Here is a 72,089-nt window from a genome sequence, read left to right on the forward strand (position 1 = left end):
CAAAATGCATTTAGGCACTATCTTAGGAATTAAAAATCAACACTTAAAATATTTTGATGTCACTGCGATTAATGGAATATTTAAATAATAACAGAGTGAATAGAAAATAATTTAAACAAACTAAACGAACGTTTAAAAATAATTTAAATTAAATACACAAGCGGTATAAAAAACATTTAAAATGATTTGGACAGATAAAAACATTTAAATAAATAAGCTAGACATTTAAAATAATTTAAATAAACAAAATCTTAAATCTTTAAAATATTTAAAACGATTAAATTGCACAATAAAATCATTTAAATAAATAAACTTAAACAATTAAAACATAATTCACATAAAGAATTTAAATCAATTAAACTTAAAATAATAACCATAATATTTATTTAATTTAATGCATGCGATTTAGTAGATTAGATTTTAGGTACTACAATTCCTTCCCTCTTTAAATGGAATTTCGTCCTCGAAATTTAAACATACTATCTAGATCCAGATACATTAGACTAGATCGGTACTAACTACTCTTACCTAGTACCTACACGAGTCGACACTAATAAGCTTTCGATGCACATTTGATGTTTATAAACACCTACCAAGCAAGGAACTAACTAACTCCCACTGTAAAATAAATTTGCAAATTCCTATTTATCCCCAATGGTAGTAGCTTACGAGAAATTTCTAATTACAGGCGAATTTAAGAGTTTTCAATTCGCCTCCTAACTCCTAAAATATCAGATACCTGCCTTAGTTTGAAAATCCTTAAATCCTGGATCGCAATTTCAAGCAATAACTATCCGTAAACCCAATAAATAATTTATGTCGATCTTACTCGTAACTTAAAAGCTTTCTAACAAAGAAACTACGCTTATTGTCTATTTAACTGTTAAACTTAACTCATATAATATACGACTCGAGCTCTTAAGAAAATTACAAGTCCCCGAAATACTTAACAACTAAACACTAAACTTTTCTAAATAGAATAGCTAAGGTAACTACACACCTCTACCTCAACTTCTCTCAAGATACAAGATGGATCTGACTCTTACTTCCACATCATCGACACATGGAACCCATCATGCATTGCTAACAAATCTGCGGCATATCCAACGATAAAACAAATTACTAATCTCCTCAACATTAGCATAAAAACCGACAAATAGAGTTAATTTCCCTATTTACCCAAATCGATAGTATTACAGGGCAACGATACCTTCGAGAACAACTTATTAACCAATTTGAGGTTCTAAAGATCCATGACACTTATTAGCAGTTCTGCGCTTAATGATCACGGACTATGCTCAATCCCTTATTAGATACTACAACTCTCAACGCTTCTAAGTATGATTAAAATTTTCTTAAACAACGACTCTAGCTCGGCTAACCTTCAAGTGGGACTAACGGTTCTTCTGAACTTAGGATTGATTGACCAATTTCTATAAACAAACCTAATCTAACCCTTGATAAGAAAATATAACCATAAAATTCCACTGCTGTTCAGTCCCAAAGTATTAACCGATAATATATAGAATCCAAACAGATGACTAAATAGATCCCCATTATCCAATCACCAATTTATACTTTTGCCTCTTGGTCATTCTTAATTCTACCAAAAGTTGAATTTCTTAGTTAAAATATCCCAACGGATTTAACCACCTTTCTCTAAATCAGACACATTGACTATGTAATCCTTACTTACTCTTCAAGTCAAAATATACCACGAGCTATTATCCACTTATTGGATTAGATGGTCTCTAAGTACCAAAAAATTCCTACATATCTTCTGAAGACATATCTCAAATCCATAGTTCAACTAGAAAGCAAGTCTGAAAATCCAAAGATTCCCAAATTATTATATGTACAACCAGAATTTATATTTCAAGAACTTAGTATACAACTGGACACCTCAAAGGGTTTGTAACATGATCGTAAAGGCTTTCTAATTGATCCTCCTGTACCTTAGTGTTTCACCGTTAAATAAATTTACAGCTTATCTAGGAAAGCTACCTGAATATTCTGTTCATCCTTCCGTACCTATAGTTGGTGCATTACTCTTACCGGTCGACAATCACAAAATCTTAGAACGCTAATATGAAGTACCCAAAAGTATCTAGGGACAACTCTGTTTCCCTACCTCGTGACTGACCAGCCATTCAGCTTACAACAATCATCTGCTTACTGTTAACGATCCTATTTAAAATGAAACAACCCATTCAACTAATTCACTAACTAGCAATCTTCTCGCTAGAACTAGTTATAACTAGTAGTCGACATTCCTCGGATCACAACAATATCTTAGGATTTTATCTAGCACTAATGCTAAATCCCAACGTTCTAAATACTTACCAAGCGGTTACAAGCAATTCTCTACACAAGAACTCTAATTGGTAATTGAAACTATGATCCACCCAAAATCCTTATCATGATGGATCATGAAAGAAACAAACATACAGGTAATGTTGCTCGATATGAAATGAAACGATGCAAGCATTACCAACAAACGATCTGAAAATACAAGTCTAGATAAGTGAAAACAACTCACTCATAATTCAGTTCTAGGGACGAATGAATAATAATGGATGCTCCAATAATATTGAATATGAGCCAACAAGATACAAATCTCGTGACCATTCATCCATGGGTAATGAAATCATGCTCAACAATAAAAGCACAATTAAGACAGTCGTGTGACTACAGTCGAGAGAAATACACACAAGTCAATGATCAGGGAAAAACAACGGTCTCAAAATAAAATCAGATGTCAGCCGAACAATATGAGTAGATTATCAAAAAAAAAAGTGAATCTTACTCACATCAACATGTGGCTCGAGAACCGAAGGAAAAATTTCCATAAGTGTGAAACATTAACAAGATTTTACTAAGAACTTCAACCAATGCCAAAGTGGCAGAATTCAACGCTGATTAATGTCATACGAATCCATAAATGCTCAAAGAAAGTGCAAAAAAATTTCCGATACTCAGAAGTATGTGTTACTACAATGGATACAAATATAAATGAAGAACAAAGAAATAATGATCGGAATAATAGTTCACATAATTGAAAGGCTCATAGTAACCGACTCAATATTTCCAAAAATTCATATTTGCTCAAATAACAAAAGAAAACTCAAACTATCCCTAATAATATAAAACAAAGTACGTATCCCAAGTCTTCACACGAGTTTCAGTCACTTAACTTAACTGACAAAACATACGTCTATAAATTCCTAAGCAACTATACACTTAGTTGTATCCGACTAAAGTTCATCCATAAGAGAATAAATTACTAGAAGGACATATCAATTAATATCTCCTACGAATTTCTAGCACTACCTAATAACTCAAACAACACCCACGTACTGTCCAAAACTGAAAGGAATATTGTACACCAACTCTGTTTAACTTGAATCCGCATGCTATAAAAATAATCATTTGAATGGTACACTTTAAACTACTAAAGAAGTTTTTAAACAATAAAAACATTGAGCTACACATTTAAATAAATTAAGCATCTAGTTTGAAAATATTTTAAAAAGGATGACATCAAAACATTTAAAGTAATAGTCTCAAATGCGTCTAACATATAAAATTCCTTAAAACTTACAGACTTTGAGGCGATATCCCTTGAGTTTCGGCAACCGGCAGTAGGCTCAGCCCAAACCAAGACCGCGCTCTGATACCAACTGAAACGACCCTAACCTCTAAATTTAATTAAATAATAAATAAACATACGGATTTATAAAAATTTTGCCATGACTTGTTTGAAAGTAAACAAGTCACCCTGTCCCAAACATCAGTTTTAACATAAGGAAAGAATTGAAAGTAAACAAGTCACCCTATCCCAAACATCAGTTTTAATTTCAGGAAAGAAACGACCATTAAAAGATTCGAAATACGATAAACATAAAGTACGAATGAAAGGCAACCCCTCACGGTTGCAATAATAGCAATAACAAGTTTTTACAACTCAAACATAAGCATAGGGAAAACATATCCTGGCTAAAACTGCAAATACTCAATCCCATGTTCATTAATACAATCAGAGTTTAGTGCGGAAACTTAAAAAGAAAAAGCAACGATCTTAGGACCTCGCACCACCGGGGACCTCAACCTAGTGGATCTTGCCCCTCCGTCTCCACATACAACTCCTCACCTGCAATCAAATAAGTCCATTTGGAAGCGTCTTGACAGAGTTCTTGTTTCTGTGGATTGGGGTGACCATTTCAACTTTATCAGGGTTGAACACCTCAGTCGCACGGTTTCGGATCATTGTCCTCTTTTGGTGTCTGCTCCTGTCTTTGCTCGGGGGCCGAGCTCGTTTCGGTTCCAGAGCATGTGGACTCGGCACCCGGGGTTCTTTCAAACCGTCAGGCTGAACTGGAACATGCCCTGCTCTTTGCAAGGCATGCCCAGGCTCTTTGCCAAGCTAAAACGGTTGAAGGGCCACCTCAAGTGGTGGAACCGAGATGTTTTTGGGAACCTTTTTGATAAGATCGCTGAGGCAGAGAGGTCGGTTAGACTGGATGAGGCTGCCTGTGAAGCGGATTCCTCTGAGCATAGCTGGACCTTCTTGTCCAGATGCAATGAGGAGCTGTCTAGAGTCACCGCTATGGAAGAGGATTTTTGGAAGCAGAAAGCTGCTTGTAATTGGCTTGAGGACGGGGAGAGGAATACGAAGCTTTTCCACAACATGGTGAAAAAGAAGAATGTGGTTAATAAGATCTTTCGTATTTGGGAGGATGGTAATTGCCTCACCTCTCCTGGTCTCATCAATCAGTCAGGGGCTGCCTATTTCGAGCGCCTTCTCACTGGAGATCCTTTTGTCCTGGATCTTCCGAATTTTTCTGGCTTCTTCTCGGAGATTTCGGAGGAGGAGAACCATAGCTTTGCCGCCGAACCTTCCTTGGAAGAGGTTCGTGCTGTCGTCTTTTCCATCCCTCAGGATAGTATGGCGGGCCCCGATGGGTTTTCTTCGGCTTTTTTTCAGAGCTGCTGGGATTTTGTGCAGCATGATGTCATGGACGCTGTCCTTGATTTCTTTCGGGGCTCTCTTATGCCCCAGGGCTTCACTGCCACCACGATCACTTTGATCCCCAAAGTCGAGGGTGCGCAAGCTTGGACGGACTTCCGTCCCATCAGCTTGTGTAATGTTTCCAACAAGATTATCTCGAAGCTTTTATACTCTCGTCTGCGGTCGGTGGTGGGGAGACTCGTTTCTCAGAGTCAGAGTGGCTTTGTGCCGGGGCGGATGATTTCTGACAATATCCTTCTCGCGCATGAGCTCACTCACAGTCTTAATCTCCCTGCCCGTGGTGGTAATGTCATTCTGAAATTGGACATGGCTAAGGCCTATGATAGAGTCCAATGGTCTTTTCTTCTGGATGTCCTCCAAAGGTTTGGTTTTTCGGAGCAGGTTGTGAGAATGGTGAGGGCTTGCATTTCTTTTTGCAAGTTCTCGGTTAATGTCAATGGCACCCCTGCTGGTTTCTTTGCTTCCTCGAGGGGCTTGAGACAGGGTGACCCGTTATCTCCCCTCCTCTTTGTTCTTGGAGGGGAGTATCTGTCCCGTGGCTTGGACCGGTTGTTCCTCCAGCATGCTGATTTGAGGTATCGGTCTGGGTGTGATTTACCGATTTCCCATTTGGCCTATGCTGACGATGTCATTATTTTTGCCAATGGGGGATCCCGTGGTCTTCAGCGTCTCAAATATTTTCTGGCTCACTATGAAAATTGCTCGGGCCAGCTCGTTAATTTGGCCAAGAGTGCTATGATCTTTCCTCCGGGCTGGACCGCTCGTCGCCGCTCCCGTTTGCTGCAAATCACTGGATTTGCGGAGGGGCATCTGCCCTTGAAATACCTTGGAGCTCCGCTTTTTCGTGGGAACCGCAAGTGCTCTCTCTTTGAGCCTCTTCTGCAGACGGTCCGGAAAAAGCTGGAGGGCTGGGAGTCCCGTTCCCTTGCTCCTGGGAGTAGGATGACGCTGATCCGCAGTGTGCTCCTTTCGATCCCGATCCATCTCTGCCAGGTGATCCAACCTCCTTTAGCTGTTTTGGAGAAATTGGAGCGTATTTTCAATGCTTTTCTTTGGGGCTCCAGACCCTTAGAGAAGAAGTGGCACTGGGCCCGCTGGTCTCGCGCCTGTCTCCCTGTGAAAGAAGGAGGCCTGGGTTTTCGCAGGCTCAAGGACATTATTGACAGCTTTTCCATGAAGCTGTGGTTCAGATTCCGGCAGGGTTCCTCTCTCTGGGCGAGGTTCCTCTCGAGGAAGTATTGCCGGACTGTCAGCCCTATTTGTGCTCTTTCTCGTGGAGCCATTTCCCCCACTTGGAGGCGTTTGCTCCAGATTAGACCTCGTGCGGAGCCTGGTATCTGGTGGAGGATTGGTCTTGGGGATGTCTCTTTTTGGGATGATACTTGGTTGGGTGATGCCCCTTTGTCGAGCAGGTGTAATGTCAGAGGGGATCGGTGTGTGCGTGTTTTCAGCTTCCTTTTGGAGGGAGACTGGGATTTTGATCTCCTTTGCGCTGTCGTCTCTCCCTCGGTGGCGGAGGAGATCGTTCAGATTCCTGTTTTGGTGGATGAGCCGGATGCGACTATCTGTGTGAGACCTCGATTCTAAACCACTAATCTCGGATTAAACAACAAGTAAGCGAACAAGAATCCAAGAGTAAAACAATTCAAAAGTTTTTTTTTTTTTTTTTTTTTAAACGCCGCGCGCCCGCGCGAGGAACCAAGCTCGCGCGTGCGCGGGCTTCAACATCCGAGACCAACCAAAGGCTCGCACCCGCGCGAGGTACCAAGCTCGCGCGCATGCGGGCAAACCATTCAGAGGCCCAACGGAGGCCTCGCGCGCGCGCGAGGAACGCCTCGCCCGCACGCGGAAGGCCTGGGCAGAAAATGCTCAGGCTGCAGAAAGAAGAAAAAAAAAGGATTCCGCGCTTGGTCCGACATGCCTTCAAATTCATATGCAATAACAGAGTGTAGGGAAACATGCCATAACAAGTCATGCTTTCAGAAGGCATAAAAACAACCAGAAGTCTAAATCGATACAACAACAACATACTTCGATTTTAGATTACAATCCGAATACAAACTAATTCGAATAAAAAAACATATCAAGTTTGAGTTCTAACATGCTTCAATCTTAAACCAGATAAACATGCTAATTCGACTTCTAAACCGAGTCTCACTTCTACTACTTGCCCTCGAAGCTAACCATGCCTCTTCTGACTTGTTCCTGCCCCACCTGTTGCCAAGTACACATACAAAACAAAGCAACAGCCGGATAAACGGTGAGAACGACATTCCCAGTAAAAGCAACATAACAAGTAATACAAGTAACAAACATGCTTTCAATACAATAACAAAATCAATAACATCGTAATGAAATGCATGTCTTGAAACAGGGATATCAAATTTGATAATGAGGGATTGCTGCTGTGCCTTTGGGATCCCGAGGATAAGATCACGTAACAACTCACCGACTCTCCCAATCGAGGTGGTGCCACGTATCTCACTCCTCTAGACTTTGAGCAACTATAATGAGTATGCTAGCACCAGACGAAACGACTACGACCTGGGCCACTCAATCATAGTTCCCAAACGTCTAAACAAAAAGGGCGGTTCTGCCCGCTGAAACAAGATTGGCTCAAGATGAATGCATAACAGAAACATAAAACATAATCCTTTTAACAAAAACTAATACAATCAAACAATACACAAGTTCCTCATGCTAGAACAAGTGTAGATGCAAGTATGAGATTTCAAAAGGGAAAACTCGAGAACCACAGTCCCGAGTATGCTATCCCGCTACGATGACTGCTTTTACCTTTCAATGCAGTAGCTCCCAAGTCTGGATACGCTACAAAGAGATTGTATCAAAGTCTAACCAATTTATACGAAAACAAGGTAACAGTGCAAAGAATTTCTCTATACCGTTCTTCGTTCAAAACTCTGAAACGATCAAACAGCTGCTAACTCAGGGCTTGACAACTCCAAATGAATCTGTTGAGATACAAGAGATGATTTATCAATAACCACGATCAACTTACAAGCCAAGTTCAAACTCAAAAACGGTTCAAAATCTCCAAAAACTCAAACCGACGGCATAACGGCTATAACTGAACAAACCGGCAACGCAGACAGCAGTTCAATACTGATAAAAACTCAATTCAATACTAATATAACAACAACAAGACAAACCCAACAAATCTCAAAACCATGATTTTCGAAAATGGCTTCCAAAAATCATAACAAATCCGAACGTCGCTTTATTTCAAAACTGACAGATAATAAACGATCAGAACTCTGTAGAGAACAACATACTCGAATCTAACTCGATTCTAACAACATCCAAAAACTAGAATGCGTCCGATCGTAGAATAACTTACAATATAACAGAGCTCTCACTGCTGTGATCGATAATCCGCCTTCAGAAATAATTTCCAACGGCTAGATCGACCGGAAATCAAAATCACAAAGCTTGGAAAGTGTTGGAGGCGTCTTCAATGGTGGAGCTCGGTTTTGAGGAGGAGGAGGAGTGCTTTCAAAGTCAAACAAATGAGTAGATAATATAACAATCCAATATTTGCGTTTTAGTCCCTGAAATTTCCAAAATTTGCAAAAAGAACCCTGATCAAAATAAAGTCGGCTCGCGAACTCTGCAATCTCCGATTAACTCAAATAAACTCATTTAAGATAAAAACGGGGCGTTACAATTCTCCCCCACTAAGAAGAGATTTCGTCCTCGAAATCAACGAGAACCACAACTCATAAGATAGAATAAAAAACTAAAGACAGTAAGAAGAACTCACGTCATCCGAACAACTCTGGAAAACGTTGTCTCATGTCAGATTCTGTCTCCCAAGTCGCTTCCTCGACTCCGTGACGGCTCCACTACACTTTCACCAACGGAATCAACTTGGTTCTGAGTTGCTTTTCTTTCCGATCAAGGATCTGAATCGGTCGCTCAAAATAGCTCAGGGTCTCGTCTAACTCGGCTTTGTCAGGCTGAAGGATATGAGAAATATCTGGTTGATACTTTCGCAGCATAGAGACGTGAAAAACGTCGTGAATACCAGATAAAGATGGAGGAAGTGCAAGTCTGTAGGCAAGATCGCCTATTTTCTCGAGAATTTCGTACGGACCGATGAATCTCGGAGATAACTTTCCTCTCTTACCGAATCTGACGGTGCCTCTGAACGGAGAAATCTTAAGGAATACACGGTCTCCCTGCTCAAAACTCAGAGGTCGACGTCTGACATTCGCATACTTCGCCTGTCTATCTTGAGCTGACTTCATTCTGGTCTGAATGATCTTAACCTGCTCTGCCATATCTCTAAGCATCTCCGGTCCCAAATCTGGTGACTCGGACAATTCATCCCAAAACAACGGAGATCGGCACTTTCTACCATACAAAGCCTCAAAAGGCGCCATACCGATACTCGCTTGGAAGCTGTTGTTGTAAGAAAACTCGACAAGAGGCAAAGAATCCTGCCAACTAGTGCCAAAGTCTAGCACTACCGCTCGCAGCATATCATCCAACGTCTGGATAGTCCGCTCTGACTGTCCATCTGTCTGAGGATGATAAGCTGTACTCAGATGCAATCGAGTACCAAGCGCCTCTTGCAAACTATGCCAGAAGTGCGAAGTGAATCTAGGATCTCTGTCTGAAACGATCGACTTCGGCACACCATGCAATCTCACAACATTGCTAACATACAACTCAGCCATCTGATCATGACGATACGTCATCTTGTACGGAATAAAACACGCAGACTTCGTCAATCGGTCGATCACTACCCAAATAGCATCGCATCCTCGAACGGATCGTGGTAGCTTCGTGACAAAATCCATAGAAATGTGATCCCATTTCCATTCAGGAACAGATAGGCTGTGCAAAAGACCACCTGGTCGCTTCCGCTCTGCTTTCACTTGCTGACAATTCAAACACCGAGATACAAATCTCGCAACATCGTCCTTGATTCTTTTCCACCAGAACTGACTCTTTAGATCGTTGTACATTTTATGACCTCCAGGATGAACGCTAAACCGACTGCAATGAGCCTCTCGGAGAATACGCTGTCTCAACTCCGAAATATCAGGCACAACAATACGGTTATTCACAAACAAAACGTCATCTCTAACCTGGAATTCTGACTGATGCCCAGTTCTGACTTTCTCTACTGAAACCTGAATGCTCGGCTCAGACTTCTGTGCTTCTCTGATTGGAACAAACAACTCCGGCTCGGCTTGAATAGCAAATACTCTGATAGTCTCCCTATCTGTTTCAAACTCTAAACCAGAAGTGCAACAATCATCGACCAACTGAGAAACACCGATAGTTGAAAGAGATAACGAACAAAGCTTTCGGCTCAAGGCATCTGCAACTGCATTCGACTTCCCTGGATAATACTTGATCTCACAGTCGAAATCCTTCAACAGATCTAACCATCTTCTCTGTCTCATATTCAGCTCTGCCTGTGAAAACAAGTACTTAAGACTCTTATGATCAGAAAAGATCTCGAAAGACTCACCATAAAGATAGTGACGCCAGATCTTCAAAGCAAATACAATCGCTGCAAGTTCAAGATCATGAACAGGATAACGAGTCTCATGCGGTTTCAGCTGCCTTGATGCATACGCCACCACATGCTTATGCTGCATAAGAACACAACCCAAGCCTCGGTTAGAAGCATCACAATAGACTGTGAACCCTCCAGTACCCTTCGGAATAGTAAGAATTGGAGCACTGGTCAGTCTCCTCTTTAGATCAACAAAGCTAGCCTCACAATCTGGAGTCCAGACAAAAGGCGCATTCTTCTGAGTCAGCTGGGTAATAGGCTTGGCAATAGACGAGAAACCCTCGATGAAACGACGGTAATAACCAGCTAAACCCATGAAGCTTCGGATCTCAGGTACTGATGTCGGCCTAGGCCAATTCATAACCGCTTCGATTTTGCTGGGATCGACAGAAATCCCATCTTCAGAAATAATATGACCGAGAAAGACAACTCGATCTAACCAGAATTCACATTTCGATAGCTTGGCAAACAACTGCTCAACTCGTAAAATCTGCAAGACGATTCTCAAGTGCTCTGCATGGTCAGTACGGTTCTTCGAGTAGATAAGAATATCATCGATGAAAATAATGATGAACTCATCTAAATAACGCTGAAAGATACGGTTCATCAAACCCATAAAAACAGCTGGAGAGTTAGTCAAACCGAATGGCATGACTATAAACTCAAAGTGACCATACCTCATTCTGAATGCGGTCTTAGGAACATCTTCCTCTCGCACTCTCAGCTGATGGTAGCCTGACCTCAGATCAATCTTAGAGTAGACAGAAGAACCCTGCAGTTGATCAAACAAGTCATCTATTCGGGGTAAAGGATACCTGTTCTTAACTGTAGCCTGATTCAATTGACGGTAGTCGATACAGAGCCGCATAGAACCATCCTTCTTCCGAACGAAAAGAACAGGAGCACCCCAAGGCGATACACTAGGTCTGATGTATCCCTTGGCAATCAAATCCTCAAGCTGCTCCTTCAACTCTCTCAATTCAACAAGTGCCATACGATAAGGAGCTTTTGAAATAGGTTGAGTACCTGGCACTAAGTCAATGCTGAATTCGACTTCTCGAATGGGTGGCAATCCAGGAACATCTTCCGGAAACACATCAGCAAAATCTCTAACCACTGGTAAGTCAACCAAAGCTGGGCTAGATTTCAGTACATCAACCGCATAAACCAAAAATCCTTCTGCACCTCTCTGTAACAAACGAGTCATAGATAACACTGAAATCAAAGGAATTCTAGATCGAGAACCCTTACCAAAGAATTTCCACTCGTCTGCCATTTCAGGTCTGAACCTGACAACCTTCAGAAAATAATCAACTGTCGCCCTGTACTTGGTCAAAGCATCTATACCGACAATACAATCAAAATCTGACAACCCAAGCACAATACAGTCGAATTCTAACAAATTCCCCTCGAAACAAAATTCACAGTTCCTGACTAGTCGGACAGAAACAATTCCTCCACCCAAAGGTGAAGTAACAGCTACTACTGTAGGCAACAATTCAGTTGGCAAAGCATGCAATAACACATATTTCTCAGAGATAAAGGAATGGGAAGCACCTGTATCTATCAAGACATGAGCAGAATGACCGAAAATCGAACAGTTACCTGCTATGACATCGTCAGGTGCTGCCTGAGCCTGATCCTCTGTCAATGCAAAGACTCGTGCTTGCTGTCTCGGAGGCTGATTTGCACTAGAGCTACCTCCTTGTCTGTTCTGCTGTTGCTGGGGTTGGAAAGAGTGTACTGCAGACGACTGCCTCTCCATCTGAGTTTCAGGTCTAGACGAACTCCCACTCTGAGCTCTATCTCTATTACGTTGAGGGCACACTTTAGAGAAGTGTCCCGGTTGCTGACATGTGTTACAATTGCCGAAGACTCCCACACACTGATCCGTTGAGTGTCTTCCTCCACACTTGCTGCAGTACAAGGATGATGACCCAGAACTCGGTCCTGAACCGAATTGCTTCAAACCACTGGAACTGGACGAACTGTTCCCCTGTCTCTTGAACTGTTTACCTCTTGCCTTGTACTGATCCTTTCTGTTTTCCCCACTGTTTCCACCTTCATACCTCTGCTGCTGGTTCTGATGTTGAGGTGGCTGATTCTGGTACTGAGATGGTTGGTTCTGATACTGCCTCTGCTGCTGAGGTGCCCCCTGATTACCTCTTTGCCTCCACAAGCCTGCTTCTGCTCCCTTTGCGTAATTCATGGCATCCGCAAAGTTGCTAGGCCTGTTGGTGTTAACCAACGTGAAGACATCGGGGTTCAACCCGTTGATGAACTGATCTGCCTTAGCTTCTTCATCTCCGGCAATTAGCGGTGCAAAACGCAACAGACTATCGAACTTAGCCACGTACTCTTCAATGTTCAGATTCCCTTGCCTCAGATTTGCAAACTCTGCTCCCTTATCCTTACGATACGAGATAGGGAAAAACCGCTTATAAAACTCAGATTTAAAAAGAGTCCAAGTAACCTCTGTACCTCTACTCTCAATTGCTTTCTTTGTCATGATCCACCAGCTCTTAGCACCACCACACAGCTGATGAATTACTAACCTGATTCGGCGGTCATCTGTGTAGTCAATGGAATCAAACAACTGATCCATACCATCCAACCAACTCTCACAGTCAACTGGATTTTCTGAACCCATCAACAATGGCAGATTGAACGACTGAAACCTCTTCAGCAAGGTTTCCATAGGAGTCGCTGAAGCATCCAACTGATCAACCTCAGTGCTAGCTTGCTCAGTCGCAGGGATAACTGGTGGTGTGTTTCTGTTTATCACTCGACGAGGACCCATCTGATAATCAAAGGTTAGCACACGAGATATCTCAAATGCTACCGTCAGTGCCCTTACAACCGCTTGGAATACCGAATACCAGTCGAGAACAGAAACAGTTATATCTCAAGTAGATCATGCTTTATTAATTTAAATCACACAACCATGTAATTCAAATAATGCTCAAACAATAAAGCATGCTCGCATGGAATTAAGTACACAATTAAATAATTCAAACACATGCGAGGAGTCATTGCACACAGACTCGATCTACCCCGCTCACTCTAGTTCGACCAAGAATCTTAACGCTTTGATACCACTTAATGTGAGACCTCGATTCTAAACCACTAATCTCGGATTAAACAACAAGTAAGCGAACAAGAATCCAAGAGTAAAACAATTCAAAAGTTTTTTTTTTTTTTTTTTTTTAAACGCCGCGCGCCCGCGCGAGGAACCAAGCTCGCGCGTGCGCGGGCTTCAACATCCGAGACCAACCAAAGGCTCGCGCCCGCGCGAGGTATCAAGCTCATGCGCGCGCGGGCAAACCATTCAGAGGCCCAACGGAGGCCTCGCGCACGCGCGAGGAACGCCTCGCCCGCGCGCGGAAGGCCTGGGCAGAAAATGCTCAGGCTGCAGAAAGAAGAAAAAAAAAGGATTCCGCGCTTGGTCCGACATGCCTTCAAATTCATATGCAATAACAGAGTGTAGGGAAACATGCCATAACAAGTCATGCTTTCAGAAGGCATAAAAACAACCAGAAGTCTAAATCGATACAACAACATACTTCGATTTTAGATTACAATCCGAATACAAACTAATTCGAATAACAAAACATATCAAGTTCGAGTTCTAACATGCTTCAATCTTAAACCAGATAAACATGCTAATTCGACTTCTAAACCGAGTCTCACTTCTACTACTTGCCCTCGAAGCTAACCATGCCTCTTCTGACTTGTTCCTGCCCCACCTGTTGCCAAGTACACATACAAAACAAAGCAACAGCCGGATAACCGGTGAGAACGACATTCCCAGTAAAAGCAACATAACAAGTAATACAAGTAACAAACATTCTTTCAATACAATAACAAAATCAATAACATTGTAATGAAATGCATGTCTTGAAACAGGGATATCAAATCTGATAACGAGGGATTGCTGCTGTGCCTTTGGGATCCCGAGGATAAGATCACGTAACAACTCACCGACTCTCCCAATCGAGGTGGTGCCACGTATCTCATTCCTCTAGACTTTGAGCAACTATAATGAGTATGCTAGCACCAGACGAAACGACTACGACCTGGGCCACTCAATCATAGTTCCCAAACGTCTAAACAAAAAGGGCGGTTCTGCCCGCTGAAACAAGATTGGCTCAAGATGAATGCATAACAGAAACATAAAACATAATCCTTTTGACAAAAACTAATACAATCAAACAATACACAAGTTCCTCATGCTAGAACAAGTGTAGATGCAAGTATGAGATTTCAAAAGGGAAAACTCGAGAACCACAGTCCCGAGTATGCTATCCCGCTACGATGACTGCTTTTACCTTTCAATGCAGTAGCTCCCAAGTCTGGATACGCTACAAAGAGATTGTATCAAAGTCTAACCAATTTATACGAAAACAAGGTAACAGTGCAAAGAATTTCTCTATACCGTTCTTCGTTCAAAACTCTGAAACGATCAAACAGCTGCTAACTCAGGGCTTGACAACTCCAAACGAATCTGTTCAGATACAAGAGATGATTGATCAATAACTACGATCAACTTACAAGCCAAGTTCAAACTCAAAAACGGTTCAAAATCTCCAAAAACTCAAACCGACGGCATAACGGCTATAACTGAACAAACCGGCAACGCAGACAGCAGTTCAATACTGATAACAACTCAATTCAATGCTAATATAACAACAACAAGACAAACCCAACAAATCTCAAAACCATGATTTTCGAAAATGGCTTCCAAAAATCATAACAAATCCGAACGTCGCTTTATTTCAAAACTGACAGATAATAAACGATCAGAACTCTGTAGAGAACAACATACTCGAATCTAACTCGATTCTAACAACATCCAAAAACTAGAATGCGTCCGATCGTAGAAGAACTTACAATATAACAGAGCTCTCACTGCTGTGATCGATAATCTGCCTTCAGAAATAATTTCCAACGGCTGGATCGACCGGAAATCAAAATCACAAAGCTTGGAAAGTGTTGGAGGCATCTTCAATGGTGGAGCTCGGTTGTGAGGAGGAGGAGGAGTGCTTTCAAAGTCAAACAAATGAGTAGATAATATAACAATCCAATATTTGCGTTTTAGTCCCTGAAATTTCCAAAATTTGCAAAAAGAACCCTGATCAAAATAAAGTCGGCTCGCGAACTCTGCAATCTCCGATTAACTCAAATAAACTCATTTAAGATAAAAACGGGGCGTTACAATCTGGATCCACAGAACCGATGGTGCCTTTTCTGTGAGATCTGCTTGGGAGCAGGTCAGACCGAGAGGATCGGTCTCGGATATCTTTAATCCCTGTTGGGGTCGCTGGATGAGGCCCACCATGTCCTTCTTTCTGTGGAGGTTTTGGCATCGGTGGTTGCCTGTGGATGAGGTGCTCCAGCAGCGGGGCTTCTCCCTTGTGTCCAAATGCCAGTGCTGTGAGATGTCGGAGACATTCACTCACATTTTCATCGACGGTCCCATCGCCCGCTCTGTGTGGCATTTCTTTGGGGCTATCTTTAGAGTTCGCATCCCTGCCACTGAGAACTTTAGTCTGTTTCTCAGTGCTTGGAAAAGGGGTCGCGAGTGGTCTCCGGGGGGTAATGTGAGGGAATTCATTCCTTTTGTCGTGCTTTGGTTCCTCTGGACTGCACGCAATGATACTAAGCACCGTCACTTACCCTACTCTGCGGAGAAGGTTAAGTTCCAAATTTTGTCTTATTTGAGACTTGCTCATTCCGCAACTGTTATCAAGCCCCGTCTTTGGCTGGGGGCTTTGCAGGCTGCGAGGAAGATGAGCATTTCGGTCGGCCTCCAACGGATTCACAAGACTGCGATCGTCCGTTGGTTGAGGCCTCCACCTGGGTCCTTCAAGCTCAATGTGGATGGGAGCTCGAGAGGTAACCCGGGTGAGTCGTCTGTGGGGGGGGGGGGGGTGTTGTCCGGGATTTTTCTGGTAGGGTCTTGGCGTTTTTTAGTGAGTTCATTGGTTTGGGGTCCAATGTCCGTGCAGAACTCTGGGCGATTTGGAGGGGTATTCTTCTCTGTTCTGACCTTAGCCTTTTTCCCCTTTGGATTGAGACTGATTCCCAGTTTGCCATTCAGATTCTTAGATCTCGGAGGTGCCAATGGGATTTGGACCATATTGTTTCGAGGACGCGTGTTTTGGTGCGGAATAGGCCGTTTCATTTCTCGCATATCTATCGGGAAGGGAATTCGGTTGCGGATGCGTTGGCGCGGCAGGCTCATGATCATAGGCAGTGTTTGTTGGAGATTGGTGTTCCTTTAACCACTCCCATCGCTGCGTTGGCCCGTTCTGACTCTTCCAGGCTTCCTTACCTTAGATCTAGGTTTTCTTAGAGCCTCACGCTCGCTTATAGCCGTTTCTCTTGGGCTTGCCTTTTCTTTGCTTGCTCTCCTTTTTGGTCTAGGTCATCCTAGATTTAGATATATGTAGCTATTTATTTTTATTTGCAGGTACAGCTCTCCGGCCCTTTTCCAGAGGTTTTGGAGTTAGTCTGTTCCCCTATCGCTTGCTTTGCTTCTTCAGGGTGATGGATCACCAGGCGTTCACTGTGCTTATCCTTGCCTGGTTCTTGCTGTTGTTTGGATGTTTTGTGGGCGGTCTCTCGTGCCCCTCGCTTTTTGGGCTTCCAGTCTTCTTGGGAGTTAGGTTATGGCTTGAGTTTCCTTCGCCATTTTCCTGTTCTTTTGCTCTGGGCCTGCTGGTTTGCGGTCGCTCCTCTTTTTCCTCGCGGCCTATGTATAGTGACTTCCCAGCTGATCATGACTTTTGGACATATTTCTTGCATAGCTTTGATCTGTTGTTCAGCTCTGGATGGTGCCAGCTTAGTGTCGGATTTGATTTTGCTGGCCTGGAGTTGTGGATCTCCTCTAGGTTTTACTGCACAGGTTGATTCCAGCCACTCTTTGCGCCTCAGTGTCCGTTTTTGATTTTGCTGGGCCGAGCTGTGGTTCTCTTCTAGCTTTTGCTGCCCAGGATGACTGCTGACGTTGACTTAGTTAGCTATCTTTGATATTATTTGTTTATACTTATTTCCTAGGGATGCTTTGGTTGTATATTTTTCGATACCCTAGCTGTTCTGATGTTCGTATTACCTTTGTATAGCCTTTTGGGGAGGTCTTGGCCTAGTCCCCCTCCTCCTTTAGGTTTTATTTGTATCGCTTTTTTATGTTTATATATAGGTAGGGGTCTGCCTAACCCCCCCGCTTTCGGCGGTGTTTTTTTAAAAAAAAAAAAAAAAAAAATCAAACAAGCATAGTGAGTCTAATGACTCAACAAGTATAAACAATGATAACAAGGGGTTTAAAATACTTGACGTTATACTCAAACTACAGTACATAATATACTTTGAAACTTAAACTGTAAATATGGATGACATAAGAGAATAAGGCAACATGCACTGATGAACTCACGTCAACTCACGCTATGAGAACTTGAACTTTCTTGACTTAACAGTACTTCATGCATTTCTGAAAGACTGAATAATTAAAGACGAGTCAACTGATACTTGAAACATTACTTTAACCTTTGCTTTAGAACTTAGATCCTTGAATTGTGACCCTCTGTTTTGATCGATCAATGGCTGCAGTGCACTATGCCGGCAAGACGCCGAGATTTCTCCCGACTGACTTAACCCCTTTATGGCAAAGACACCGGAATTTCTTCCGACCCCACATTGCCCTACATGGCAAGGACACCAGGATTTCTCCCGACCCCACATTTCCCTCTATGGCAAGGACACCGGGATTTCTCCCGACCATATATTTCCCTCCATGGGTAGGAAAAAACAAGATGTCTCATGTCCCCTCCCAAAACCTCTGATTTGGCAAGTAAGCCGAGGCATCCCACGACTTATCATTACCCTTTTTCGTCACAACCAATTCACTTCCTTCATAAAAATATTTTTTTTTTCTTTCTTTGACTCGACTCAAAATACTTGGCATGCAAGAATTGAAGCGACTTTCTTTGAAAATATTGCTTGGCTCAAGAACGAGGCTTACGCACACGAACATGCATCTTTAAGACATGAAACTCAACTCAAAAATATGGGTGCAAGGTGGGCGAGTGGCTGCCCCTAAGCTAAAAGCCCAACTTAATCTTCAATTTCTTCAAACTTGGCTTAAACTGAGCAACCAAACCGAAAAACCCTTATCTCTATCATACCTTAACCAAAACCCGTCCCGCTTGAACCGACACTTACTAAACACTTCAAATAACCCTAGGATAAGTTTATGACCTCCAAATACCACCCGAGCAACCCGATCAAAATGGATTTCCGGGCAGCCCTCAAACTTGTCAAAATTCTGCACTAGACACCCCGACATGAGAAATTCTTAACTTGACCAAAACTAACTCGATTTGCTCCCAAAATGAACCGACGCGACCCCAACATCCTAAATATGACTTAGGACCAGGCCTAACCCATCCATTGTTGCTCAACACGTTCAGTTTAATCAGAAACTCAACAGCTCCCAATTTGCTCATAAAATTTCTGCTCCGACCCTCGATTTAGAAGACCCCTATCCTATCCAATTACTAAACGAAACGAGCCCAATTTATATCGACACGACCACAACATCATAACCTTGACCTAGGACCAGCCCAAGACACGACCAGACTTGAAATGATACCTCCCCTGCCCCAGAACAGTAGCTGCCTCTCTAAGAAAACCGGACTCAACTTCACTTCTAACATCGTGTTTCAACCCCAAACCTTTTTCCCTTAACTCTAACCCATACCAATCCACCAAACACACTTACTAACACCCCTTAGGACATATCCCAAGCATCTAGGCAACCCTCAACCACATTCCCACACCACAATTGGAAATCTCAAGATCATGCACCAATTGTGTCTTGATTCTTGATTAATCAATACAACCAATGGCCAAGCAACACAATACACCAAACATACATCCAAAACAGCCCTAATAACATGTAATTTTGGATATATAAGGCATACAACTTCTGGAAATTTTTGAAATTCACATATGCAATCAATCCTCTTCAACTTTCCAATCACAATCACCATGTAACCTTTTAAACTCAAAGCATACAACATTTTCGAAAAATACATAACATCATGCTGAAAAGTGGGTAAAAATCGAACATAACATGCTGCAAAATGTTGGACATTTCAAATTTTTAATAGAACCATAAGCAAGGAACATAAATAGCTTGAATGAGAGCCAAGAAGTGCTTATACTTGCCTTCAATCTTTTACCCAACTAAAACCAAAATGGAGAGGGGAAAATGGGCTGGAACTTTCGACTAACACCAAGGTGGACCTTCCAAGGTGGTACTCCGGCTACGACAACGGTGGTGGAGGGCGGCAGCGGCGGCCGGAAAAGCCAAGGGGAGGAGGTGGCCGAATGCATGAAAGGGAAAGAAGGGGGCGGCTCCTAGGGAGAACATGGGGCTAGGGTTTTGAAAAGTTGGAATGAAATATTTTAAGTTGAAAGTGTAGAGTGTGTAGTGTGTAGGTGTGTATTTTAAAAGTGCTAGTTTACTAATAAAAGTGCTACTCATATTATTACAACTTTACCTCTAAAATTTTGCACCTTTAAAAATACTTAAGTTTAAAATTCCAAGTCTAGGCATTTAAATTGGGTTTTAACTAGTCCGGGTTTTAATAAAATCCTAACTTTTGAAAAGTTAAGGAATAAACTCAAGAACATAATAAAAGTACTTTTCGACACCCGAAAAATTCAAAAATTAAACTTTCAGTCTAAATTCCTCTTTCCTCCCAACTCAAAATTCTAAAAATAAAAGTCTTGAAAATTTATCGCCGAAATCCACCATCGTTGCTTGCCGGAATTGGAAATCATTTAACTCAGGTATCTCAAAATAAAAAACTCAATAAATTGAGCAACTCTATCTTTAAAAGAAACTTAAGCAATTAAAAGTATAAATACTAAAAATGCATTTAGGAACTATCTTAGGAATTAAAAATCAACACTTAAAATATTTTGATGTCACTGCGATTAATGAAATATTTAAATAATAACAGAGCGAATAGAAAATAATTTAAACAAACTAAACGAACGTTTAAAAATAATTTAAATTAAATACACAAGCGGTATAAGAAATCTTTAAAATGATTTGGACAGATAAAAACATTTAAATAAATAATCTAGACATTTAAAATAATTTAAATAAACAAAATCTTAAATCTTTAAAATGTTTAAAACGATTAAATTGCACAATAAAATCATTTAAATAAATAAACTTAAACAATTAAAACATAATTCACATAAAGAACTTAAATCAATTAAACTTAAAATAATAATCATAATATTTATTTAATTTAATGCATGCGATTTAGTAGATTAGATTTTAGGTACTACATAAGTTCCCTCCCTTTTCGGAGTATAAACCTATTGCTCCTTTTCCCTTAGCGTTGAAAGAGTCTAGGAAGGATGAAGGAATTAAGGGGATGTATAAAATTTTTCGTAGATGTGAGGTAAATATTCCACTATTAGATGCTATCAAACAAGTACCTCGCAATACTAAATTTTTAAAAGAATTATGTACTGCGAAAAGAAAACAAAAGTTGAAGGGATGTAAGAGAGTTGAATTGGGAGAACAGGTCTCTGACGTCATTCAAAGAAAGGTACCTACAAAATGCAAGGTCCCAGGTATGTTTTCGATTCCATGTAAAATAGGAGATGGTCAGCTTGATGTGGCCATGCTAGATTTAGGAGCATCGATTAATGTCATGCCATACTCTGTTTATGCTTTCTTAAAACTAGGGCCTTTGAATGAAACTGCCATTGTTATCCAGATGGCTGATAAATCTACTATTTTTCCAAGAGGATTGTTAGAAGATGTCCTTGTGCAAGTTGGTTATTTGGTTTTTCCTGCTGATTTTTATGTTCTTGACATAAAAAACAATGATTTGAATAGTCCTATTTTGTTAGGAAGAATTTCTCAATTTACTGCCCGCAATTTTTATTGGACGCGCTCGATCCTGCCAACTCATAGGATCGAGCGCGCACCCTCTCACGCTTTATATTTGTGTGTTTTCCTTCTTTTCCCATATTCCCCCAAATTCCCCTCGGCCCCTTAGAACCCAAAACCCCAATTTTCGAAATTTCTCAAATCTTCAAAAATAGATCTTCATTTCTTACAGGGATTGTTCAAGGGCCCAACATCATCACTCCTCCTCTCCTCTATACTTCTCCACTGCCATAATTTGCTAGGAAAGCCAGATTTTTTGGTGTCCACAAGGTGTTCGACAATTTGCCTCTATCACCAATTCTTGCAAATTTTGGGTGATCATGGGTCCAAAACGCACCAGATAGAAAGGCGAATCTTCTCGCTAAGGCACACGAGCTTCAACAGCGTCACTAAACCTCGCCGGCCGTTTTGTCAACCAAGCGGCTCGAGATCGTTACGATCATGCAAAGAACCATCGCTCCCCTATTACTGAGACGGGTTTTGATCTCGATATGAATGAAAACGAGGTGGCGGTTCAAGTATTGGAACGTGGGTAGGGAACGTTCTGTAAGAAACCTTCTCCAGCCATCGTCCCTCTTGTTCGAGAGTTTTACGCTAATGCTGCGGAGCGGGCGGATGGCAGAGCTTTCGTCTGAGGCACCTTAGTTTTGTATGCGGAAAACGAGTTGAATGCTATGCTGGAGATGTCGGACGTCGATGACAGCTTATACCAAAGCGTTGCCCTCTACCCGGATCTCAATGAGGTCATTTATCAGTTATGTTTTACAGGAGCTGCATGGGTGGATCCTATTACTTTCAAATGCTTCAAAGAGAAATATATTTTTCTAGGTCCGGCCACTTGGTACACATTCTTGTGCTGCCGTCTAATGCCAATCTCCCGCACGGGTGAAGTGCACGTTGAGCGTGCAGTGTTGCTATAGGCTCTCAATATCGGATTACCGGTGAACGTGGGATGAGTTATTCATGATCAAATACGGCGATCGATCATTTCTAGGACATCCGGTCTTTTCTTTCCCATGATCATCACACAGTTATGCCTGCGAGCTGGTGTGAAACCTCGAGCGGGCGAGGAATGGTTGCATCCAATGCGACCCATTGACCAAGCAGATGTTGATGCGAGCTTACAGGCGGAGCCAATTTGTGGTGGATGACCAGTTTGTGGCGGTCCACGATCCGATGCGCCCTATTCCACCTTTGCGCCTCACTACTACAGTTACTGTTCGAGAGATGACCTGCCTTCACTCAGCACCAAAATATGTTCAATGCAACCACAGCTGCAAATTTTCAAATGTTGGACTACATATCTCGCGGAATCTCCGAGAGGCTAGGGATTGATCCCACCACGCTCCCACCGACTGTACCTTTCCCGCCACCTTTTGAGTTTCCATGGGTCGACCATGTGCCACCTCCAGAGCATGAGGAGGACGGGGCGGACGCCAATCCATAAATCTGGGGAGTTTCCTTTTACTTTTTGCATTGCATCGCATTGTTTTCTTTTTTGTTTCTTTTTCCTTGTTTTGTTGTGTGTTTGGTTGGTCTTGTTCTCGAGCATTGAGGACAATGCTTCGTTTAAGTGTGGGGGGGGGGGGGGGGGTGCATTCATGCATTCATGCATTGTAATTGTTACATTTCATTGCATTTGTTTGTGTTGCGTACTGACATTTAGTTCGTGAAGTATTTCATGTTTGTTTTGTGTGCATAAGTGGGATGATGATTGTTAGACTATGATGATGAAAGTGAAAAAAATGAATTTTTTGAAAAAAAATTACTCTTGATTGGATATGAGAAACTGTAGGTTGATTGTTGAATATTTTTAAGCACGCATGTTTAACTAGTGAAGTGTAGTGATGTATTAGATACTGTGGATGTCTGTTGGACCATTGCACATCAATAGCTGTTTGTGGAACTTGATAGTTCTTGAAACTTGACGATTTCTTTGATATAGCATCTACTCTCTTGAGCGCACCTTTTAAAATATTTTATGAAACATTGATAGCAATGTAATTAACTCCATCCGGGTTGCAAGCGAGATGTTTGAAATCCTATTCGTATTGTTTGTGGCTAAGTATGCGGATACAATGGGGTTAAATTTTTGGAAATTTTTTTTTTGAAATCACGATTCCATTCGGGCTTCGAATGTGAATGAAATCCTATTCACTATTTTATAGCTAAGTATGCGGATTCCATGGGATTGTAGTTCCATCCGGGCTATAGACAAGGGGATTGAAATTCGAATCCTATCTAGTTATAGCTAAGTCTGTGGGTAATTATTGGGACTTTTAAAATGTCGGGTGCAAAATCCGACGGTGCGTAAGTATTTCTCAGGAGAGTTGTGTTGTGTTGATTAATTGTTGGGATGAGAGTTCTTGATTGTGAGACTTGCACTGATTTGTTTTAGGTCGGCGAACAGTCTTGAAACGTTGTCTTTTGAAGTTGCATGTAACTGGGGTAACATGTCACACACACACACGTTCGCATTCGACTGAAGGTGTATCATTGATGATTGAGAGTGGTTGTAAACTTGTTTTTGAGGGAAAACTTCTCTGAGGCTATGTTGGCATGATTCGTCCTCACTTATGTGTTTGTTTTGTTTCATTTTGTTTTGCATAACTTGCTCGAGGGCGAGCAAGGTTCAAGTGTGGGGGAATTTGATAGTATTGTTTTATTTGCATTTTTAGTGTCATTTTGTTAAGTGTTTTGCATGCATTTAGATGTCATTGTTCATGTTTTAGTCTAGTTTTATTTTATGTCATGCATTGAGCTTCTTAACTTAGTCTTGGTTTATTGTGTAGGAATTACCATGTTTTGAATTAAGAATTCGGATTTGTCAAGCATCGTGCGCTCGATCTTGTGTACTCTTAGGATCGAGCACGGTCATCGAATTTTCAAGACAGTAGGATGGCATCAAGCTGCGCGCTCGATCGCGCGTACTCACCGGATCGAGCGCGGCCAAAGATTTTCAAAACAGAAGGTTGCCCAGTATCATGCGCTCGATCGCGCAAACTTCCAGGATCGAGCGCGAGTCTGTTGCGGAAAAGAATTTCTATTTTTGTAAACTCTTTTATTTGGAACTCTAGACTTTTATTAGGATTTTAATTCCGTTTTGAGAGGATTATCATCAGTTTTCTGCACGCTTAGAAGAGAAGAACTCTCTTGAAGGCTATGTTTTCTCCTCTCTTTTCTTAATTTTATTTTCTTTCATGAATTTTTGTAGAAAATTCATGAATATTGTTGGCTAAACTTTAATACTTGGTTGAGAAAGACAAGCCCCTTGATTTTGTTTATTCATGAGATTTTGATTTCCAGTGTTTGATTTTTTTATCAAGTATCAAGAGTTATTCTGAATTGATTGATATGTTTGTTGAAAGAGTGGGTGCCCGATTAGCCAACTTATGACTAAGGGCTTTGATGACTCTATATGTAAACAATTTTTGTTTAATATAATTTACACTTTTATAATGGCATTTACTTTATCTTTTATCATATTATTATGTTGTGACATACTATACGATGTTTAGATGAAGACCTTGAATATACTAGAGTGCATGTAAGATGTGATAGTACATTGGGATGACTATCATGAAATACATCTTATAATCACTGTATATTCTAAACAGTTCCTAGTCAATTGAGCCGTCCGCAAATAAGGATAAGGATCGCTCGAGATTGAGACTAGCATTTGCGATGCCAAGTACCACGTTTCATTGGTATGGAACATAGAGATGTTCAAAGCATGCAAATGGATATTCATATGATGAATGATCAAACTACCCTATCCGGACTTTCCAAGTGATTATCATTTATTGAGTGGATAAGTCCGCGGTTTAGTTGTACACCATTAGTCCTTACTACTTGAAACATCATGGAGACTCTATATGCTAGTACTGTATTTTGACTCGTTTACCGACTCTATGAGGGTCATCAGGTGTCGAGATTGGGTACAATTACAACACATATAGGAGTCGATGCTTTGTTGTCAAGGATTCACCACATTCCCACACCACAATTGGAAATCTCAAGATCATGCACCAATTGTGTCTTGATTCTTGATTAATCAATACAACCAATGGCCAAGCAACACAATACACCAAACATACATCCAAAACAGCCCTAATAACATGTAATTTTGAATATATAAGGCATAAAACTTTTGGAAATATTCGAAATTCACATATGCAATCAATCCTCTTCAACTTTCCAATCACAATCACCATGTAACCTTTTAAACTCAAATCATACAACATTTTCAAAAAATACATAACATCATGCTGAAAAGTGGGTAAAAATTGAACATAACATGCTGCAAAATCTTGGACATTTCAAGTTTTTAATAGAACCATAAGCAAGGAACATAAATAGCTTGAATGAGAGCCAAAAAGTGCTTATACTTGCCTTCACTCTTTTACCCAACTAAAACCGAAATGGAGAGGGGAAAATGGGCTGGAACTTTCGACTAACACCAAGGTGGTCCTCCGGCGACGGCGACGGTGGTGGAGGGCGGCGGCAGCCGGAAAAGCCAAGGGGAGGAGGTGGCCGAATGCATGGAAGGGAAAGAAGGGGGGGCGGCTCCTAGGGAGAACATGGGGCTAGGGTTTTGAAAAGTTGGAATGAAATGTTTTAAGTTGAAAGTGTAGAGTGTGTAATGTGTAGGTGTGTATTTTAAAAGTGCTAGTTTACTAATAAAAGTGCTACTCAAACTATTACAACTTTACCTCTAAAATTTTGCACCTTTAAAAATACTTAAGTTTAAAATTCCAAGTCTAGGCATTTAAATTGGGTTTTAACTAGTCCGGGTTTTAATAAAATCCTAACTTTTGAAAAGTTAAGGAATAAACTCAAGAACATAATAAAAGTACTTTTCGACACCCGAAAAATTCAAAAATTAAACTTTCAGTCTAAATTCCTCTTTCCTCCCAACTCAAAATTCTAAAAATAAAAGTCTTGAAAATTTATCGCCGAAATCCACCATCGTCGCTTGCCGGAACTGGAAATCATTTAACTCAGGTATCTCAAAATAAAAAACTCAATAAATTGAGCAACTCTATCTTTAAAAGAAACTTAAGAAATTAAAAGTATAAATACTAAAAATGCATTTAGGAACTATCTTAGGAATTAAAAATCAACACTTAAAATATTTTGATGTCACTGCGATTAATGAAATATTTAAATAATAACAGAGCGAATAGAAAATAATTTAAACAAACTAAACGAACGTTTAAAAATAATTTAAATTAAATACAAAAGCGGTATAAAAAACATTTAAAATGATTTGGACAGATAAAAACATTTAAATAAATAAGCTAGACATTTAAAATAATTTAAATAAACAAAATCTTAAATCTTTAAAATATTTAAAACGATTAAATTGCACAATAAAATCATTTAAATAAATAAACTTAAACAATTAAAACATAATTCACATAAAGAATTTAAATAAATTAAACTTAAAATAATAACCATAATATTTATTTAATTTAATGCATGCGATTTAGTAGATTAGATTTTAGGTACTACAATTCCTTCCCTCTTTAAATGAAATTTCGTCCTCGAAATTTAAACATACTATCTAGATCCAGATACATTAGACTAGATCGGTACTAACTACTCTTACCTAGTACCTACACGAGTCGACACTAATAAGCTTTCGATGCGCATTTGATGTTTATAAACACCTACCAAGCAAGGAACTAACTAACTCCCACTGTAAAATAAATTTTCAAATTCCTATTTATCCCCAATGGTAGTAGCTTACGAGAAATTTCTAATTACAGGCGAATTTAAGAGTTTTCAATTCGCCTCCTAACTCCTAAAATATCAGATACCTGCCTTAGTTTGAAAATCCTTAAATCCTGGATCGCAATTTCAAGCAATAACTATCCGTAAACCCAATAAATAATTTATGTCGATCTTACTCGTAACTTAAAAGCTTTCTAACAAAGAAACTACGCTTATTGTCTATTTAACTGTTAAACTTAACTCATATAATATACGACTCGAGCTCTTAAGAAAATTACAAGTCCCCGAAATACTTAACAACTAAACACTAAACTTTTCTAAATAGAATAGCTAAGGGAACTACACACCTCTACCTCAACTTCTCTCAAGATACAAGATGGATCTGACTCTTACTTCCACATCATCGACACATGGAACCCATCATGCATTGCTAACAAATCTGCGGCATATCCAACGATAAAACAAATTACTAATCTCCTCAACATTAGCATAAAAACCGACAAATAGAGTTAATTTCCCTATTTACCAAAATCGATAGTATTACAGATGACTAAATAGATCCCCATTATCCAATCACCAATTTATACTTTTTCCTCTTGGTCATTCTTAATTCTACCAAAAGTTGAATTTCTTAGTTAAAATATCCCAACGGATTTAACCACCTTTCTCTAAATCAGACACATTGACTATGTAATCCTTACTTACTCTTCAAGTCAAAATATACCACGAGCTATTATCCACTTATTGGATTAGATGGTCTCTAAGTACCAAAAAATTTCTACATATCTTCTGAAGACATATCTCAAATCCATAGTTCAACTAGAAAGCAAGTCTGAAAATCCAAATATTCCCAAATTATTATATGTACAACCAGAATTTATATTTCAAGAACTTAGTATACAACTGGATACCTCGAAGGGTTTGTAACATGATCGTAAAGGCTTTCTAATTGATCCTCCTGTACCTTAGTGTTTCACCATTACATAAATTTACAGCTTATCTAGGAAAGCTACCTGAATATTCTGTTCATCCTTCCGTACCTATAGTTGGTGCATTACTCTTACCGGTCGACAATCACAAAATCTTAGAACGCTAATATGAAGTACCCAAAAGTATCTAGGGACAACTCTGTTTCCCTACCTCGCGACTGACCAGCCATTCAGCTTACAACAATCATCTGCTTACTGTTAACGATCCTATTTAAAATGAAACAACCCATTCAACTAATTCACTAACTAGCAATCTTCTCGCTAGAACTAGTTATAACTAGTAGTCGACATTCCTCGGATCACAACAATATCTTAGGATTTTATCTAGCACTAATTCTAAATCCCAACGTTCTAAATACTTACCAAGCGGTTACAAGCAATTCTCTACACAAGAACTCTAATTGGTAATTGAAACTATGATCCACCCAAAATCCTTATCATGATGGATCATGAAAGAAACAAACATACAGGTAATGTTGCTCGATATGAAATGAAACGACGCAAGCATTACCAACAAACGATATGAAAATACAAGTCTAGATAAGTGAAAACAACTCACTCATAATTCAGTTCTAGGGACGAATGAATAATAATGGATGCTCCAATAATATTGAATATGAGCCAACAAGATACAAATCTCGTGACCATTCATCCATGGGTAATGAAATCATGCTCAACAATAAAAGCACAATTAAGACAGTCGTGTGACTACAGTCGAGAGAAATACACACAAGTCAATGATCAGGGAAAAACAACGGTCTCAAAATAAAATCAGATGTCAGCCGGACAATATGAGTAGATTATCAAAAAAAAAAGTGAATCTTACTCACATCAACATGTGGCTCGAGAACCGAAGGAAAAATTTCCATAAGTGTGAAACATTAACAAGATTTTACTAAGAACTTCAACCAATGCAAAAGTGGCAGAATTCAACGCTGATTAATGTCATACGAATCCATAAATGCTCAAAGAAAGTGCAAAAAAATTTCCGATACTCAGAAGTATGTGTTACTACAATGGATACAAATATAAATGAAGAACAAGGAAATAATGATCGGAATAATAGTTCACATAATTGAAAGGCTCATAGTAACCGACTCAATATTTCCAAAAATTCATATTTGCTCAAATAACAAAAGAAAACTCAAACTATCCCTAATAATATAAAACAAAGTACGTATCCCAAGTCTTCACACGAGTTTCAGTCACTTAACTTAACTGACAAAACATACGTCTATAAATTCCTAAGCAACTATACACTTAGTTGTATCCGACTAAAGTTCATCCATAAGAGAATAAATTACTAGAAGGACATATCAATTAATATCTCCTACGAATTTCTAGCACTACCTAATAACTCAAACAACACCCACGTACTGTCCAAAACTGAAAGGAATATTGTACACCAACTCTGTTTAACTTGAATCCGCATGCTATAAAAATAATCATTTGAATGGTACACTTTAAACTACTAAAGAAGTTTTTAAACAATAAAAACATTAAGCTACACATTTAAATAAATTAAGCATCTAGTTTGAAAATATTTTAAAAAGGATGACATTAAAACATTTAAAGTAATAGTCTCAAATGCGTCTAACATATAAAATTCCTTAAAACTTACAGACTTTGAGGCGATATCCCTTGAGTTTCGGCAACCGGCAGTAGGCTCAGCCCAAACCAAGACCGCGCTCTGATACCAACTGAAACGACCCTAACCTCTAAATTTAATTAAATAATAAATAAACATACGGATTTATAAAAATTTTGCCATGACTTGTTTGAAAGTAAACAAGTCACCCTGTCCCAAACATCAGTTTTAACATAAGGAAAGAATTGAAAGTAAACAAGTCACCCTGTCCCAAACATCAGTTTTAATTTCAGGAAAGAAGCGACCATTAAAAGATTCGACCCTAACCTCTAAATTTAATTAAATAATAAATAAACATACGGATTTATAAAAATTTTGCCATGACTTGTTTGAAAGTAAACAAGTCACCCTGTCCCAAACATCAGTTTTAACATAAGGAAAGAATTGAAAGTAAACAAGTCACCCTGTCCCAAACATCAGTTTTAATTTCAGGAAAGAAGCGACCATTAAAAGATTCGAAATACGATAAACATAAAGTACGAATGAAAGGCAACCCCTCACGGTTGCAATAATAACAATAACAAGTTTTTACAACTCAAACATAAGCATAGGGAAAACATATCCTGGCTAAAACTGCAAATACTCAATCTCATGTTCATTAATACAATCAGAGTTTAGTGTGGAAACTTAAAAAGAAAAAGCAACGGTCTTAGGGCCTCGCACCACCGGGGACCTCAACCTAGTGGATCTTGCCCCTCCGTCTCCACATACAACTCCTCACCTGCAATCAAACAAGCATAGTGAGTCTAATGACTCAACAAGTATAAACAATGATAACAAGGGGATTAAAATACTTGACGTTATACTCAAACTACAGTACATAATATACTTTGAAACTTAAACTGTAAATATGGATGACATAAGAGAATAAGGCAACATGCACTGATGAACTCATGTCAACTCACGCTATGAGAACTTGAACTTTCTTGACTTAACAGTACTTCATGCATTTCTGAAAGAATGAATAATTAAAGACGAGTCAACTGATACTTGAAACATTACTTTAACCTTTGCTTTAGAACTTAGATCCTTGAATTGTGACCCTCTGTTTTGATCGATCAATGGCTGCAGTGCACTATGCCGGCAAGACTCCGAGATTTCTCCAGACTTACTTAACCCCTTTATGGCAAGGACACCGGAATTTCTTCCGACCCCACATTGCCCTACATGGCAAGGACACCAGGATTTCTCCCGACCCCACATTTCCCTCTATGGCAAGGACACCGGGATTTCTCCCGACCCTATATTGCCCTCCATGGGTAAGGAAAAACAAGATGTCTCATGTCCCCTCCCAAAACCTCTGATTTGGCAAGTAAGCTGAGGCATCCCACGACTTATCATTACCCTTTTTCGTCACAACCAATTCACTTCCTTCATAAAAATATTTTTTTTTCTTTCTTTGACTCGACTCAAAATACTTGGCATGCAAGAATTGAAGCGACTTTCTTTGAAAATATTGCTTGGCTCAAGAATGAGGCTTACGCACACGAACATGCATCTTTAAGACATGAAACTCAACTCAAAAATATGGGTGCAAGGTGGGTGAGTGGCTGCCCCTAAGCTAAAAGCCCAACTTAATCTTCAATTTCTTCAAACTTGGCTTAAACTGAGCAACCAAACCGAAAAACCCTTATCTCTATCATACCTTAACCAAAACCCATCCCGCTTGAACCGACACTTACTAAACACTTCAACTAACCCTAGGATAAGTTTATGACCTCCAAATACCACCCGAGCAACCCGATCAAAATGGATTTCCGGGCAGCCCTCAAACTTGTCAAAATTCTGCACTAGACACCCCGACATGAGAAATTCTTAACTTGACCAAAACTAACTCGATTTGCTCCCAAAATGAACCGACGCGACCCCAACATCCTAAATATGACTTAGGACCAGGCCTAACCCATCCATTGTTGCTCAACACGTTCAGTTTAATCAGAAACTCAACAGCTCCCAATTTGCTCATAAAATTTCTGCTCCGACCCTCGATTTAGAAGACCCTTATCCTATCCAATTTCTAAACGAAACGAGCCCAATTTATATCGACACGACCACAACATCATAACCTTGACCTAGGACCAGCCCAAGACACGACCAGACTTGAAATGATACCTCCCCTGCCCCGGAACAGTAGCTGCCTCTCTAAGAAAACCGGACTCAACTTCACTTCTAACATCATGTTTCAACCCCAAACCTTTTTCCCTTAACTCTAACCCATACCAATCCACCAAACACACTTACTAACACCCCTTAGGACATATCCCAAGCATCTAGGCAACCCTCAACCACATTCCCACACCACAATTGGAAATCTCAAGATCATGCACCAATTGTGTCTTGATTCTTGATTAATCAATACAACCAATGGCCAAGCAACACAATACACCAAACATACATCCAAAACAGCCCTAATAACATGTAATTTTGGATATATAAGGCATACAAATTCTGGAAATTTTTGAAATTCACATATGCAATCAATCCTCTTCAACTTTCCAATCACAATCACCATGTAACCTTTTAAACTCAAAGCATACAACATTTTCAAAAAATACATAACATCATGCTGAAAAGTGGGTAAAAATCGAACATAACATGCTGCAAAATGTTGGACATTTCAAATTTTTAATAGAATCATAAGCAAGGAACATAAATAGCTTGAATAAGAGCCAAGAAGTGCTTATACTTGCCTTCACTCTTTTACCCAACTAAAACCAAAATGGAGAGGGGAAAATGGGCTGGAACTTTCGACTAACACCAAGGTGGACCTTCCAAGGTGGTACTCCGGCTACAACAACGGTGGTGGAGGGCGGCGGTGGCCGGAAAAGCCAAGGGGAGGAGGTGGCCGAATGCATGAAAGGGAAAGAAGGGGGCGGCTCCTAGGGAGAACATGGGGCTAGGGTTTTGAAAAGTTGGAATGAAATATTTTAAGTTGAAAGTGTAGAGTGTGTAGTGTGTAGGTGTGTATTTTAAAAGTGCTAGTTTACTAATAAAAGTGCTACTCATACTATTACAACTTTACCTCTACAATTTTGCACCTTTAAAAATACTTAAGTTTAAAATTCCAAGTCTAGGCATTTAAATTGGGTTTTAACTAGTCCGGGTTTTAATAAAATCCTAACTTTTGAAAAGTTAAGGAATAAACTCAAGAACATAATAAAAGTACTTTTCGACACCCGAAAAATTCAAAAATTAAACTTTCAGTCTAAATTCCTCTTTCCTCCCAACTCAAAATTCTAAAAATAAAAGTCTTGAAAATTTATCGCCGAAATCCACCATCGTTGCTTGCCGGAACTGGAAATCATTTAACTCAGGTATCTCAAAATAAAAAACTCAATAAATTGAGCAACTCTATCTTTAAAAGAAACTTAAGCAATTAAAAGTATAAATACTAAAAATGCATTTAGGAACTATCTTAGGAATTAAAAATCAACACTTAAAATATTTTGATGTCACTGCGATTAATGAAATATTTAAATAATAACAGAGCGAATAGAAAATAATTTAAACAAACTAAACGAACGTTTAAAAATAATTTAAATTAAATACACAAGCGGTATAAGAAATCTTTAAAATGATTTGGACAGATAAAAACATTTAAATAAATAATCTAGACATTTAAAATAATTTAAATAAACAAAATCTTAAATCTTTAAAATATTTAAAACGATTAAATTGCACAATAAAATCATTTATATAAATAAACTTAAACAATTAAAACATAATTCACATAAAGAATTTAAATCAATTAAACTTAAAATAATAATCATAATATTTATTTAATTTAATGCATGCGATTTAGTAGATTAGATTTTAGGTACTACATAAGTTCCCTCCCTTTTCGAAGTATAAACCTATTGCTCCTTTTCCCTTAGCGTTGAAAGAGTCTAGGAAGGATGAAGGAATTAAGGGGATGTATAAAATTTTTCGTAGATGTGAGGTAAATATTCCACTGTTAGATGCTATCAAACAAGTACCTCGCAATACTAAATTTTTAAAAGAATTATGTACTGCGAAAAGAAAACAAAAGTTGAAGGGATATAAGAGAGTTGAATTGGGAGAACAGGTCTCTGACGTCATTCAAAGAAAGGTACCTACAAAATGCAAGGTCCCAGGTATGTTCTCGATTCCATGTAAAATAGGAGATAGTCAGCTTGATGTGGCCATGCTAGATTTAGGAGCATCGATTAATGTCATGCCATACTCTGTTTATGCTTTCTTAAAACTAGGGCCTTTGAATGAAACTGTCATTGTTATCCAGATGGCTGATAAATCTACTATTTTTCCAAGAGGATTGTTAGAGGATGTCCTTGTGCAAGTTGGTGATTTGGTCTTTCCTGCTGATTTTTATGTTCTTGACATAAAAAACAATGATTTGAATAGTCCTATTTTGTTAGGAAGAATTTCTCAATTTACTGCCCGCAATTTTTATTGGACGCGCTCGATCCTGCCAACTCATAGGATCGAGCGCGCACCCTCTCACGCTTTATATCTGTGTGTTTTCCTTCTTTTCCCATATTCCCCCAAATTCCCCTCGGCCCCTTAGAACCCTAAACCCCAATTTTTGAAATTTCTCAAATCTTCACAAACTGATCTCCATTTCTTACAGGGATTGTTCAAGGGCCCGGCATCATCACTCCTCCTCTCCTCTATACTTCTCCACTGCCATAATTTGCTAGGAAAGCCAGATTTTTTGGTGTCCACAAGGTGTTCGACAATTTGCCTCTATCACCAATTCTTGCAAATTTTGGGTGATCATGGGTCCAAAACGCACCAGATAGAAAGGCGAATCTTCTCGCTAAGGAACACGAGCTTCAACAGCGTCACTAAACCTCGCCGGCCATTTTGTCAACCAAGCGGCTCGAGATCATTACGATCATGCAAAGAACCATCGCTCCCATATTACTGAGACGGGTTTTGATCTCGATGTGAATGAAAACGAGGTGGCGGTTCAAGTATTGGAACGTGGGTAGGGAACGTTCTGTAAGAAACCTTCTCCAGCCATCGTCCCTCTTGTTCGAGAGTTTTACGCTAATGCTGCGGAGCGGGCGGATGGCAGAGCTTTCGTCTGAGGCACCTTAGTTTTGTATGCGGAAAACGAGTTGAATGCTATGCTGGAGATGTCGGACGTCGATGACAGCTTATACCAAAGCGTTGCCCTCTACCCGGATCTCAATGAGGTCATTTATCAGTTATGTTTTACAGGAGCTGCATGGGTGGATCCTATTACTTTCAAATGCTTCAAAGAGAAATATATTTTTCTAGGTCCGGCCACTTGGTACACATTCTTGTGCTGCCGTCTAATGCCAATCTCCCGCACGGGTGAAGTGCACGTTGAGCGTGCAGTGTTGCTATAGGCTCTCAATATCGGATTACCGGTGAACGTGGGATGAGTTATTCATGATCAAATACGGCGATCGATCATTTCTAGGACATCCGGTCTTTTCTTTCCCATGATCATCACACAGTTATGCCTGCGAGCTGGTGTGAAACCTCGAGCGGGCGAGGAATGGTTGCATCCAATGCGACCCATTGACCAAGCAGATGTTGATGCGAGCTTACAGGCGGAGCCAATTTGTGGTGGATGACCAGTTTGTGGCGGTCCACGATCCGATGCGCCCTATTCCACCTTTGCGCCTCACTACTACAGTTACTGTTCGAGAGATGACCTGCCTTCACTCAGCACCAAAATATGTTCAATGCAACCACAGCTGCAAATTTTCAAATGTTGGACTACATATCTCGCGGCATCTCCGAGAGGCTAGGGATTGATCCCACCACGCTCCCACCGACTGTACCTTTCCCGCCACCTTTTGAGTTTCCATGGGTCGACCATGTGCCACCTCCAGAGCATGAGGAGGACGGGGCGGACGCCAATCCATAAATCTGGGGAGTTTCCTTTTACTTTTTGCATTGCATCGCATTGTTTTCTTTTTTGTTTCTTTTTCCTTGTTTTGTTGTGTGTTTGGTTGGTCTTGTTCTCGAGCATTGAGGACAATGCTTCGTTTAAGTGTGGGGGGGTGCATTCATGCATTCATGCATTGTAATTGTTACATTTCATTGCATTTGTTTGTGTTGCGTACTGACATTTAGTTCGTGAAGTATTTCATGTTTGTTTTGTGTGCATAAGTGGGATGATGATTGTTAGACTATGATGATGAAAGTGAAAAAAAATGAAATTTTTGAAAAAAAATTACTCTTGATTGGATATGAGAAACTGTAGGTTGATTGTTGAATATTTTTAAGCACGCATGTTTAACTAGTGAAGTGTAGTGATGTATTAGATACTGTGGATGTCTGTTGGACCATTGCACATCAATAGCTGTTTGTGGAACTTGATAGTTCTTGAAACTTGACGATTTCTTTGATATAGCATCTACTCTCTTGAGCGCACCTTTTAAAATATTTTATGAAACATTGATAGCAATGTAATTAACTCCATCCGGGTTGCAAGCGAGATGTTTGAAATCCTATTCGTATTGTTTGTGGCTAAGTATGCGGATATAATGGGGTTAAATTTTTGGAAATTTTTTTTTTGAAATCACGATTCCATTCGGGCTTGGAATATGAATGAAATCCTATTCACTATTTTATAGCTAAGTATGCGGATTCCATGGGATTGTAGTTCCATCCGAGCTATAGACGAGGGGATTGAAATTCGAATCCTATCTAGTTATAGCTAAGTCTGTGGGTAATTATTGGGACTTTTAAAATGTTGGGTGCAAAATCCGACGGTGCGTAAGTATTTCTCAGGAGAGTTGTGTTGTGTTGATTAATTTTTGGGATGAGAGTTCTTGATTGTGAGACTTGCACTGATTTGTTTTAGGTCGGCGAACAGTCTTGAAACGTTGCCTTTTGAAGTTGCATGTAACTGGGGTAACATGTCACACACACACGTTTGCATTCGACTGAAGGTATATCATTGATGATTGAGAGTGGTTGTAAACTTGTTTTTGAGGGAAAACTTCTCTGAGGCTATGTTGGCATGATTCGTCCTCACTTATGTGTTTGTTTTGTTTCATTTTGTTTTGCATAACTTGCTCGAGGGCGAGCAAGGTTCAAGTGTGGGTGAATTTGATAGTATTGTTTTGTTTGCATTTTTATTGTCATTTTGTTAAGTGTTTTGCATGCATTTAGATGTCATTGTTCATGTTTTAGTCTAGTTTTATTTTATGTCATGCATTGAGCTTCTTAACTTAGTCTTGGTTTATTGTGTAGGAATTACCATGTTTTGAATTAAGAATTCGGATTTGTCAAGCATCGTGCGCTCGATCTTGTGTACTCTTAGGATCGAGCACGGTCATCGAATTTTCAAGACAGTAAGATGGCATCAAGCTGCGCGCTCGATCGCGCGTACTCACCGGATCAAGCGCGGCCAAAGATTTTCAAAACAGAAGGTTGCCCAGTATCATGCGCTCGATCGCGCAAACTTCCAGGATCGAGCGCGAGTCTGTTGCGGAAAAGAATTTCTATTTTTGTAAACTCTTTTATTTGGAACTCTAGACTTTTATTAGGCTTTTAATTCTGTTTTGAGAGGATTATCATCAGTTTTCTGCACGCTTAGAAGAGAAGAACTCTCTTGAAGGCTAGGTTTTCTCCTCTCTTTTCTTAATTTTATTTTCTTTCATGAATTTTTGTAGAAAATTCATGAATATTGTTGGCTAAACTTTAATACTTGGTTGAGAAAGACAAGCCCCTTGATTTTGTTTATTCATGAGATTTTGATTTCCAGTGTTTGATTTTTTTATCAAGTATCAAGAGTTATTCTGAATTGATTGATATGTTTGTTGAAAGAGTGGGTGCCCGATTAGCCAACTTGTGACTAAGGGCTTTGATGACTCTATATGTAAACAATTTTTGTTTAATATAATTTACACTTTTATAATGGCATTTACTTTATCTTTTATCATATTATTATGTTGTGACATACTATACGATGTTTAGATGAAGACCTTGAATATACTAGAGTGCATGTAAGATGTGATAGTACATTGGGATGACTATCATGAAATACATCTTATAATCACTGTATATTCTAAACAGTTCCTAGTCAATTGAGCCATCCTCAAATAAGGATAAGGATCGCTCGAGATTGAGACTAGCATTTGCGATGCCAAGTACCACGTTTAATTGGTATGGAACATAGAGATGTTCAAAGCATGCAAATGGATATTCATATGATGAATGATCAAACTACCCTATCCGGACTTTCCAAGTGGTTATCATTTATTGAGTGGATAAGTCCGCGATTTAGTTGTACACCATTAGTCCTTACTACTTGAAACATCATGGAGACTCTATATGCTAGTACTGTATTTTGACTCGTTTACCGACTCTATGAGGGTCATCAGGTGTCGAGATTGGGTACAATTACGGCACATATAGGAGTCGATGCTTTGTTGTCAAGGATTCACCACACGCTTGCGAGTGTGGATATCCTATGCGATCTGAGGAGATATTAGTGTGACAAATCTCTGTCCAGAGTACATGATGTGCTTTAGGTTACTTGGTTTCCTAGTAGCACATGCGATGTCACTATTTGATCTTCAAGATGCATTGCATAGTTATCGAATCTCGAACGACTCTCGATGTACCAATGGTTGTTGATTCGATCGGGATATATGGATAAAGGGACCGTACTGTACGCTAACCAAAACCTACTGGTTCTTGCATGCACTATCAGTGATACCTAGGGAATCATGGGGCGATGTTGCTAGAAGCTCTTACCATGATTCGATGGGTAAGTCAGAAATTATTGTTCCGAGTCACAAGGAGTTGTGAGCCCACGACTAGCTGTATCCCTGAACCATTGAGGGTCACACAAGTAATGGATTACTAATCCCCGTTGAGATAGTTAAATTTAAAGAGTTGAATTTAGCAAAAGAGAAGTTGGACTTAACTAAAGGGAGTGGAATTTCCTAAAATGACATAGGGATGAGCATTTTTGGAAATCACTAAATTCAGATTCAGAATTATCTTGACTTTGAAAGGTGCAGAAATGGTTTCTATGCACATTGGTAAAATCAGTTTATCAATCGGAGTCATGATGAATTTTATATTAATTTTTATAATAACAGGCTTGGCTTGTTGGGCTTAAGTTATGGATTTTGGGCCCTAAGAAGTTAGTGTCCTAATAGACATATAACTTAATCCAGTCTAGAAATTATATATATATATATATATATATATGTGTGTGTGTGTGTGTGTGTAATTTTTGAAAATCATGATTATTCCAACCTTGAAATTTTTGAAAATACTAATATATTTTTAAGGGGATTTTCGAAATTCCCTTCTCCTTTTTGAGAGAATTCAGTCTGTGATTTTTATGAAAAATTACATTCTGAATTGACAGATCAAATCTGTTTAATCTCTTCGATAAACATCTTATTGATTTCTAGTGCAATCAATCAGAGGGTTTTAGTTTTCTGTTCGTGGACTTAATTCAGGAGTTTATCGAGCGAGTCATCAGTTCCTGGGATTTACAACAAGAGCAGAAAATTCTGTTGGTGTCCATAATCAAGCCATAGCTTGAAGAGGTAAAATTATAATTGTTATTATTATTTTACATGTTGATTTTAATCGTTACGATTTGATACCCATGATATGGAATCGTTCCATACAAGAAAATAAAATTTTTAAACTTCCGCTGCATCGGGTATCATATCACACTGATCTAAAACGTGTTCCAACATTTGTGTATGAGATTTTTAGATTGGTCATCTTAGGATTTTATTATACAATCTAATGCTAAATTAGAATTCAAATCCGTAATTGTTTGAATTATCTAATTTGCAAAGCAACTACAATTAATAATCGTCCGCTTGTGAGTTTATGAATTGTAGAGATAACAATTGACTAGGCTAAATACATCCGCTTGTGTATGTGTTGTCTAGGTTTATCAGTTTTGCTAGTTTGAATGCTACCTTGGATTTAAATATGATCGCTTGTATTGAGTTAATTTATGGGGTAAGGGTTAACTTAGAACGCTTATGTCTAGTTAACTAAAATTAAGATGAAACAGGAATTAAATTTCCAATGGTGAATATTTGATAGGATTAATTATTTTTTGATAATCGATGATTGAATGAATGATATCAAGGGTGTAGTCAACCGATACCAAGACTTGTTTCTTATTGATTTTCTCAGTTTAATTTTCAATTTTGCTTAATAATTATAGAATTTTATTATAAATTGTTTTTGAATTTTTAGTGGTTAATCTCAATTCAAAACCCCCTATTTTATTTTAAAGAACACTTTTAAATTTTTATTTCCTCATGAGAACGATCCCTACTCACACTATTGCATATTTAATTTATCTGAATGAGTCGGGTAATTTGGGCGTGACACGATTAAGTGCTACCAAAAAAATATGAAGATAAATGGCATGATCGATGAGCATTACGAAGACGTGGTGGACTGAGCATCCTCCTCCTTCACGGGCAATGACACAATGTTGCTTCTCTCTGCATTTTTCTCAATCAATCTGCAACCATTACTGATTTCAATACTCAAAATGAGCCAATACACGCACTTTGGCAAAATCGAATTGAGCATAGCATAATATACTTACACTCCAGGTGCTAAGTTGGGTGCAGTACCTTTAACGGATGCATGTTTCACAGACTGAATGTAATATAACAGTTTCAAAAAACCATTAAAAAATGCTATGCAGAGAATCAAGAATCAATGAGATAGGAAATTTGAAGCATAGATGTTTTTTTTACTATAAATTGACGAAGGCTTGAACTAGATGGTAAAGTTGTTCTTCTGCCAGCTGCCTTAGGAGACGACACCTTCTTGGATGAGTTCAAACGTGAACCAGAACTTGAGCCCACTTTCGAATATTTGGACTCGACTTTTGGAACAGTTTTATGATTCTGCCTTGCATTTGTCTTTACCGGGTGCAACTCAATGCTTCGTTTCAAAACATCAGAATGGCGGTCTCTAGCTGGGAATGACGGGATTTTACTAAAACCTGGTTCCGTGTTTCGTCCGAGCACAGCTGTTCCTTTTGGGTTCGATAGATTCTTGGCCAATGTATTGGTTTTGAGGACATTCTTGTTAGAATCTTTGATCTTATTTGGTGATTTGGTACCCAACATTTCGACTTCTGCTACGCAACCATTTTGTTTCTCTTTAGTCACCTGATCATTTGGTTTACTGCTACAAGTAATCTCGTTGTTTAGATCAAAACTTGAGCCTTCCCCATGAAGGATAACTTTTTTTTCATCCTCAATAGAAACTCCAGATTTGGTCTCCGTTTCCAGTAAATTATATCCCTACACCCAAGTAGGCAAAGACTTCACGAAACTGAAGACCAAATACTTCATCATTTTCCCAACTCAAAAATTAGTCATGAAATATGTAAATATGGTAGATTGAACAAAAACACAGAAATCAATTGCAAGTTTTAGAGATCCAAATGCAGAAACTATTCAAAATCTGTGAATTTAACACTTCTTCACCAGTTTACATCGTACACTTCCACAAAAACCCATCAAACAAACAGAATAAAATGATCAAGAAACACGAAGCCGAAAACCATGAATTCAAACCAGAAAATTTACAAAAGCTCAGACAGACCACCGCAAGAGATCCTCAGAACATTGGGTGCAAGTGCAACTGTAAATGATCAAACTCACGATTGGATCATAACAGCAAAGAATCCACCAGTACTACAGAAATCAAGAAACAGGGCATTGATTGGTGCATTTCCTGATCTCATTAAATCTTTTCTTTTAAAATGATATTCGAGCCTTAAAACTCTGTTAATATCTTTATCTGTATAGATACTGAAAATTGGGGGCATTTAGTTTTATAACCTTACTTGAAAAGCTAATTTGATTAATAACCTTAAATATTTTTTATTTTGGTAAATGACCTTCTTTTTATATTTTCACATAATTAATTTCTTCAAATAAATTAAAATAATAGTAATAATAATTGGGAAAATTTGGTCGGGTCATTTGATCGGGTCATATCCACGTTTCTGTGCGATTCTTTCTTCCCGCTTTCTTCCCACTTTCTTCCTCGTGCCATTCTTCCAACAAGGTCATATTCTCTTTTTTCAAGGTAGCAATAAGCCGATTTCAGCCATTTAAAAGTGAGTTTATTTAGTTTAATAATCTGGTTTGCCATTCTATTTTCTGGTTTTATAGAGAGATTTTTGGAATATGTATTATATGTAAACATCGTATCGGTCGCCATGAACGTGATTTCGGTCGCCGGAAACACAATGTCTTTCGCCTCATATGTAGTATCGGTCGCCTTTCATGTCATTTTTCTTTTTAAAAACTTTTTTCCAGATACACAGTTTCTTTTTGTTGATCCATTCCAGCAATATGGTTTTGATTATTTTACTGTGTTTTATACAGGAAATGACATTTACCAATATTATATTTGAATTTGATGGTCAATGGAGAATAGATGAACAAGGCCTATGTACGTGGTGTCCGGGATCTAATTCAAAATGGGCAGCAATAACTGTTGATGAGGATAATTGTTCATGCGAAGAAGTGGTAAATTTGATAAGTAAAGTTTTGGGATTGAATACAGATGAATCGAAAATGACATTAAGTTATTTGCCAGTTGTACGGGGATGTAATCCTCGTCCTATTTATATTGACAATGCTGCAGGTGTAAAGACATATTTATGTTTTGGGGATTCACAGAATAGGCCTGTGCTTCATGCGGAATTGTCGAAAAATATTGATGTTGAAATTGATATGTTTGTAGATGCTCCAAGGGTTGAAAGCATCAAAGATAGATTTGCTGATGTGAATGATGGAAGATTATCATGTGATATGTTTGTTGATCATAATGAGAAAGAGTTGCATGATGGATATTTTGATCGGGTTTTTATCCTAGACGATGTCTCCAACATGCAAAAAGTAAATGATGAAGTTAATGACAACACGGTTGCAAGATCTAGCAATGAAGCCACTTCTACAAATTCGCCAAGCCAATATGATGAACCTGATCAGCCTCTTGAGGATGAACAAACTATGTTGCTTACTGGTGACAACGGATACTGTTTCACAGATGGATCGAAGTTAGCAATTGGTCAAGAATTTGATACCAAGGAAGAGGTTAAAAATGTATTGTCCGAACTTGCAATTAGTTCCTCTTTTGAATTTGATGTTGTGAAATCAACTAAATCACTTTACTCAATCAAATGTGTAAGTGATAAATGCAGCTGGAGAGTACGGGTTGCAAAACAAAGAAAGTCGACCCGATTCTCCATTCGGAAGTATTGTAATACACACACTTGTGATCTTGCTGACAGACGTAAAAGGCATCGCCAAGCGAGTGCTGCTGTGGTATCAAAAATGTTGCTGGATAATTTTAGTGGGCAACAGGTCACCCCAACACCTAAAACAGTAATGACGATGATGCAGAATAGGGGTATTAATATCACCTATTATAAAGCTTGGAAAGGTAAAGAACTAGCACTTAATCAGCTCAGAGGTGATCCTGATGAGAGTTTCCATATGTTGCCTTCATATTTGAACATGGTCAAGCAGGTAAATCCAGGTAGCATCACACATCTTGTTGTTGACGATAATAATAGGTTTAGATACATGTTCTTAGCATATGGTGCTTGTATAAATGGATATAAATTCATGCGAAAAGTGGTTGCAGTTGATGGAACCTTTCTAAAGGGAAAGTACAATGGTGTTTTGCTTGTTGCTACAGCACAAGATGGTGAATTTCACCAATTTCCTATTGCATGGGGTGTTGTCGACTCCGAGACCGTGGAGTCATGGACATGGTTTATGTTGAAGTTGCAGGAATTGGTACCAGATGATGAAGAACTAGTAATAATCTCAGACCGACATCAGGGTATAATTTCTGCTGTGGCAAATGTTTACAAACAAGCACATCATGGTTATTGTGTGTGGCACTTGTCACAAAATATAAAAACTAGGAGTAAACAAAAAGGTGCTACAGAGTTGTTCATGCGTATAGCATATGCATACAAACAAAGTGAATTTGATTCGTTGTACAGTGATATGAGAAACAGGTACCCACAAGTTGCAAAATATTTGGAAGAGCACACTTCTCCGAAAAAGTGGTCTAGATCTCATTGCCCAAGAACACGATACAACATAATGACAACCAATGGAGTGGAGTCAATAAATTCTAGATTGCGAGCTGAAAGGGATCTTCCAATTGTTTCATTGTTAGATGCACTTCAAAAATTGACTTCATGTTGGTTTAGCCGCTATCGTAATGCCGCTACTGCATCTACAACTGTAGTAACTCCTGCTGTTGAGTCAATTTTGCGTGAAAGATTCAATGCTTCTCAAAAAAATCACGTCTATGAGTTGAACAACTTGCAGTATCATGTTTATGCCCAAGATGACCATGAAACTGTTGATTTTGCTAGTAATTCATGTAGTTGTAGAGTTTATGATTTAGATAGAATTCCATGTTGTCATGCCATAGCAGCTAGTTATGCAGCAAATTTGAGAATTTATGACTTATGCTCGGAGCACTATACTACTCGTACACGGGCGCTTGCTTACTCTGGTACTATATATCCTGTGCCTCAATGTAGTGAATGGACGAAGACAACTGACCCATTGGCACGAAAGTTGCTGCCACCTAATGTGAAACGAAAGCGTGGAAGGAGAAAAGTGAATAGAAATCCATCTATTGGTGAGTTTGGAAAACGCTGAGATTGATTGCTTGTTTGATGTTTGGCGGTGACCTGTTATATGTTAGGTTAATTTTGGATTTCATCGTATATTTCAATTATTTTTACATGTGTAGTGCATCAACGATGTTATTTGATGATTGAATTTCATAATTTTACTTTCATTATTATTTGAAAAGCTATTTTATGGTTACTGATTTTTATGTTCAAGGCAACTGTTTCCATGTTCATGCTACTGATGCAAAGTAATTGACAACATTTTTTCATGTTAATAGAAATTTTTTCCATGTTCATGGCTACTGATGCAAAATAATTGATAACCATTTTTATGTTCATGGCAACTGCTTCCATGTTCATGACTACTGATGCAATGTAATTTACAACCGTTTTTCATATTAATGACAATTGTTTCCATGTTCATTTTAAAAGTTTGATTATATAAGAATCGTGATCAAGAGTTAAATATAAATAGTAAAACTAGGTTGAAAGACCAAAGAGTTAGTTGGCAAATGAGTTTTATGTATTGGGCAACCGATATACCACTCACATTAACTGAATTTATATCAACGGCGACCGCTTATGTCGAGGCTAATTTTTACAATCAACATGTATCTTCATCGGTTTTATAACTATATTATGTTTTACTTAATATAGATATATATTATATAGCACATCATAAGATCTATATATTATATTGTGATTGAAAAAATTATGTTATACATCACGTATATTGAAGCGAATAAAACTATAGCATATCACATGGTGTGTGATTCTTTTCTTTGTTACTTAAAGTTTTAACAATTTAATTTCAATTTTACATTTTCATGATTATTTGAATTCAATTTTAAATTTGCATTATTATTTGAAATTACAGATTATATAAAAACAACGATTTGTTAAATAAAAAATATAGTAAAACGATGCTGAAAATTGAAAATTAAGTTGGCAACTGAGGCTAACATATTGGGCAACCGATATACCATTCACAGCAACCAAATATATGTGAGCGGCAACCGCTTATATATCGAGGCTAATTTTCACAATCGCGTATATTTTCATCAATTTTATCACTTATATAATATTAAAGTTATAACACATCATCAAAATATATCTTTATATATTGTGATTGAAGAAATCATATTATACTATTCGAAAATCATGCAACCCTTTATTGGAGAAAATAAAACTATAGCATGTTATATGATATTACTTGTTACTTAACATTTTAACAATTGAATTTCAATTTTACATTTTTGTGATTATTTCAAAGGCTTGATTATATAAAAATCACGATCAAGTGTTTAAAAAAAGAGTAAAATGAGGTAGAAAATTGAAAAGTTAGTTGGTGACCGAGTCTCACGTATTAGGCAACCGATATACCACTCACATCAACTGAATTTATATCAACGGCGACCGCTTATGTCGAGACTAATTTTTACAATCAACATGTAGTTTCATCGATTTTATAACTATATTATGTTTTATTTAATATAGATATATATTATATAGCACATCATCAGATCTATATATTATATTGTGATTGAAAAAATTGTGTTATACATCACGTATATTGAAGCAAATAAAACTATAGCATATCACATGGTGTGTGATTCTTTTCTTTGTTACTTAAAGTTTTAACAATTTAATTTCAATTTTACATTTGCATGATTATTTGAATTCAATTTTAAATTTGCATTATTATTTGAAATTACAGATTATATAAAAACAACGATTTGTTAAATAAAAAATATAGTAAAACGATGCTGAAAATTGAAAATTTAGTTGGCAACTGAGGCTAACATATTGGGCAACCGATATACCATTCACAACAACCGAATATATGTGAGCGGCAACCGCTTATATATCGAGGCTAATTTTCACAATCGCGTATATTTTCATCAATTTTATCACTTATATCATATTAAAGTTATAACACATCATCAAAATATATCTTTATATATTGTGATTAAAGAAATCATATTATACTATTCGAAAATCATGCAACCCTTTATTGGAGAAAATAAAACTATAGCATGTTATATGATAATTACTTGTTACTTAACATTTTAACAATTGAATTTTAATTTTACATTTGTATGATTATTTCAAAGGCTTAATTATATAAAAATCACGATCACGTGTTTAAAAAATTACTATCATAAACATTTATTTAGTTATATAATTATTACTATAAGAAATTCAATGTGATTCTTTTAAGTTAAAATTTGAATCTTGTAGTATGTTTTATTAATATGTACATGCTATTATCCTTAGTAGCATGAACTTTTCATTTAAATAGTTTTTTTAACAAAATTTTTGAATTTTTTAAATATAACAAAATACACTATATCATATTTAAAATATTTTAATTAACATTTAGTTTAAAGATTATTTTTTATTATAAAAATACGATTTTTTTTTTTACTTGTAATTTGAAGTTTGTTACTTAACATTTTAACAATTGTATTTCAATTTTACATTTGCATTATTATTATAGAGGCTTGATCAAGTGTTTAAAAATAGTAAAACGAGGCAGAAAAATTTAAAAGTTAGTTGGCGACTGATCGAGTGTTTAAAAAATAGTAATGATTGAAAACCATGAATCAAAATATATTAATTTCCTATAATGTGTGATACTTTTAAATTTGCAACTATTGAATTTCAATTTTACATTTGCATGAATTTACAAATGATTTTTTCAAACTAAAACACATATATGTATGTGTGCGCTTATTCTTTTAAATGAACATAATATTTTTTTTTTGAATAAAATTTGTTTTCAAACATATATTTAAAATTAGTAAAAGAATCAATGTAGAATGAACTAACCCAAAGTAATACTTCTGAATCCTTGAAACAAAATAATTAAGTAGTGCCTCGGCTAAGATACCATTACAATATGTCATAAAATCTACCATATATATTCGTTCAAACTTAACCCACGTTTGGCTAAATGGGTGCCAAACTTGGAATGGATTGTGATGGAGAAATAACCGCTTCGTCCAATGCAACCACCATCCCACGATCTGTTAATATTTTTAAATCACGTAAAAATTCATAACAGAAATATGGGAAAACAAAATCAGAACTACCTTTGCGGGCCTCTTGTAGAGGTGTGTGTTGTAGTGGACTTTCTATCTTTCGTCGTTTCTCTGGTGGAATCACAAAGTCCAATTCAACAACACCATGATCTGTTGTTATTCTTAAATCACATAAAAATGCAATAACATAAATATGAAAAAAAAAAAAGAATAAAAACTACCTTTGAGGGTTTTTTGCACGGGTTTGTGCTCTAGTCCTCTAGTGGACTTTCTCATATGCTCCATCACTATTTTCAAGTTTTCCTCTAGTTGTGAAAATCTTTGGTTCAAGTGGAGTTCCATCCGTTCAATACGGGATTCCATCTTTTCTAGTTTGGAGTCAATGTGTTGCATCGTTTCCATAATGACACTCTTTGTTTCAACATAATCATGGATTTTGGATGTACCATTTACAGTAGAATTGTGTTGAGGGCATGGTTGGGTAGATGCACCATCATCTACACGAGATTGTCTACAATAAACAGCCTTTCCCTGTAACATCAACTCAACAATTTTCTCCACAACTGCATCTGGGGAAGAATCTTTAAATTCACCATTTATATAATATGAGGAAAATAATTCATCGGCGGTTGGTGTCAACATACCAATAATATCCTGCACATTTAATTTAAATCCATAAATGTAAATTCAATACCTTATAATCTCAACTACATATTATAAATAATTTAATACTTACCTTTTCAGATGAGTTTGCAGCTGCAACTATCTTCACATGTGTCGGTGCTGCTTTTTTATTCCATTTGTTAGTCATCCATCGACACATTCGAGGAAGTTGTAAGTCATTGCCCTCTTTCAACTTAGCAAACGTGCTTGCAATACCAGGTATACATTCATAGGCAAGTATCTAAATTAGTAAATAATAAGATAAGTTAATAGACATATAAACATTAATATAAACCATACCAAACAATGCATTAATTTCACTTACTTGTAATGGTTGGAGGAATCCACTGAGATTATAACTTGCACCTCTGGCACATTTTTTTGATTTCTTTGATTTTATAAGTTCTTTTTCTTTTTCACTCATGTTTTTTCTCAAACTCCTCAAAACTTCCTTAAATGCTACTGTACCCCATGGGTACTTGTTAAAATTTTCTAAATCTTCAACCAGCTGCATCAACTTCAAATCTATAGGTGGGTTCTTTTTTTTCCTTATGGGCCAAAGAACACCAGCAACAAAAAACAAACAGGCCAACTTCACCTTTTCTAGATTTACATTATTTGCATATTCACAATTGATTTCTACTAATCGATCCTTTACATCATCCAAAAAAACTTGCTTCATTCCATTGAAATGTCTCTGATAAAATTTCATGTTATCCACAATCATCGGAAAATTATTAGAACAATCAAGTCCTGTTATCAAACCATACTCCAACATCGAAAATCTTATCGGCCTCTTGCGAACAACCATCCAAAACTCTTTTTTGTTTCTTATATATGTCTGTCGGAGCATTAAATACCACAAAATTTGACTAGATATATTGAAATCTTCAGCACACTTTATGAGATTCCCAAATTGAGTTCTCAAAATCATGAAATCAAGCTCTGCCTCATTCAGATTTTGCAATATAGTTTCTGATACTATATTATAACGTGACTGCACTGAAAGTTTACAATCAAAGTGTGTACTTCTTGATAATTGTGTCTTTAGTTGTATCTGCATGCATATTGATAAATAATAATTTTAATCAAACATATTCAACACAAAAAATGTATCAGATGATCCCACGGCAAAATGTAATCGTGACATTAACGATTCCGCAAGCTTAGCAAACTTAAATCTAATTAAAACTGTACTAAAAAAAATCTAATTAAACTTGCATTAAAATTTTTTTGACACTTTGTTCAACCCCAAAAATACATTCGGGTAATCCACATTATATTTACCAAGGCATTATTGCTGTGGAGTGCTTTAGAAGCTTGTTACAGACACAACATGGAACACTTCAGTGATGTGAATGTACATAACATAAAAATAAATAATGTTTTGTTTTTTCAATTTATTATTTATCTTTCTAGTTGGAGTTAACTTTGTCTGAATGTAGTTGGCTCGGTGGTCCAACAAATCTGGGTAAACAAAATTTCTTCAAGACAAATCTTAGGTGCCTATAAGATTATATTTACACTTAGCCCAAACTTTTTCTTCTCCATTCTTCAACAAATCATGGGTAAATAAAATTTATTCAAAATTCAAAAGTCAGAGTTTCTGTTTATTGTTCTTTTTTTTTTTTTGCTCTATTCACAAACCTTAATCGTCTCTGCAGAAGTTAGATGTCGATTCATTTTCTAGTTATTGCTTTATGCTGTGTTTTCTTGATTCCCCTCCAAATTCGGTTAAACATGTATAACAAAAGTAAGAGAAAACAGGTGCCTATAGCCTTATATTTATACTTACCCAAACTTTTTCTTGCTCCATTCTCACTTTTCTCTGATTTATCTTCGCTTGTTACCCTTTCCAACAAAAAAACAAAAATTATACATCAAATAAAATCCACATGGTAAAGAGCAGTAAATAACAAGAAAAATCTTGTATCCCAATATTACCTCTTGCAATCAAAGATTTTTTAACGTAAAAACCAGAAAATGGGTGTGGTTGTTGGAAAAGATTTCGAGGGAGAGAACAGAACGAGGCGCCGAGAGATGGAATGATGGGGTAGGGTTATTTATAATGACCCGTTTCCTCTTCTTTTGTTTTGTTTGACCCGTTAAAAAAATAAATTGATATTCAAATATAAATATGATAGTTTAATATGAATATATGCATATATGGAGGGAAATTTTGGCCTAACGTGTCAATTTTAATAAAGAGGTCATTTTTTTAAATAGTCAGTGTGGGGAGGTCATATACCTAAATTTCCCTGAAAATTGTGGATATAAATAAAATTTAAGTTTTGAATAACATAAATTTCCTGTAATTATTCCTAATATGGAATCTTCATAGTCGTTTATCTCGTACAATAATTTCAATTGGTGAATCAATTCCTTCTCTGAAATGAGATGAAACTATTATTTCAAGTCCTTCGATAAATATATATATATTTTAGTTTATTTCTTTCATATTTTGTTGCTTGTTTCATAATTGACTCTACCTCTGTTGCTATTAGAAGCAGTATTTCATTTTTATGTTCAAGATTTATTCGTAAAGATTTTTTTTGTTTTTTGTTTTTAGAGAATAAAATATATGACTATTTCTTGGGTTTAATGTTTGAGATATTTTAGTAAAAACTCCCTGACTGATTAGAAATTGTTGCGAAGAACTGTCGTTTTTAAATTTTTTAATTTCTAAAAACTTTTGTTGATTGAATGTGATATTTAAATCATATTCTTTATTATTCTCAAACTCTTCGATTTCCAGATCTGCCATTAATAAATAACAGAAGATATTTTTTTTTTGAGATTTATTAATCTTTGTTCAATATCTGCTATATCTTGAATTATTAAATCATCTTCTTCAAGATTGAAGAGTGATTTAGGGCTCTTTCATGAGCCTTTAATTGTTCTTTAGTCATATCTATTCTAAAACTAATGTTCTTAGTAGCCATATTAAATATGCTAAGTTTATATTTTGATTGTACTAAAGTACATCTCTTATTGATCCAGTATTTTTGTTCTTGAATCTAATTTCTAGATCTTATGAACATACTTTTTCTTTAAATGTTTCTTCAAATTATTTTCCTAGAGGTGATTTGGATTTCTTAGATCCTGAAGCCATAAAATTTTTAGAACTGTTAGTTATGAATTTAATCCTTGATCTTCTAACTCTGGCTCTGATAACAGGATCATATTGTTCGATAAATTGGTTTTCTAAAAGAAATAATCGTTGATTTATTGTATAAATTTCATTGTAGATCTGAATACATACTGGATCTGTATTTAATAAAGTCTTACTTTTATTTCTCAAATTTATAAGTTTTTCTTTTAAATTAATTATTTCTTGTTTGATAGTCATACCAGGCATATTTTAGAATTTTTCCAGGTTGTGGAAATGACAAAATTTATTTATAACAAATAAATGATTTGAATCAAACTTGGTTTCATTCATTGGTTACTATTATGAATTTTAATTGATAAACTGATTCGAAAATAGTTAAATCAAAATTATTTATATGAAATTCATGAAATATATCATATTCATGATCATCTTCTGTTTCAAACCAATTTTAAATTATTAATTTTCAATTTCTTATAAAAGATAATGACACAATTTGTTTACAAAGATTTGAGAGTTGATAAGGTTTTAAATTTTTAATTAAGGGCAGTGGTAGCGCTTAATCGTGTCACGCCCAAATTACCCGACTCAATCAGATAAACAAATAATGCAGTAGTGTGAGTAGGGATTGTTCCCACGAGGAAAGGAAAATTCAATGTGTTCTTAAATAAATAAAATGGGGGTTTTGAGGTTGAGATTAACTACTGAAACTTTTAAACAATTAAAATTCACTAACATGCAAAATTAAATAAAAGACTGGAGAAAATCAACAGGAGACGAGACTTGGTATCGGTCGACTACACCCTTGATATTCATTCATTCACTCATCGATTCTCTAAAAATAATTAATCTTATTAAATATTCGCCATTGAAAATTCAATTTCCGTTTCACCGTAATTTTAGTTAATTAGAAAACAGCATTCAAAATTAACCCTTACCAATGAATTAACCCGATAACAGCAATCTAGATTTAAATTCACGGTAGCATTCAAACTAGTAAAACTGACGAACCTAGACAACACAAACACCAGCGGTTGTATTTAGCCTAGTCAATAATTGATCCTACGAGATAATAAATTCAACAGCAGAAATTATCACACGTAGTTGCTTTGCAAATTAGTTTATTCAAACAATTACGGATTTGAATTTTAATTTAGCTATCGCTCGCAATACAAAATCCTAAGATGGCCAATCCTAAAATCTCGCATACAAACATAAAATAAAACAGATCAAAGATTGATACTTAATAAAGATTACTACGAATCAAATCTCATGAATAAAATATATCAAGGTTTCGTCTCCCTCAACCAAGTATAAAAAGTTAGCTACAACGATTCATAACTAAATTCATAAAAATTCAAAGAAAAAGAAGAAAACTAGAGATAAAAATTCAAGAATAAAACCTAGCATCCAAAGTAATATCCCAAACGTCTGATAATAATCCTCAAAAACGGAATTAAAAGTCTAATAAAGGCTAGGGAATAAAATAACAAAATTTCCAAAATTAATAATTCTTTCCCGACAGACGAGCGCGCTCGATCTCATGAGTTTGTCCGATCGAGTGCGCTATTTTATCCAATTCACTGCCCAATATTCCTTGCGCGCGCTCGATCGCATAAGTACGTCCGATCGAGCGCGCTATTTTACGCGAACTCTCTGCCTCCATACTTCAACTTCTGCGCTCGATCTCACCAACTCAGCCGCTCGATCGCATGGAAAAATTGGCCAAAACTGTCCTCTTGATTTTCAACTTAAAATCTCCTACACATTAGACCCGGGAGTATGTTATGAACGTAAATGCATGCAAAAGACAAAACTAAGATAAAACATGAACAAACACAATTAAAAACATGCAAAATACTAACAAAATAACATCAAAATCTGCAAACAAAACATGACTATCAAATACCCCCACACTTAATCCTTGCTCGCCCTCGAGCAAGTTATGCAAAACAAAAATATGCAAGACAAGAATCAAGAAATACTACGGAGCACTGGCCTCAGTTCATTTTTCAAACTTTTCAAATCCATCCATCCAACTCACATTATTTTGAAAATTTTAAAACCAGACTGATTTCACCTCACAAACGTATAAGCCCCGCAACTCCAACCAAAATTTATGGAATTGGACTTAAAAAAGCCATTCAGGAGTGAAAGGAAATAACAAGCCCTAAACTAAATACCAACTAGCAGCTTATCAACCACCGAACGAAGAGGATTTTAATAGTTAATAAAGTTTCCAGCAAGCAGCATAATTCTGTTCCGAGGCTGCGTTTCTGCTAAATCTTCAAGAGAAAATTTCTTTGCCTCAGCTTCACATATGTTTGTCTTTGCGATCGCATTAACATGGCGCTGTCTTCTGTTTGATCCTCTCGAGTCGAGCTGGCTAGACTCTTATCGAAATTTAATATAGTATAGAAAGATGTTTATGGTCTATCTGATACCTATCTATCTAGTACGATCGATCAAGTCATTCAGTCTCTTCGCTAGGTCTTTAATAGAATTTAAGCAAGCGGCCCTTTCGCGACTCAAACAGCCGGTACACTTTCCGGCTCGCAACGACTCCATTGGTAGCAAATGGTTATCCATTAAGCGGAGGAAATCTTATTTAAATGAAAAAAAACATAAAAATAAAGTTCCCACTCGGTCCGTCAAAAGTCCGGTTCTTTCGCGAACGAAGTTCAGAATCAACAAGGGTTCGTGATCAAGTCATTCAGTCTCTTCGCTAGGTCTTTACGGCATAAGAAAGCTTGCACTGTCTTTTCGCACTTAGGCGCACAACGTGGTTTTAGAGAGAGCGTGAGATAGTTGGTAGCTAGTCTAACGCTAAGGTAGCGATCAGATCAAGGACAAAGGCTTTATGCACTTTCCGGCTCGCAACGGCTCAAACGGGCGACTTCGGTTGCCGGTGTATAGGTAGGAGTACATTATGGCAGGATCCGGCTTCCTACCATTCTTTGAGCCTTTCGCAAACTGTGTGAACAAGGTTTTAGTATGTATTGGCATTCTGGGCAGGTCGCAATAAGTCCCACTCGGAAGAAGCAATTGGATAAGAATCATACGCTGAATGAGCAGACGAATCGACCGAGGAAGTTCCAAACACTCGCCTCCAAATCCAATTCACACATTCATAGATCATGAAGACTTTTCATGGTTTCATAGGATTACAATGAATAGAAATGAAATGAACACACTCACCATCGGTTAAACACAAAGAAATCAAGTGTGTACGTGTTTTGATAAAAATTCATACTCATCAATAGTGTCAATCGACAGTCCATAGGCAAAATTCGCACAACCCCTCTCCACTAGTATATTGGGCGACTGTGACTCGGTCAATAGGTCTTAATGGGCTTATAATGTAGGCTTGGCTTATAGGTACAATAAAGGAAAATGATTCAAAGAGGGAGTAAATTATGTTTATCTTTAGAGTACACTCCTTTTCATTTAGTTTCACACATCTTTTCACTTCATTGACCTCCATTCTTTTTTTTTTTTCTAATGCTTTTCACCATTGAATTTTCCTTCTTTTTCACCACTTTGTTTCATCATTCTTTTTTTTTTCTATCCCTTTTTTACTACTATTTTTTTTTCTTTTCTTTCAAGTATCATCACACCATTCCAAATTATTCATTTCAACGCAGGAGCATAAAATAAGTTTAACATTCAACTCACTCCCTTAAAGGTAGGAAATAGTGTTTATGCTATGGGTAGTAGTTGTAGGACCTTGAAATAATGCCGAATGGGGGTTAACCACACGTTTACACGCATGCCATTCGAATTTCAATTAGGCTCAAACAAGGTACTAGGGATAATTAATAAAGTGGGTGGCTTGAAAAGCTCAAACGAATTCAGAAAAATTGCCTACATCACTCCTAAGTCACAATGTACCCGCATTGCGCCTCGAGGGATGCTTGAACAAGTTCTAGACATATCTCAATTAACAATCAACTCATACAAATTTTAATCAGTGCAAAGAAGAGAAATCATCAACAGTAAACGATGATTTTGCACAAAATTCAGAAATATGCACCTTATGTGCTCATATATATGTGAAGGCTCAAAGGGCATCTAAGGATAAAAGATTCAAGAAAATTTAGGCCCAAATAATCCAAATAATGCCTCAATCCTATCCACGTTTGTATGTTTCAAAATTCAGATTATAGTGTAATTCACAGAGTATGTAAGAGTTCACTCGTCTACGGAGTTCCATCAGTGCAAAAATTTTTCAGATGGGCATGTAATACACAAACAAAGCTTCATCATCGGCCAGGCTACCCGTTTCTTTCTCAACTCAATACAAAATTCAATAGAATGCTAAAACTCAAAAGTAAACTAAATGCAATAACTCAACAAAAATAACAATGCAAATGAAATGCAATGCATGAATGCACCCCCCCCCCCCCCCAATACTAGAACTACACATTGGCCTCAATGTAATATAAAACAAAACACAAACAACTAATGAAACAAAATGCAATGCGGGAAATGAAAAACGAAATCTCCCCTCGTCAATGGTTGGCGTCCTCATTCTCTGCATGTTCGGGAGGAAGGACATGATTAGCACCTCGAAGCTCGAAAGCCGGTGGAAAAGGGATGGCTGGTGGCAGCGTAGAAGGATCGATCCTGAGCCTCGTAGAAATGCCACGACACATAAAATCTATGACTTGAAAATTGGATGCCGCAGCTGCATTGAATTCATCTTGATACCGCACCCGTTGTGCTAATTCACGAACGTTGATAGTAGTAGTTTGACGGGGAAGCGGTGGAGGAGGTACGGGATCCGGAGCCGACATGAATTCATTATCCACCATGAAAAGGCTTTGCCGATATGCGAGTTTGGCAGTGAGAGTGTTGCGGTCAATAGGATGCATGGGTGGCAACCATTCCTTGTCGGGTCTATAGGGCACACCGGCACGTAGGCACAGCTGCGTAATAATCATTGGGAAGAAAAGATCCGACGTCCTGTTACGGATAGAATGGCGTATCTGCGCATGAATCACCTTGCCCACATTGACCGGCAGATTGACGTCCAGAGCATATAATAGCACGGCCCTCTCGACATGAACTTCGCTTGTGTGGGAAATCGGCATGAGGCGGCGGGCTACGAAAATGTACCAAGCCGCCGGATCCATGTGAAGAAATTTCTCCTTAAAGCACTTATGATTAATGGGATCCCTCCAGGCAGCTCCTTGCATGCATATTTGACTGATGACTTCTTCCAAATCTGGGCCGTCTTGCATGCTTTGGTACAGACTATCGTCGACGTCTGGCATCTCCAAAAGGCTATTCAAGTCCTGTGGCGTATAAGAAACCAAAAGGCCTCGGACAAATGCCTTACTATCCTGGCGTTCCGCCGCATTCGCATAAAATTCTCGCACAAGAGGGACGATAGCTGGAGACGGTTGTTGGCTAAATTTGACCCAACCACGGTTCAAAAGGTGGGAAGCCACATTGCTGTCGGCAACGTCGAGATCAAAGCCCCTTTCAGTAATAGGGTATCGGTTGGTCTTGGCATGATCGTAACGATCCCGCACCGCTTGGTTGATGAATTGGCCGGCCGGATAGATTGGTTCCTGATTATGCGCTGTTCCTTGGCGAGACGATTCGCCACGCTCTCGGTTGCGTTTTGGGCCCATGGTAGTGTGAGATTAGCAAGAAATATGACTGGGGCAATATATCGAACACCTGGCGTGCACTAAGAATTCCGGTGTTTCTTGGCAAAATTGGGCACTAGATTAGTGGAGAAGAGACGTAGGATGGTGAATGCAATCCTTAGTAGGAGACCTGCAATGTTCCAAGAGAAATTGTGAAGATTTGAAAAAAAATCAAATTTGGGGAATTAGGGATTTCAAATAGCCGAGAGAGAGGGTTAGAGAAAGTGAAGGGAAAAGGGGGAAAAATAAAGAAATAGGCGGTTCAGAGGGGGCGCGCTCGATCGCGTACGCAAGATCGAGCACTCTATGTGAAAATCCGGACAGAAACTTGAGGGGGAACCGCGTGCTCGATCGCGTGAGTACGCAGGATCGAGCGCGCCCTTTTAAAATTCCGGGGCAGAGACTTGGGAAAAAAACGTGCGCTTGATTGCATAAGTATGCAGGATCGAGCGCACAAAGCGAAAAAAAAAATAATTTTTTGATTTTTTCAAAATTTTTCGAAAAACAAAAATAAAGCCAAATTAAATCAAAACAATAAAAGTAAGGAAAATATATATATATATATATATATATATATATATATATATATATATATATATATATATATATATATATATATATATATATATATATATATATATATAAAAGGGAAAGAAACACTGGGTTGCCTCCCAGTCAGCGCTAAATTTGCAGTCAGTCTATAGCTCGACTGCATGCCGTGATTTAGTCGACATTTGGCGGAGCATCTAAAATGATATCATGCTCGTCCTCTCTCACGTTCACTTGAATTCCTTCATAGTAGTGCTTCAGCCGGTGGCCATTCACCTTGAATGTTTTGGAGGTGTCCAAACTTTGAATTTTGACTGCACCATGAGGAAAGACATTAGTAACAACAAACGGTCCATTCCAACGAGAACGTAACTTACCTGAAAACAACCGAAGTCGTGAATGATAGAGCAAAACTTTCTGACCAACTTCGAAGTTCCGTCTAGAGATCATCTTGTCATGGAAGGCCTTTGTTTTATCCTTGTAGATCTTAGAGCTGGCATAGACATCATTCCGGATCTCTTCCAATTCTTGCAACTGTAGCTTTCGGTGCTCACCGCTCTCATCCATCTGCATGTTAAAATTTTTGATAGCCCAATAGGCTCTATGCTCCAATTTCACTGGCAGATGACAGGCTTTCCCAAAAATCAACCGATATGGATACATTTCAATCGGTGTCTTGAATGCCGTTCTATACGCCCACAAGGCATCATCCAAGCGCAAGCTCCAATCCTTTCTCGTAGGATTCACGGTCTTCTCTAGGATAGATTTGATTTCTCTGTTTGATACCTCAGCTTGACCGTTGGATTGTGGATGATATGTCGTGGAAATCCTGTGCGTCACATGGTACTTTTTAAGCAAACTCGCCACAGTTCGGTTGCAGAAGTGTGTACCTCTATCACTGATGAGGGCTCTAGGAATTCCAAACCTAGAGAAAATGTTATGCTTGATAAACTCTGCAACAACTTGAGAATCGTCAGTATGGGTGGCCTTTGCTTTCACCCACTTCGAGACATAATCCACAACAAGTAATATATAAATATAACCATATGAACTCGGAAAGGGTCCCATGAAGTCGATGCCCCAAACATCAAAGATCTCACAAACTAGAATAGGTTGTTGGGGCATCTCCTTTCGTTGGGAGATGTTACCTGTCTTTTGGCATTGAGCGCACGAATTACAGAACAGGTAAGAGTCTCGAAATAAGGAAGGCCAGAAAAATCCATTGTCCAACACCTTCCTTGACGTTCTTTTCGGCCCAAAGTGGCCACCACATGCATAAGAATGACAAAACGTGAGGATAGGGATTACCTCGCTCGCGGGTACACATCGACGTATCACTTGATCAGCGCAGTGTTTCCACAAGTATGGATCATCCCACACATAATACTTCGCATCGCTTCTCACTTTGTCTTTTTGCGCCTTGGAAAATTCAGAGGGGAAACCATTAGTAACTAAATAATTCACAATATTTGCGTACCATGGTAACTCGGTGCTCGCCGAAAACAGCTGTTCATCAGGAAATTCTTCTCGCAAATTTAGCTCATCATCAGCATGAACTAGACGACTCAAGTGGTCAGCAACTTGATTCTCGGTCCCTCTTTTGTCTTTGATTTCCACATCAAATTCACTCATCAGTAGTATCCACCGGATCAGCCTTGGTTTTGCCTCTTTCTTCGCCATCAGAAAACGAAGAGCTGCATGATCAGAGTAAACAATAACTTTAGCACCAAGTAAATAAGAGCGGAATTTTTCTAATGCGAAGACCACAGCTAAAAGCTCCTTTTCAGTAGTGGAATAATTTCGTTGGGCATCGTTCAGGATACGCGAAGCATAATAAATAGCATGCGATGCTTTCCCAACTTTCTGGCCTAAAACAGCGCCAACTGCATAGTCGCTGGCGTCACACATAATCTCGAACGGCTGGCTCCAATCCGGTGGTTGGATTATTGGTGCAGATGTCAAGGAGTTATTTAATTTGTCAAAGGATGATTTGCATGACTCATTAAACTCAAATGACACATCTTTTTGTAATAGCTTGCACATGGAGGATGCGATCTTGGCGAAATCTTGAATTTACCTCCTATAAAAACCTGCATGGCCAAGAAAAGAACGCACTTTCCGCACACATGTGGGATAAGGGAGAGACTGAATGATATCAATTTTAGCCCTATCTACCTCTATTCCCTTAGATGACACAACATGACCCAAAACCACATCTTACCCAACCATAAAATGACATTTTCAGAATTTAAAACTAGATTGGTTTCGACACACCTCTTAAGGACAAGTGCAAGGTTAGATAGACAGTTTTCAAAGGAATCACCATAGACAGTGAAATCATCCATAAAAACTTCTAAGATATGCTCAATAAAGTCTGAAAAAATACTAACCATACACCGTTGGAAAGTGGCCGGTGCATTGCAAAGTCCAAAGGGCATCCGTCGATACGCAAAGGTGCCAAACGGGCATGTGAATGTCATTTTTTCCTAATCCTCTGGCGCGATAGAAATCTGAAAATAACCAGAATATCCATCAAGAAAACAATAGTAAGGATGACACGCTAACCTTTCAATCATTTGATCAATAAAGGGCAAAGAAAAGTGGTCCTTTTGGGTTCCGGCATTAAGCTTCCTATAGTCAATACAAACCCTCCACCCATTTTGAATACGGGTGGGAACCATCTCGTCATCCTTATTCTTCACCACAGTGATTCCGGTTTTCTTGGGTACCACTTGAACCGGACTGACCCACTGACTGTCAGAAATTGGGTAGATAACCCCAACTTCAAGTAGCTTCAGAATTTCAGCCTTTACCACCTGCATCATCGGTGGATTCAGTTTGCGTTGTGGCTGACGTGAGGGTTTTACCCCTTCCTCCATCAATATTCGATGCATGCATGTGGAAGGGCTAATTCCCTTAATGTCTGCTATGGTCCATCCAATAGCAGTCTTGTGCTCTTGTAACACCTTGACTAATTGCTCCTCTTGATCGACTTCCAAACTGTTGGAGATGATAACCGGTAGTGTTTCTCCTTCACCAAAGAAGACATACTTCAGATGGTTTGGAAGTGTCTTCAGTTCGACCATTGGTGCCTGCAAAACAGATGGAAGACGCCTAGTATTAGAGATTGGCAAAGCTAAGTAAGAGACATTACCTGACTGAGGTAGCTTAGGCGAACTATTCAGAAGTTTCTCAATCTCTTCCACTTCTTGACTGCATCGAATTCCATCTTCCGTCTGCATAATGGGTGCTGTAATAGCCACCTCTAGCTCATCATTCCCTGCATGCTCACAATACTCTTGTGCCAAAAAATCCACAATATCAACAGAAAATACACAATCATCACTATCAGGAAATTTCATGGCATCATAAATATTAAATTTCACAACCTCGCCATCGAATTCCATAGTAAGTGTGCCACTGTGAACATCAATTTTTGTCATGGAAGTTTTCAAAAATGGTCTGCCTAACAAAATAGGACTATTATGATCACCATTTTCCATGTCTAGCACATAAAAATCTGCAGGAAACACCAATTCATTCACTTGCACCAACACATCTTCTATGACACCCCTAGGATATGCATTAGACCTATCAACTAACTGAATAACAATTCCAATTTTGTTCAATGGGACAAGTTTCAAGGATGCATAGATGGAATAGGGCATAACATTGATTGATGCTCCTATATCTAGCATGGTCTTCTCAAGTCTAACATTCTCTATAGTGCATGGGATAGAAAACATACCTGAATCCTTACATTTTGTGGGTAGTTTCCTTTGGATCACAGCAGATACGTTCTCACCAAGTTCCACTTTTTGACAGCCCTTCAATGTCTGTTTCCTCTTTGCTGTGCACAGTTCCTTCAAGAACTTCGCGTATCGAGGCACCTGCTTAATAACATCTAGCAACGGAATATTTACCTCACATCTATGAAACGTTTCATAAAGATCCTTTATCCTTTCATCTTTTCTAGACTCTTTAAGGGCTAAGGGAAAAGGAGCGACATGCTTATATTCAGAAAGTGGAGGAAACTTACCTCTTGGTGCTTCTTCCTTGGGTGCTTCTCCATCAGTCGCCTTCGTCTCTTCTTGTGGTTTCTCCTTGGGTGAAGCCTCCACCTTTTTTCCTTGATCTTCAACTCCTTCCCATTCCTTAGAGTGATTGCACTTGCGTTTTCTCTTGGGTTTGGAATTGTTTGAGATGGTAGAGCATTGGAATTCTGTGCTTCTAGCTTGTTGATGGCGGTGGCGAGCTGTCCCATCTGGGTATTCATGTTATGGATACTTGCTCTTGTTTCCTGTTGAAAAGCTGCAGTGTTAGTGGCAAGTTCCTTAACTATATTTTCGAGAAACTCACCTGGTGTTGGTATCTGAGGTCTCTGCTGTTGCTGTTGAGGATACGACGGCCTATAATTATGATTATGCGGTGGTGCTTGAGGCCTCGATTGATTTGCTTGAGGATTCCCATATCTCAGATTTGGATGATCCTTCCAACCAGGATTGAATGTGTTGGAATAAGGATCATATTTTCGCTGGGGTGGTCCAGGAAATCCTCCAGTAGCGTTGACCTGTTCAACTGATTCTTCATGAAGTGTGGGACACGTATCAGTAGCATGTCCCATTGCAGCACAAATTTCACACGCCTTTGCAGGTTGTCCATTCCCTACAGCATCTGACGCACAAGAGTAATCAATTCAAGTAATTGCTGTTCAAGGGAAGAGACATTTACCTCGTTGTTCTTCCTTTGTGGATGCTCGTTCCTGATGGTGCCAAATTGTTGAGAATTGGCAACCATATTCTTTATCAGATTTCTTGCTTGTACCGGAGTTTTGTCAACGAAAACTCCTCCACTGGCTGCGTCCAGCATGCTCCTGTCATGAGGTAACAAACCTTCATAGCAAAATTGGATCAATTGGTTTTCACTTATCTGATGCTGCGGACAACTAGCGCAAAGCTTCTTGAACCGCTCCCAGTATTCATGCATTGATTCCCCGGAGTATTGCTTGATCCCATAGATTTCCTTCCGGATATTTGCAGCTCTAGAGACTGGAAAGTATTTCTCCAGGAAGGTTCTTTTCATCTCCGTCCAAGTTGTGATGGAGCCAGAGGGCAAGTAATATAGCCAATCCTTAGCAGCACTCTTCAAAGAGAAAGGAAAGGATCTCAGCTGAATCTGCTCCTCTGTCATTCCATGGGGTTTCATACTCGTGCAGACCACGTGAAACTCCATCAAGTGTTTGTTGGGATCCTCACCTGCAAGACCATGAAAAGAAGGTAGTAAGTGAATTAATCCAGATTTAAGCTCAAAAGTTGCATTATTTTCTAAAGTAGGAAAAGTAATGCATAAAGGTTGTTGATTGGGATCAGGAGTGCCCAATTGTCTAAGACTCAGGTTCGCATTAGCAGCCATCTCTTCTTTTTCTGGAAAAGCAGCTCGAGCAGCTGCCTCTTGTTGTTTCCTTCGAAGTTCTCTCCTTCGCCTATGCAAAGTTCTTTCAATTTCCGGATCGTAGAGAAAATCTTCTTCAGCAAAATCACCTGAAAGCATGAACTAGAGAGAACTCGAAACAAAGAAAAGAGAAGAGAGTGAGATTAATCAAAACAAAACAAAAAAGAAAAAGAACACAAAAAATTAACACCGTTCCCCGGCAACGGCGCCAAAATTTGGTAGCGCTTAATCGTGTCACGCCCAAATTACCCGACTCAATCAGATAAACAAATAATGCAGTAGTGTGAGTAGGGATCGTTCCCACGAGGAAAGACAAATTCAATGTGTTCTTAAATAAATAAAATGGGGGTTTTGAGGTTGAGATTAACTACTGAAACTTTTAAACAATTAAAATTCACTAACATGCAAAATTAAATAAAAGACTGGAGAAAATCAATAGGAGACGAGACTTGGTATCGGTCGACTAAACCCTTGATATTCATTCATTCACTCATCGATTCTCTAAAAATAATTAATCTTATTAAATATTCACCATTGAAAATTCAATTCCTGTTTCACCGTTTTTAGTTAATTAGAAAACAACATTCAAAATTAACCCTTACCAATGAATTAACCCGATAACAGCAATCTAGATTTAAATCCATGGTAGCATTCAAACTAGTAAAACTGACGAACCTAGACAACACAAACACCAGCGGTTGTATTTAGCCTAGTCAATAATTGATCCTACGAGATAATAAATTCAACAGCAGAAATTATCACATGTAGTTGCTTTGCAAATTAGTTTATTCAAATAATTACGGATTTGAATTCTAATTTAGCTATCGCTCGCAATACAAAATCCTAAGATGGTCAATCCTAAAATCTCGCATACAAATATAAAATAAAACAGATCAAAGATTGATACTTAATAAAGATTAAACACTATGAATCAAATCTCATGAATAAAATATATCAAGGTTTCGTCTCCCTCAACCAAGTATAAAAAGTTAGCTACAACGATTCATAACTAAATTCATAAAAATTCAAAGAAAAAGAAGAAAACTAGAGATAAAAATTCAAGAATAAAATCTAGCCTCCAAAGTAATCTCCCAAAAGTCTGATAATAATCCTCAAAAATGGAATTAAAATTCTAATAAAGGCTAGGGAATAAAATAACAAAATTTCCAAAATTAATAATTCTTTCCCGACAGACGAGCGCGCTCGATCTGATGAGTTTGTCCGATCGAGCGCGCTATTTTATCCAATTCACTGCCCAATATTCCTTGCGCACACTCGATCGCATAAGTACGTCCGATCGAGTGCGTTATTTTACGCGAACTCTCTGCCTCCATACTTCAACTTCTGCGCTCGATCTCACCAACTCAGCCGCTCAATCGCATGGAAAAATTGGCCAAAACTGTCCTCTTGATTTTCAACTTAAAATCTCCTACAAATTAGACCCGGGAGTATGTTATAGCGTAAATGCATGCAAAAGACAAAACTAAGATAAAACATGAACAAACACAATTAAAAACATGCAAACTACTAACAAAATAACATCAAAATCTGCAAACAAAACATGACTATCAGGAAGCAGGAGGTTTGGGAAGGTTACCTTGATTGATTGAATCTTGGTTTTAAGCAGAGGCCAAATCCGTGTTTTTCCTTAACGATCTCCTGATCAGATGGTACTTGCTATGTGGATCTCCAGGTTTACTCTTACCATTATTATTCAATGGTTGACTTCCAACCTTATCCTCCTTACGCCCTGCTTGTTTAGTTATTTTTCATAGAGCTTAATCTTTGTTTCTGATTTTATGTTTCTTAGTTTCTGATAGTTTTCATGCGTCTTGTATGAACCAGATTGTAAGAAACTTAAGAAGCGAGAGAGAGAGAGAGAGAGAGAGAGAGAGAGAGAGAGAGATGCTCAAACTTCACTTGTTATTTCTACAACCAACATCTCCCTTTTATAGATGGAGAGATCAATAGTACAAAGATAAAGGAAAGAGACCACTACTGACTCTGAATAATTTTAAAATACAACATAATGGAAGACAGTTCATTTATCGTCTGAATGGATGCCTTTACACGTGGTGTGGTCCACGATTTGTAATTTTATTACATTGAGTTGATGTTTGTATCACTGGTGGCTTCGGACCACTTCTTTATTGGTTTTTCTTTGACAGCTGTTTCTTCTGTATTTTCTTCTGTTTTTAGGCAATGTCCACATTTGTGAGTGGAAATCATTGTTCCTAATTTCTTGCATAGCATCTGTTGGGTTTCTCTTGTCATATCGACTCTTGATTCATATATTGGCGCTTCAAATTGTGCCAACATTGTTAGGTCTTTCTTCTGGATAAGATCCTTGTGTCCAGTGTGAAAGAGTGGGTGCCCGGTGAGCCAACTTGTGGCTAAGGGCTTTGATGACTCTTTGTATAAACAATCTTTTGTTTAATATAATTTACACTTTTATTAATGGCAATGACTTTATCTTTCTTCATATTGTTATATTGTGATATACTATTGTTGTTTTGATAAAGACCTTGAATATACTATAGTGTATATAAGATGTGGTAGAACATGGGGATGTCTATCATGAAACACATCTTATAGTCACTGTATATTCTAAACTGTTCCTAGTCGATTGAGCCGTCCGATAATAAGGATAAGGATCGCTCAAGTTTGAGACTAGCATTTGCAATGCAGAGTACCACGTTTCATTGGTAGGGAACATAGAGATGTTCGAAGCATTCAAATGGATATTCATATGATGAATGATCGAAATACCCTATCCGGACTTTCCAAGTGGTTATCACTTATCGAGTGGATGAAGTCCGCGGTTTTGGTTGTACACCATTAGTCCTTACTACTTGAAACATCATTGAGACTCTATATGCTAGTACTGTGCTTTGACTCGTTTACCGACTCTATTGGGGTCATCAGGTGTCGGGATTGGGTACAGTTACAACACATATAGGAGTCGATGCTTTGTTGTCAAAGATTCACCACATACTTGCGAGTGTGGATATCCTATGCGATCTAAGGAGATATTAGTGTGACAAATCTCTGGCCAGAGTACATGATGTGTTTTAAGAAATGGTTTCTTAGTAGCACATGCGATGTCACTATTTGATCTTCAAGATGTATTGCATAGTTATCGAATCTCGAACGACTCTCGATTTACCAATGGTTGTTGATTCGATCGGGATATATGGATGAAGGGACCGTACTGTACGCTAACCAAAATCTATTGGTTCTTGCAGGCACTATCAGTGATACCTAGGGAATCATGGGGCGATGTTGCTAGGCGCTCATACCATGATTCGATGGGCAAGTCGGAAATTGTTGTTCCGAGTCATAAGGAGTTGTGAGCCCACGGCTAGCTGTATCCCTGAACCATTGAGGGTCACATAGAGTAATGGATTTTTAATCCCCGTTGAGATAGTTAAATTTAAAGAGTTAAATTTAATGAACAAAGAAGTTGGACTTCTTATTTAAGAGTAGAGGAGTAAGATTTCCTAAAATGACATAGGGATGGGCATTTTTGGAAATCACTGAATTCGGATTCAGAAAAATTTATATTGACTCTAAAAGGTGCAGAAATAGTTTCTGTGCACATTGGTGAAATCGGTTTATCAATCGAAGTCATGATGAATTTTATATTAATTTTTGAACATGCGGGCTTTGCTTGTCAGGCTTGAACTTATGACTAATGGGCCCTAAGCTGTTAGCAGCCCACATTATAAATAAGTTATTGCAGTACAGAAATTACACAACAGAGGTCACAAAGTAATTTTCGAAAACCCTGGTTTTTTCTTAAGTGTGGCCGCCGCCCCCTCCCTCTCTCTGTCGAAAAATCCAGCCTATGAATTTTGAATTTGCAGTCTGGTTTAACGGATCAAATTCGTTAATTCTCTTCGTAGAAACTTCTGATAGATTTTTCTAGTGCAATCTATCAGAGGGATTAAATCTCTGTTCGTGGACCTGATTGAAGAACAGTTCGTCCATCAGTTCCTGGGAGATACAACAAGAGCAGAGCAATCTGTTGGTGTCAATAATCTCGATTCGAGATTGGAGGTAAAAATTTATAATTGTTATTTAATTTTTACACACACAATTTAATCGTAAAGTTTTGATACCCATTATTGAATCGTTCCATATAAAATTTTAAACTTCCGCTGCACCGGGTATCAATTCTGATTGATCTGATTGCCGTTCTCCAACAGAGTGGTTAATAAAATTTTACTGGATGTAAAATTTATTTTAACCTTTGAGTTTTCATAAATCTTTCCAGTTTTTGAGATCATGTCAATTAGTGTCTTTATTCTTATCTCCGGAAGTGTTGAGATATCCATTACTGGTTTCTCTTCATTTGATCCTTCGAATAAAAAATTTTCTTTATTTCTTCGACATTGAATGTATACCATTGGTTGGTAGAATTTGTCATTATCCCAATATGGAAGGGTTGAATGAATGCTCAATGTTAATAATGGATCGTCTTTGAACACTGCTTTCTTGAACTGAATAATACTATTTCTCAATTGGTAGGAAAATAGTTCTATTTCTTGGTTGTTTGGACTGACTTCCAATCCACTTAATAATCCATTTAAGAAGAATTTTTGCAACTTCATGTGCTGGAGCACCTTGTAGTGTTCTTGCTCTGGATATATTCTGTGTATCACAAGTCTGTAACCAATGACCTGCATCTGTTTTGATTGTCCTTAAATAATTTAATGTTTCGAAAAACTCATTTTTGAATTTTTCTGCGAAATTTGTTTTTTCAAAAATTGGTTTTTGTGGTCGTAGATTGACCATTTTTCTTTCTCTTTTTTCAAGGGCGCTTTTGAACGTCCTTTCTATTTTTCTCGGTGCTGGCTGTGACCACCGTTTCTTTTTCTTTTTCTTTATTGTCAGTGTTGGATTTGACCACTGACTATTTTTCATTCATCTTCATTATTTTGTCAAATGGAGTTGCTATCTTGATTGGTGTTCTTGGTGAGGATGATGATGACGAGGTTGTCATCTTCTCTTTTGTCTTCTGAATTTTTCTGATTACATTCTTTTCTCTTAGTTTAAGAATTTTAATTTCTTCTTGTATTTCGATCAGTTGTTCCTCTAATTGATTTAATTGCTCCATCCTTGATATATCCTGCACAGAAAAACATATTTATACATATATAAAATGGTTAGTAATTTAACTTTTCTCGTGAGTAATTCGGATAGTTTTATTATGTGTATCATTGCATTTATGGATCCTTTCACAAGAATCGAACCAATCTTAATAAATGAGATTGATTATTTTACTCATAGAGTAATTTATGTTTCAGAATATAAATCTCTTTTCATAAATTTATATTCCCCATGCTTTTCTGAGGCATGTTCGGATGACTTAAAGTCATAAAATAATTCATGTTTATGAATATAAATCTTATTTCATCAATTTATATTCCCCATGATTTCTGAGGCATGTTCGGATGACTCGAAGTCATTTTCTGGATCACTTAAGATCTCTTTTGCTATTCCGTTACTACGGATAGTATAATTTGGGTGAAGTTCTCTGGTTAATGAGTCGAGTAATGAATTATCCGTCCTTTGACATGCTGGATTTCAAACTAATAATGGTTTAATTCCAATTGCCATCTGATTAACCGTGTTGCATTTTTTCCTACATTTCTTGATATTTTTCTTGATTTGAAATATGTTAAATTCATATTATATGTTCTTACTAAAAATGGTTTAGAGATAAGATAAATTTCATAAGTCCTAATTGTAAAAATTAAATCTAATAATTCCTTTTCATTCGAATGATAATTTAATTGTGCGCCTTGAAAGGTTCCTGATGTATAATTGCATAATTCTTCATTATTCCTAGTATCTGTTTTAGTAAGCTCTTCTAAATTTATTTCTCCTGTATAAGCTTTTTGTAACGCCCCGTTTTTATCTTAAATAAGTTTATTTGAGTTAATCGGAGGTTACAGAGTTCACGAGCCGACTTGATTTTGATCAGGGTTCTTTTTGCAAAAATTGGATTTTTTAGGGACTAAAACGCAATTATTGGATTTTATATATTATCTACACTTGGAATTGATTGGTAAAGTCTTCATATTCCTCCTCCTAACCGTGAGCTCCATTGAAGATGCCTCCAACCTTTTTCAAGCTTCCAGATTTCAGTCCGAGCTCGATCCGGCCGTTGGAATTTATTTCTGAAGGCAGATTATCGATCACTGCAGTGAGAGCTCTGTTATATTGTATGTTCTTCTACGATCGGATGCATTCTAGTTTTTGGATGTTGTTAGAATCGTTCGAGATTCGAGTATGTTGTTCTAGACAGAGTTCTGATCGTTTATTATCTATTGGTTTTGAATTAGAGCGACGTTCGGATTTGTTATGATTTTTGGAAGCCTTTTTCGAAAATTATGGTTTTGAGATTTGTTGGGTTTGCCTTGTTTTGGTTGTATTGGCTTTGATATGAGTTGATATCAGTATTGAACTGCTGTCTGCGTTTCCGGTTTGTTCAGTTTATAGCCGTTACGCCGTCGGTTTGAGTTTTGGGGATTTCAAACCATTTTTGAGTTGTTGAACTTGGCTTGTAAGTCGATCATGGTAATTGATATTTGATTTGTATCTTTACAGATTCGTTTGAAGTTTGTCAAGCCCGTGTTAGCAGCATTGTTCGTCAAGAGTTGGACGAAGAACGGTAAAGAGATTACCTTGAACCGTTGCCTTTGTTGTTGGATTGTTTAGTTGTTGATTAAACCTTTTGTTGTAGCTTATCCAGAGTTGGAACTACTGCATTGAAAGGTAAAAGCAGACATCGATAGCGGGATAGCATACTCGGGATAGTTGGTTCTCGAGTTTTCCTTAAAATCACATACTTGCATCTACACTCGTTCTAGCATGAGGAACTTGTGTTTTGTTGTTTTGATTGAGCTTTGGTTATATGGCTATGTTTTATGTTTTTGTTATGCATTCATCTTGAGCCAATCTTGTTTTCAGCGGGCAAAACCGCCCTTTTTGTTTAGACGTTTGGAAACTATGATTGAGTGGCCTAGGTCGTAGTCGTTTCACCTAGTGCTAGCATACTCATTATAGTTGCTCAAAGTCTAGAGGAGTGGGATACGTGGCACCACCTCGATTGGGTGAGTCGGTGTGTCGTTACGTAATCTCACCCTCGGGATCCCAAAAGCACAGCAGCAATCCCTCGTTATCAGATTTGATATCCCGGTTTAAAGACATGCATTTCATTACATCGTTATTGATTTCGTTGTTGTCTTGAAAGCATGTTTATTGTTGTATTACTTGATATGTTGTTTTTACTGGGATTATCATTCTCACCGGTTTATCCGGCTGTTGCTTTGTTTTGTATGTGTACTTGGCAACAGGTGGGGCAGGACCAAGTCAGCGAAGGCCTGGTTAGCAGCAAGAGGGAGAGCTAGTAGTGAGACTCGGTTTAGAAGTCGTGTCAGCATGTCTACCTAGTTGTTTTGGAACATGTTTAGATCTCAAACTTCGTTGTTTATGTTGTATCGATTATGCGAGTCTTTTGTTGCATGTTATAGAATGGTGCGTAGTTGATCAACACTAGCATTTCATGTAATAACTGGAGAAGTTATGTTTTTAATGCATGAATTTGAGTTTGATGTTTGGAATAATTTTTAGTTTGAGTTGCCAAGCTTTTTCTGCCCTGTTCTGTTTCTGCTGCAGAGGGCGCGCTCGAGCGGCAGTTTTTGCCCGCCCGAGCGCACCCCCCTTTTTATTTTCCAGCAGCGCTGGAGTTTAGGACGCGCTCGAGCGGCAGTTTTTGCCCGCCCGAGCGCAGCCCCCTTTTAAATTTTTTTTTTCTTTCTTACTTTGGCCTTGGATCTTGTATGCTTAATTGTTGTTTAAGCTGAGATTAGTTGTTTAGAACCGAGGTCTCACATTAAGTGGTATCAGAGAGTTAAGATTCTTGGTTGAACTAGAGTGAGCGGGTAGATCGAGTCTGCGTGTATTGGCTCCTCGCATGTGTTTGAATTATTTTAACTGTGTACTTAATTCCATGCGAGCATGCTTTATTATTGAGAATTATTGAATTACATGGTTATGTGATTTAATTTATAAAGCATGATCTACTTGAGATATAACTGTTTCTGTTATCGACTGGTATCCGGTATTCCAAGCGGTTGTAAGGGAACTGATTGTAGCGATTGAGATATCTCGTGTCCTAACCTTTGATTATCAGATGGGTCCTCGTCGAGTGATAAACAGAAACACACCGCCAGTTATCCCTGCGACTGAGCAAGCTAGCACTGAAGTTGATCAGTTGGATGCTTCAGCAACGCCTATGGAAACCTTGCTGAAGAGGTTTCAGTCGTTCAATCCGCCGTTGTTAATGGGTTCAGAAAATCCAGTTGACTGTGAGAGTTGGTTGGATGATATGGATCAGTTTTTTGATTCCATTGACTACACAGATAACCGCCGAATCAAGTTAGTAATTCATCAGTTGCGTGGTGGTGCTAAGAGCTGGTGGATCATGACAAAGAAAGCAATGGAGAGTAGAGGTACAGAGGTTACTAGGACTCTTTTTAAATCTGAATTTTATAAGCGGTTTTTCCCTATCTCGTATCGTAAGGATAAGTGAGCAGAGTTTGCAAATCTGAAGCAAGGGAATCTGAACATTGAAGAGTACATGGCTAAGTTTGATAGTCTGTTGCGTTTTGCGCCGCTAATTGCCGAAGATGAAGAAGCTAAGGCAGATCAGTTCATCAATGATTTGAACCCCGACGTCTTCACGTTGGTAAATACCAACAGGCCTAACAACTTTGCGGATGCCATGAATCACGCAAAGGGAGCAGAAGCAGGCTTGTGGAGGCAAAGAGGTAACCAGGTAGCACCTCAGCAATAGAGGCAGTATCAGAACCCACCATCTCAGTATCAGAATCAGCCACCGCAGCATCAGAACCAGCAGCAAAGGTATGAAGGTGGAAACAGTGGGGGAAACAGAAAAGATCAGTACAAAGCAAGAGGTAAACAGTTCAAGAGGCAGGGGAACAGTTCTTCTAGTTCCA

At 38.1% G+C, this 72,089-nt stretch overlaps 1 protein-coding gene across 1 annotated transcript; it reads right to left on the bottom strand.

The window, feature by feature from the left end:
* Positions 1-47,539: 47,539 nt before the first annotated feature.
* On the bottom strand, positions 47,540-49,105 carry LOC140878134 (uncharacterized). The gene is made up of 4 exons (XM_073281745.1): positions 48,620-49,105; positions 48,368-48,535; positions 47,853-48,285; positions 47,540-47,616 (listed from the first exon to the last, which is right to left on the bottom strand). The coding sequence occupies exons 1-4, from the start codon at positions 49,103-49,105 to the stop codon at positions 47,540-47,542; spliced, it is 1,164 nt and encodes a 387-aa protein (XP_073137846.1).
* Positions 49,106-72,089: the final 22,984 nt, after the last annotated feature.

The sequence above is a fragment of the Henckelia pumila genome, chromosome 2 (genome assembly GCF_033568475.1).
Source record: "Henckelia pumila isolate YLH828 chromosome 2, ASM3356847v2, whole genome shotgun sequence".
In the NCBI taxonomy this organism is placed as follows: Eukaryota; Viridiplantae; Streptophyta; class Magnoliopsida; order Lamiales; family Gesneriaceae; genus Henckelia; species Henckelia pumila.

Coding starts and splice junctions, on each gene's coding strand:
- LOC140878134 (XM_073281745.1), bottom strand. CDS start 49,105: ATGGTTGTTCGCAAGAGGCCGATAAGATTTTCGATGTTGGAGTATGGT. Junction 48,536..48,619: donor GATTCCTCCAACCATTACAA/GTAAGTGAAATT, acceptor TTACTAATTTAG/ATACTTGCCTATGAATGTAT. Junction 47,617..47,852: donor CGTGCAAAAAACCCTCAAAG/GTAGTTTTTATT, acceptor AAATATTAACAG/ATCGTGGGATGGTGGTTGCA.